The 60,975-nt window shown below is 34.4% G+C and overlaps 5 protein-coding genes and 1 non-coding gene across 15 annotated transcripts; 4 read left to right on the top strand and 2 right to left on the bottom strand.

Moving 5' to 3' along the window:
• Positions 1 to 665: 665 nt before the first annotated feature.
• LOC104883349 (CDPK-related kinase 3) lies at positions 666 to 8,503 on the bottom strand. 2 transcript variants are annotated; one of them, XM_010667858.4, is made up of 11 exons: positions 7,923 to 8,503; positions 6,751 to 6,881; positions 6,387 to 6,428; positions 6,181 to 6,289; positions 5,844 to 5,922; positions 2,957 to 3,253; positions 2,737 to 2,846; positions 1,747 to 1,851; positions 1,587 to 1,649; positions 1,188 to 1,355; positions 666 to 1,104 (listed from the first exon to the last, which is right to left on the bottom strand). In XM_010667858.4, exons 1-11 carry the CDS (start codon positions 8,415 to 8,417, stop codon positions 967 to 969), a joined length of 1,737 nt encoding a protein of 578 aa, XP_010666160.2. In that variant the 5' UTR covers positions 8,418 to 8,503; the 3' UTR covers positions 666 to 966. The 2 variants fall into 2 exon arrangements, with proteins under 2 accessions (XP_010666160.2, XP_010666161.1); XM_010667859.4 differs by having other exon boundaries at positions 7,915 to 8,056.
• A 6,296-nt stretch (positions 8,504 to 14,799) lies between these two features.
• On the top strand, positions 14,800 to 25,548 carry LOC104883348 (uncharacterized). 8 transcript variants are annotated; one of them, XM_010667854.3, is made up of 16 exons: positions 14,800 to 15,269; positions 15,412 to 15,462; positions 15,568 to 15,804; positions 15,893 to 15,991; positions 16,079 to 16,134; positions 16,403 to 16,514; positions 16,952 to 17,122; positions 17,218 to 17,460; positions 21,108 to 21,320; positions 21,394 to 21,594; positions 21,685 to 21,816; positions 23,580 to 23,885; positions 23,982 to 24,080; positions 24,162 to 24,637; positions 24,746 to 24,778; positions 25,309 to 25,548. In XM_010667854.3, coding segments are annotated over exons 1-16 (2,538 nt in total). In that variant the 5' UTR covers positions 14,800 to 15,161; the 3' UTR covers positions 25,310 to 25,548. The 8 variants fall into 8 exon arrangements, with proteins under 8 accessions (XP_010666156.2, XP_010666155.2, XP_010666154.2 ...); XM_010667853.3 differs by having other exon boundaries at positions 15,565 to 15,804; XM_010667852.3 differs by having other exon boundaries at positions 15,559 to 15,804; positions 16,406 to 16,514.
• Positions 25,549 to 27,668: 2,120 nt separating this feature from the next.
• On the top strand, positions 27,669 to 30,775 carry LOC104883346 (GRF1-interacting factor 2). 2 transcript variants are annotated; one of them, XM_048640143.1, is made up of 4 exons: positions 27,669 to 27,944; positions 28,167 to 28,243; positions 29,926 to 30,016; positions 30,107 to 30,775. In XM_048640143.1, the coding sequence occupies exons 1-4, from the start codon at positions 27,870 to 27,872 to the stop codon at positions 30,404 to 30,406; spliced, it is 543 nt and encodes a 180-aa protein (XP_048496100.1). In that variant the 5' UTR covers positions 27,669 to 27,869; the 3' UTR covers positions 30,407 to 30,775. The 2 variants fall into 2 exon arrangements, with proteins under 2 accessions (XP_048496100.1, XP_010666152.2); XM_010667850.4 differs by having other exon boundaries at positions 27,672 to 27,944; positions 30,098 to 30,775.
• A 1,633-nt stretch (positions 30,776 to 32,408) lies between these two features.
• LOC104883345 (hypothetical protein) lies at positions 32,409 to 36,576 on the top strand. The gene is made up of 2 exons (XM_010667849.4): positions 32,409 to 32,704; positions 36,247 to 36,576. Exons 1-2 carry the CDS (start codon positions 32,582 to 32,584, stop codon positions 36,340 to 36,342), a joined length of 219 nt encoding a protein of 72 aa, XP_010666151.1. The 5' UTR covers positions 32,409 to 32,581; the 3' UTR covers positions 36,343 to 36,576.
• Positions 36,577 to 39,720: 3,144 nt separating this feature from the next.
• TRNAV-AAC (transfer RNA valine (anticodon AAC)) lies at positions 39,721 to 39,794 on the bottom strand. The gene has a single exon. It is a non-coding gene; the product is annotated as a tRNA-Val (tRNA).
• A 3,357-nt stretch (positions 39,795 to 43,151) lies between these two features.
• Positions 43,152 to 44,992, top strand: LOC104883344 (protein CANDIDATE G-PROTEIN COUPLED RECEPTOR 7). Its single transcript, XM_010667848.4, has one exon. It carries the CDS (start codon positions 43,243 to 43,245, stop codon positions 44,599 to 44,601), a length of 1,359 nt encoding a protein of 452 aa, XP_010666150.2. The 5' UTR covers positions 43,152 to 43,242; the 3' UTR covers positions 44,602 to 44,992.
• The last annotated feature ends 15,983 nt before the right edge of the window (positions 44,993 to 60,975 follow it).

Here is a 60,975-nt window from a genome sequence, read left to right as displayed (position 1 = left end):
TAGCTATCTTATTATTTTAACTTCTCATAATTAAAGATATAGTCAATACAAATAATTTTTTAAGTCATAATCCCTAATATAAACCATTAATATTTTTCAAAACCAATCAACTATAACAGTGTTTCTTATATGTTCACACGAAAATAACCGAATATATAAGGGTTCAGTCCCAAAACCAATCAAGCCGACTACTTGATTCATACATTGTTGTGTTTTGGCAAGGTTGCACATTATATGGATGAGTTGCTTTCCAAAGTTTGAGGATATTGTATTATTCTTTGCATGAAATATTGTCCATACTATAAAGATTGCAATTATATGTTATGTTTGATAAAACTCCAAGTATTTGGTTGTGCAGCTTAGCTACCACACATGACATCTGGACGGTGGAGTTAGTACACTGCTAGAATTTTCTTTAAGCATGTAATAATGATTTTGTTTGGTCATCTTTGCCGTAAAGTTTGCACATATTATCTTGGAACTTGGAAGGTATTCTAGCACATACATCTCAGTAGAATTTTCTTAAAAGTTTTACTTTACACCCAAGTACATCTATGAAGTCGAGCCTGTTAGGTTGTACTGTTGTCTAAGATATGATACCTAATGTGTCGTACTCGATAACGTTTGTCTAGGCCTCTAGGGTCCCTTGCATTAAAAGTCTCAAGTTTCTCAGAAAACCTTCAAGCATCAGATTTTATGCTGCAACAACTAATTTACAGGCTGTATGAAACAGCTGAATGTTACAATCAGATTTGCCCAATCTTACTAAGTATATATGCATCCCCCCACATTGAGAATTTACAACATCAGAGGTGACAAAATTGGGGGGCGGAGGTAGGGGAAGCTCAAATGCTCCCCACCAAGGGGTTGCTTAACCCCATCACTCCGTATCATTGATAATACAGTATTAGAAATAGACGGAAGTGTGCTTTAATACCCTGCAAGTAAACTACTAGTACTCAAAAGCTATTGACGTCTTGTATTGGAGCTTCGTATTGTAACACCGTGCAAGAATTTGGTGAAACCAATAAAATTGATATGTCCATCAGAGCTTCGTATCCAATCCTTAACTAAAGCATGAGCTGTGGGACCTAAGTTCATTTCCTGTGCATGATACATGAAATTTGTCAGAAAGCGATCACTAGTGACAGAAGGAGTCGGAGAAAGTTGATAAACTAAGTGCTTACCCTGGTCAAGTCCTCGACCGAGATCCTACGATTACCTTCCTGGTCAAAATACTGAAACGCAGTGGTGGCAATTTTATCCCAATCTTCGAGAGCCTCAACCTGATATACACTGATTGCCGCAACACAGAACTCTTCAAAATCCATCTTCTTGATATAAAATGGTTCCATCTACATTCAAAAGGCTTAAATAATAAGCTTGACTTCATGACTATTTGGTTTCAATGTTATCAGTGATGAAAAATGCAACTTTGGTTTCATTAACATAACTTCCAGAACATCACATTAATAATCTATCAGCCCCTGAAAAAAGAAAACAATGTAGAATCTACAGCAGAAGCTAAATATTCATACATCAAACCTTTGTTAAATGGGTAGCTTAAATATACCAAACTGTCTTACCATAGTCAAAACTTCAACAACTCTGGCGTCTTTCATAGCATCAGTTGCATTTCTCATTAGAGCCTATAGATAATCACATGATAATAAACAAAGCTAAATTAGAATTTTGTTTATCTGAGAAGAGTAATTAGGAATTCAGGGGTGAGGATTTTCCACTTACCGACTTAAAATTCTCGAGAGAGACACAACCATCCTTTGGCTCTAGGAGCTTAAACTGCTCTTTGATGTAAAAGAGCTCGTTATCTGTCAGAGCTTTTGAAAGAGCCTGCAATTACAAGTAGAGCTTATACCAACTTTTATAGTGTCCAACAATAGACAGATGATGAGATCATATTTATCTTCAAAGAGCAATGAACAGAAGATAGGTGATTTCTAAGTCGGGTTGCATGTACTAAATCAGCTAAGGAGCCCGTAACAAGATTGGGGATCAACAGGTGACAACAATAGGCAACATCTTCGTGGTTGAGAGTCAATTTTCAGTTACAACTTGGCAATTTTCATAGCGCATTGTAGACAACTAGTAGTGCAATTACTTTTCTAGGAACTTATTATAATCCAATGAATTACTATCATGGATGCTAGGCTCTTAAATCGCTTGCCTCCTGATCTTTCCCTTTAGTTTTATCCTAAGGAAAGCAATTTATGGAGATAAATGATACATTTTATTAAGCAACAAGAATGAGTCAAGGTTTTGCTACCTCTTTTTGAGCCCTGAAGATTGTTTCATTGAATCAGCATTCTTCATCTAACTAAGATTGAGTAGGGAGTATAGCGCTCCAAACTTTTATAGTTATAATAACATTCTCACGTTGTTTTCTTTTAGAAAGCTAGTGGAAGTGACATGAATCTAAGGAGCCATGAATTTACTAATCCTCTAGATATTCTTATAATGTGGTGTTAAACTAATTTAGTACTCCCCCAGTCCCATCATAAACTTCTCATTTACTATCTCAGTCTCCAAGACACCCCTTAGGCCTTATCAATCCCACATTACTAGGTTTATTCTTATATATTGGGAAGAATTCATGGTCAAATGAGGTTTGACTCTAAAAGAAGCAAATTTGAAGTTTATATCGGATGGAAGGAGTATAAGCTTGTGACATGCCAAATCTACAAAGAGTGGGTGCGCATCATTGACTATGGTTCTCACCTTTAGTGCTGCACGTTTGAGAGGTGTAGCACGAAAATATGACTTCACCAACTTGAAGGGGAAAACATCTAAAGGAAGGCGTGTGTTTTCATCTCGTAACCATGGATGAGCTGCATACAATGTCATCAGTCATTATGTTAGAAATGTAAGTTCACATTTCATATAAGAGAAGACATCAGCTTTTTTATTAACCTAAGGCCTAAGCCATCAAAATACTCACCAAGTGCTTGCGCCGCCGTCATCCTTTTCCTATGGTCCTTGTTCAGTAGCCGTTTGACAAAATCTTTACCCTCCGGTGATATGTTGGGCCAAGGTGTATCATCAAAATTAGGTTCAGCCCTCAGCACAGAACGGAATATTCCTGATTCAGTTCGTGCCCAAAAAGGCCGGCTTCCACATAACAAGATGTATGTTATGACACCAACACTCCACATATCTGCCTCCACATTATATGCTCTATGAAGCACTTCAGGTGCAACATAGTAGGCACTACCAACTACATCATTAAGCCTATGATCTGCACAATAAAAGTATCTTAATGACCCTATACCATACATAAAAATAATCGAAGAACCACAGAGTCATAAACCCTCTGTTTCACAATATAAGGCACGTACATTATCTATATTTTACTCTGACCGGTAACAATCACTTAAAATTATTTCTAAAGATTGTATCAGATTTGTCTAAGAGATTAACTCCAAAATTTTAAGTGACTTCACTAATAGGTTTAGAGTCATTACTGGTCAAAGTTTGATAAGTAGCATCCAGAAGTGCAGAGTTTCTATTAACCACAAGCAACAGTTTAGCACAATCTCCAAAGGGCTTAGCTTCTGCTAGCGGCGGGCAGCAAGGCCACTAAGTTCAATTGGAAAACTAAGCCTACTAATCCATATGAAGTTAGATAGCTACTTGAATATTGATGTTAGGGTCAATCCAGTTGTCCACTTCAACTACTTTACTGATCCAAATACGATTCAAGTGACCTAGCCTTGTCTCCATTTAGAAGGGCCTCGGTCATCTATTTCATATTTAGAACTCCAAAAAAGAGTTTATGGGCCTAGCTCAACAAAAAGCTCTTCCAGAAGGAAAGAAAAAAGTAAAAAGGAAGAGTATCCATCTACAAACTCAACATGAGATGGAGCCTTACACCCTGACACCAGAAGGCTGAGGAAGGGTTGAATCAGGCTTTCTCAAGTTTTATCAGGTTTTCCGTCAATAAGACCACCAAAGGCCTTTGTGGCACTAGTGGTTCACGAAGTCAGGAGCCCACTGTCATTTTACTCGGGCTCATACCCTTGCCCTGCAAGTGGGTGTCTAAGAGTCAAAGTACTGGGGCTCAGGAAGATTTGACTTTGAGCAGTCTCACTACTTCTTAAGTTGCACCTCGGTTCTTTTCAAGTCTATTCTTACACTTTTTGTTATTTTTGAGCCTCTGAGGTCTTAGTCCTTCTCTCTATGTTTTTGAGAAGCTTTGTAGACTTTCAGAACAAGTATGTTTGGAGAGACGCTAAAACAGATGTTGGAACTTTGGTGCTGGAACTATTTTTTTAACAAATCAACTGTTGTCTACTTCCTTGGAACTAACTTGGAAGGGTTTTCGATGCTAAATTTAAGGACTGTCACAACTTTAAGGGGGCTTAATGTAGATGATACATGTTTTTAGCTGTCAAAGGAAGACTTCGTCACTCTATATTTATTTGTTATGAGGAGTAATAAAGAGTTCTACCAAAAAGATAACAAGGGGATATCACCCATATACAAGTATAAAAATGGAGGAATAGATATAAAAAATTTACTGCCCCCCAAGCTATTGCGAAGTAGTTTATCTACAAAGTCAATGGAAGTCAAGTGATGCACACAAGCTAGTAATTGACTTGAATTATACAAAAGCCTCAAATCGTAAATTTCATCATTCAATAGATATTATCTTTTCTTGGAAAGTGATATGATTAGAAGCTCTTTCCCTCCCCCAAACCCCTCAAGGTTACGGATCATTTTTAAAAAAAATTAAGGTACACTGCCTAGAAGGTACTGAAAGTGGAATCAAACGGTAGAAAAGAACCTAAGAAACAGCGAAACTGCAATGAGTTATCTTGGTCTTCTATGTTTGTACTAAGAGTGTTAGTGTTTAAACTTTAAAGCTAAATAGTTATCAGTTGAAGTCATGCAATAAATTTCATGAGACATTCTTTCTTTCTTTTTATGAAGAATAACTTCATTATCTGAAAGCTACACAGCATCTACAGACTACAATAGACACCAATGTCAATTCAATCCACGTAATAGATAATTAAATCCCACGTCTAAGAAAAGTATATCTTCAGTTTTCAACACTTTGACCTGCATTTTATCTTAAGTATTTATTATTCACCTAATTATCTCATTGTACTAATAATGCGTTTGCTTGATAAAGTACTTCTATTTGGTTGATAACAATAAACCATTAATTGCTTAGAAAATCTAAAGAAAGTGGCAAGATGTTGAAAGGGGGATGTTACTTATACTTTGTAATTGTAGGTTTTACAAATTACAATCCAGGTTAAATCACCCCGATTGTATATTTGGGTGGCTAGAGATGCTGGTGTATGTCTAATGCCAAATGCAGTCATTGAATAGTTGCTCAGAGGATTGAAGTGGCGAGATATTGCTGATGTATTTGAGTATTTCTAGCTTCAGCATGCAAGAATATTGGGGTTTCATGTAATTACGGTTAGTTAAAATCCTATTAGGGGAAGACCTACAATCAATTAATTTTGAATAATAGTTGTATCAATGAAGAATTGAATTAGATCGCATAATGTTATAGGTTAAGTTGAAAACTTACTCTTCAATAAGATCCCTATTCCGATTTCCCCACCCCATATTTTCACATAATAGATACTTCCACTATTTGCAAGTAGCTTTACGTGTCCCACAACGCAACAAAGTTCAGCCTCAAATAAGTGAAGGTGCCTAATATAATAAAATGCAGATGAATTGGCACAACAGCTAGGTTATCAGCACAAAAATGAAGAAGCCAAAGTATTTAGAGAGGGAGGGAGGCTAAGAATGACAATGGTTGTTTAGTAGCCAAGCTCAAATAACAAAAGAAGAAGCAACCATACCTGGCCTGACATAATCAGAAAGACCAAAATCTATAATCTTTAGGCGAGCATCCTCATCCTTCGTAGCAAAAAGAAAATTCTGCCATGAAATAAAAGATCCTCTGGTGGTTAACAAACTTCCAAGCTATCATTCCTCAAAGAAAAGCATAAAACCACTATCCCAGTGTAACATAATTCGCTTTTTCAGTTCGCGGTTCGCCCAAAATGGGCAGAAAGTAGACGAACATCGACCATAATTCGCTTTTTACGGATCATAGTTTGCACGGAGATTAGGGAATTATGTTACACTATTCCCAAGTAACTTTATGCAACCAATCAACCATTTACTATTCCATACCTCTGGCTTTAAATCACGGTGCACAACACCCTGAAGATGGCAAAATGCAACTGCAGATAGAATCTGCACAAGAATCCCCTTGGCATCTTCCTCTTCGTATTTTCCACCTCTGAATTATAAAATAAACAAACTAACGGTTCTGAGATTCAACCTACAAAATCCCCCCTTATCTAGGTCTTGAAAATGAGACTACATCAGATGTTTACCTTTGCAAAATTCTATCTAATAACTCGCCACCTTCACACAGTCTGCAAGTCAAAAAACCCATCAGAAAACTAGAATGTAATAGCACGTGTAAATTATTGTGATTCCTGTTGTAAAATTAAAGTCACTAATATGCATCCTTCCATACGTCTGAAGGTCAGAGAAAATCGTGTCATAGGTTATAATGGTTGACAAATTGACAATAATCCTATTAAAGATATATCCAAATTTTTGGTACTACTGAAATATGCTATTATTTGCAAATTCCTTCAGACCTTGTATCATGTGAACTGTGAACAGAAGCCAATTAAACTCAAAAGTTGAAACATGAATGAAGCATTATAGGATTTCAGAAGAAGCACTTACTCCATGACTAAGTAGACATTGTTAGTATCCTCAAATGCATCATAAAATTTGAGCATATGCTGGTTTCCAGACAATGCTTTCAGTATTTTCACCTCCCTACGGACATCTTCGATTGCAACTGCTGAAGTCATCTGAGGCATCAATTTCATTTACAATTCTCTTTAGTGTCTAAAAGGAACAGGATTGAAGAAGATTCTAAAACCTACTTCATAAATAATACTTATTAAACACATCAATAGAACTTCACTCAGATAGATCATCAAATAATGCTTAAAGTGAGAGCAACACGATGATAGCTGTGCTACTACGTTTACTGTGTACGCACTAGATTTGTTGTTGTTCTGGTTAATCGTTGCTGCATATACTCTACATTATAACCCAAACACTAATTCAACTACAAAAAATACAAGTGCGCGCTTGGACCCAAAGCATTTGAATCATATGTAAACAAATCTCCGCAAGAAACCAAACTTTCCACCCTCAAACTCTATATGATTTGCAGAAACTCGACAATTAGGGAATAACAAGTATGTCAATGACCAAACCACGAAACAACATACCCACAAGACACACAACCATGTCAAAATGAGAATCTAATCATCCACATTCCCAAATGTCATCAAGATGATCTTTCTTTCCGCTCTAACACAATGCCGAAACCAACATTCTATATTTCTCAATTCTAAACCTTCAGCCACATAAATCAAACCAAATGACAACATACCCACAAAACATAAAATCCCAAATCAACTCCACAACCAAACAAGTCAACTATACCAGACTTCTCAACAATGTTACATAAGCATCAAGCATAACCCATCAATATACTCCACATTTCATCATCCAAAACTCAAAAATCATACCCAAAAGTCATGTCTAAACCCCCAAAAAATAATCCAAGTCCACACAAAACAACAACCAACATCCAATATATTATCATATACACATATAGACTATAGTCCACCTTTCATCATTTAAAACTCATAATAAGTCAAACCCAAGATCTCTTCATAACAAAAAAAACTCAACACCCACATTTTTCTTAAAATAAGATCTCAACAACCAAATAAACATTTCAAAAACCCTACATTATACACTCATATATACATACATACACACACACATACATACATACATACATATGCAGTAATCAAGCTGACATACCACCGCACCTTAGCTTTAGAAATAATCTTGACAGCAACAGCAACATTCTTAACATCCCCTTTTTTACCTTTAGCCCAACAAGTATGACCAAAATGCCCTCGACCCACTTCCTTCCCTAACTCATACTTAGCCCCAAAATTCTTCAAATACCCAAAATTCTTGTCTAAACCTCTTTCTCTTTCTCTCTCTACTTCTCTCTCTCTCCTCGCAGCTGGGTCTTCCTCTATCACTCTTTCCGGCGTAGCCCCACCACTCTCTCTCCTCCGTCGCCGGAACGCCGCCATTATCGGCTTCGCCGGCGACGGTGGCGGAAATGGCCACTTCATAAGCCTTCTTCCCGGAGTTCTCGCCGGAGATGGGTTTATTCCGGCGGGATATGGGCTCTGAAACGGCGTCGTTGGAGCACTTACCTCCGCCGGAGATGGGTTTTCTCCGGCGACGGCTGTAACGGCGTCGTTTACTGCAACTGATGATGTTGTTTTCTTGCTGTAACAGTGTCCCATGATTGGACAAATTAATGGAAGATTTTTAGAGAGAGAAAGAAAGATGAAGATGAAGATGAAGATGAAGATGGAGAGTTTCAAAGTATTAGAGGGAGAAAGAAGAAGTTTTAAGTTGTTGACATTTAAAGTTTGGAGCTTTTTATTTTAAGGTGACAAGATGGTGAGTTTTGTTTGATGAATGATGAGTTTTGGACCGTTTGATGTGTTTTTGTGAAGTGGGTTGACTGAGATTTGATTGGGTCGTGATGTGGGAATGGTCAAAGGGTGTTTTTTAGATGGTCGGCTGTTTGACAATTTTTTGTGTTTTTAATTATTTTGTTACTCAATTGAATTTTATACTTAGTCTTTTCATTGAAAATTTGGTTCAAATTAGGAATGATTGGGGGAAAAATTATAGAAAAGTTGATGGGAATTTTTTTAATGATTTTATGTAGATTTTTGAAGTTATGAAGATTTTAGAATTTGAGTGGTTAAATTTACTTTATCTTTGACTTGAGTGATTTTTTTTTTTCTTGTATGAATTTATTGTTATGGTTGTTATAAGAAACTTCATCACTCTTTTTTTTCGTTTTATAATTATAGGCTTTGAAATTTCTTGGTTTATAATAAAGCAAATTGTTGAAAAGTTTAGATAGGAAAGTACCAATTAATTAGTCATCTTATAGAAATCAAATAGAGCAACACAAATTGTTAACAACTTCTATAGGGTATAGAAGTGGAATATTGTTCATTTTATTCGTTCCAAAATGAATATTATACTATAATAATCGTTTTTTTACAAATGTTGGTTTATGTGATAATGAGTTTTAGGTTAGTTAGGAAATAAATAAATAATTGAGTAAATGATCGTTAAATCAAGAGGCATAATAATCATAAGGTGCTTAAAATTTTCAATTGACATTTTTGCAATTCTATTTTATAAACTTATATTCTCAAATGATATTATTGTAGATGGGGGAATAGTAACAAAAATGCATATCGAAGGCTAATACATACTAACGAAACCTATCAATTAGATATCGTAATTGGGCATGTTTGGGAGGATTAGTGTACGTTAGTAGCGAGCCATGTAACTTTTGGTCACTTTTGTGACTCATTCGACCACTAGATAGTTGAATCATTCAGGTTATGAGAACAATGGGTCCATAATAAATCGGTTTTGAAAGATAGTAAGGTTATGGGAATAAGAAATAGTTATCGTGGATGGTATAAACACTTTGCGTTAACAACTCACAGAAATTTAAATCTGAATATTACTTAATAAAATAATTACATTTTTTGTGATGTGTGTTTCCATTTGCACAAGTTTGATAAATTTGCAACTAAAAGCTCCTATTGATAAATGATAGGTCAATTAGGCAATTTATTTATAGAAAATTTTGAGTTATTTTTTTTACAAGTTGAACAAAAGTACCCAAAATTGTCCACAAGGAAAATGACAAGCCTTGAATCTCACACATATAGCATGATCTAAGATGCATGGCCTTTACCATAACTTACACCATAGGAAACATATCACATTGAGCTTTACTTGAAACATTGTTTTGTTTTACCATATTTATGGGCACAAAAATCTATCTATACAAATATATTAAAAGGCGTGGATAAATAAGAAACTATGCCATGTGGCGCTCTCTATATGAAGTTTTAGTTCATGTAATCTATGTCGATTAAAATATTTAGAAATTGGCTAGAATAGGGTTTGATCTCGAGACCTCAAGTACATATACTAAAGTTTTCACCACTACGCTAAGTTGTATTTAGTGTTATTATCATAAAGTATTATATTAATAAATGAAATTATTTTTTTACCCGGGCATAAACCGGGACTAATAACTAGTTTAATCCCTAAAACGAGCTCACCTGATACCTTGGCCTCAAACAATCCAAAAATTTAGGCAAAAATCCCAACTAGGCTCATGAACACCTCTCTTCCAAGGGTAGTGCTCCAATATTTTCAGTTGCGAAGTATACAAGTTTCATGTAGTACGGAACTTTTCACATACATCGTCACAGACTTAGTGGAAGTAAAAGTCGTTGATTTCATTACGATACAAATGCGCCTAGATTATATGAACATGGCCACTAGTATGTTATTGCGCCAGCTAGTGGGAAATCTATATATATCTAAAACCCAAGTAAGACAAATATCATGCTGCCACATGTACTATACACTCATCCACACAATCAAATGACACATCAAACAATAGAAATGTGTGTTTTAATAGTTGAACCTCATAAGAGGTTTTTAGTGTGTCATTAAGGCACCAAAAATTGCTTTTTCAAATAATATTTACAAAACCTAACAAGCAATTACTAACAACGTAGTAAAGGCAAGTCAAGGGTTGATCTACATGGTAAAAGGGGTTAATTAAATTCTATCAAGTTTAAATTACCTAATTGAGGGGTTTTCTTTAGGGTTTTAAATGATTTGGTAACAACTACAACTAGCTACTATCGAAGGACTAGCAAATAACATGAGATGAAAATAACATTAAGGAAGACACTAGAATTAAGCTAAGGTTACTAATACGAATAAGAGTGGACAAAGATTGTTAATGCACTTGTGATCCAAAGGCGATGCTTACAAAAGGTTTAGTTTTCCTCTAAAATACTCGAGTCCTTTCTCGAATGACCCTAAAAAATAATCGCTTAATCAATCAACTACATTCTCTCTCGAATGGTCTTTATTAGTCAATTGATTAAGAAATCAAGGAATTAGAAAATCCCCTAATAAAGGATCCCCTTAATTTATTTCTACCCAATATCTTGGCCTAAAAATTAGGTTGATCAATGGGGATGATAAAAGAGTTCAAAATTTCATTAAGAACATTTGAAACCAAAATACAAAAGCATAAATGTGATCAAGATCTATCCTAAGGCTTCAAAACACCATGATCAATGCATAATCATCTTTAGATAATAATCACACTCACATTAAGAATACATTAAAACCATAATTCATACCTTCACACTAATCCTAAATATGAGACTACTCACTAATCATGGATTCTAAGCAATAAAACATGTAATTTATAACCAATCCAGGAACAAACATGATTAAGGGATAATAATTCTAATAAAAATAAGCAATTAAGAAACTACAATATATGAAACTTAATAATATGGAAGAACAAAGAATAACAATGAAAAGAGAGAATAAAAACTGAAAATTTTTAAAATTAATTTGAATGAAAGTTACCTTTAAAGAGTAGAAAATCAACAACTTTAATCCATGAATCTCAAATCTAAGGATAAACAAAGTCGTTTTCTCTCTAATAAGAACCCTAATATCCTCTTTAGTCTATAAATTAAACAAAGCCTCTTTTAAAAATAAAACATCATTACTGTTTATAATTTGGCATGAGGCTTGACAATTTTTGACGCAACATAAATGGTGCGGGAGTACCAAACACACTGATCTTGAAGTGCAACAATCTGTCGAAAGGTGTGGGCGCACCTCATTAGCTGGTGCGGGCGCACCAACTATTATGCTCTGGCCAGATATTTTAACTTAAAATGCGCACAACTCTTTCGTTTTAGATCTAATTCAATATTATGACCAGTCGTTGGAAAGTTATAGAAACAAGCTTTCACCTCCAATCGAAATTACCTTAATCCAATTTTTGGTTTTAAATCATATCCACCTGAAGTTCTGTGTACAAGATTTGATTGTGCAATGTGCTCCTTTGTGCGAGTTGGCATGAGGAATGGTGTAAGCGCAAATGGCAAAACAGGGTGAAAGCAAATGTACTAGAACTATATTTTCATTTGTTTCTTTGGTGACTCTAAAACTCGTAGCCATCTTAGGTAGTTCCACCTATATTATGAACATGACAAAACAAGGTGAAAGCAAATGTAATAGAAATTCGATAAAAAAAAGGACTGAAAATCTAGCAAAATGTCACAATGATAAAAATTGATCAGATGAATGCAATAGAACGAGAAAGGGAGAAGAAAGAGGGAATAAAAGGGAGAAAAGGGATTAAAATGAGCTAAAAGGAGCCCATAAAGAACGTTAGAGCACCCACAATGGTAAGCTACAATTACTTGTAGCTTTGTGTGCCACATCAGATTTTCAAACTACAACATTCCCAAGCTACAACCTCTCCCATTGGAAAACTACAACCACTTGTAGTCTTTATAAGTTCCACATGTCATCACCATATCAACAATTAAAGAGAAAGGTGAAAGTGAGACCCACAAAAAATTGACAAAGCAAGTAGCTTTGTGGGGCTACTTGGCTTTACAGAGCAACAAACTTGCTTTCTCTCCAACAATAAAGCTACTAGCTCTAACTTTTGGAAAATTGCAAGCTAGGACCTCAAAGCAATCGGTGAAGCTGCTCTTAGAAACACATCTATCATAACCATGACCTCTCATTTGATAAGCTAATGTATTAACCAACTACACTACAATACTCATGATGGTCTTTGTGGGAGAAAAAAAAATTAAAGACAAGATAATATTTTTATTTTTGAAGACTTCAAATGCACATCTAATAATTTGAGGCGTATGGGCGTATCGCGCGGGACAATAACTAGTTTTCTCCTATAAAGATTTCCAAATGTTTCAAAAAATGTTCAATAAATTCTTAATAAATTGTTCATTAAAAAATTCATGATAAATGTGTTTAATGTATTCCCATATCATTTTGGAAATCGCATTCGATTTACTTCTTGTTATAGTGCAATAAAGTGATTTAAGTTTTGTCCTTACTCAATAACAAAATCACAAAAGATGTTTAATCCAGCTTTAGATCCAAACATTTAGCTTAGACTAGAGCTGACATAAGGTCATGTTCGTGTTAGTGTCATATATAGATGGGTTGATAAACCCTTGACACTAACCCAACTCATTTATTAAACATGTCGTGTCGCATTAACCGTTTATTCAATCATGTAAGATATGTCAACACTAACCTACTTTTTTTCATATCCGGTCCATATCATGTTGTCGTGTTAAGATACATCAAAATCTATTCTGTATAGTAGGTTAAGTTTTTTCTAACCGATTATCATAGATTTTCGACAACCACGGAGAGTCGGAGACGCACCACATAAAAGGTAACAAATCGGGATGTCTTTTCACGCGCCACCAAAAGAAACGTGAGCTTATGGAGTAGTATACCAAAGCCAAGGACTTTTCACCCTATAAATGGCGGGAGTCTCTTCACTATCCAATTTTCTCCAAAGCGTGGATGGTGGACTAGAGACCACCTTCCTCTATGTGGTCCTGCTCTAAAACGCATTATCTTAAATATGAAACGCAATTTGAAAGAAGAGAAATAAATTAAAAAAAAGAACAGAAAAGGAAATATTTTTTTAAAAAAAACAAAATGATAAAAATTTCCCAAAAATTGCGCTAGATGGCGTGGAATTTATAGGAAAAGGAGAAAGAAAAATAAAAAAAAGAAAAAGAAAATGGTTAATTTGCACTGATAACTAACCACGCAAGATTTGTGGAATGATCCTGTAAACTTTATTTTTCTTTTAACAAAAAAAAAAACTACCATTATTTATTAGTTTTCATTTTTGCCAACATTGATATATTCTATTTTAGTTTGACTTATTATTCACACTAAATTTACGAAGTACTACTGGATTAACTCATTCTCCAAAAAAAATTTCATATAATTTAAAGAACATACTTTTTAGGTAAAAAGAACATATAATTTAGATTGAAAGAACATACTTTTTAGTTAAAAAGAACATACTATATAATTTAAATTGAAAGAACATACTTTTCAGGTAAAAAGAACATATAATTTAAATTGAAAGAACATACTTTTTAGGTAAAAAGAACATGTAATTCAAAATCAAAGAACATGTACTATCTCCAAATGTAAAAGAACATGTAATTCAAAATCAAAGAACATGTAAAAAAGAACATATGACAATGGAAATATAATATGATAGTAATTTATAAGGAACATACTAAAGTTTATATGTTTGACTTCTTGTATAATAGGATTTTATTATTTTTTAAAAAAAATCAGTTTATATTATTTGATTTATAGAGATTAATTTTTTTAATTTTTTTTTTCACAAAACATACGTTATTTTTCTTATTAAATCAGTTTCTTGTTTAAATTTTTTTTGAAAGTTAAATCATGCGAGTTTAATCAAAATAATAGAAAATAATATTTACCAAAAATAAAAACTAAAAGATAATATTGTAATATTTATTTATTTTTTAAAAAACTAATTATAGAGATAATGGTGGAGTTAGCCGCAATTTCTGCACAATTTCAATGATTTATGCCATTTTTTTTTTTTTGATAATTATTTAAAGTCAGTGCGTTTTGTTTGTTCATCCGTGCGTTTCAATCCAAGATCACAGTTCACACTGTGGTCTCGAGTGCATCAACAAATTTGCGAATTTTCTCACCCAAATTTCAGATTTCACAATTCTCTCTCTTTCTCTTCTCTTTCTCTGGTAGTAGTAGTACTTTGTCGTCAACGATCTTCCTTTAAAAGTTAAAACCCTTCAATTGCAAAAAAAAAAAAAAAAAAAACCTCACAGTTTCTTCATTTTTATCACTCTCTTTCTCTCTCCTCTTTTCTCTCTCATCTTTCTCAGTCATCGTCTCACACTCTTCTCCGATTTCTCATAACTTCTACAACCTGCATTATCGATTCTCTCTCCTCCATCGATGTCCCTGATTTCTAGGGTTTTCCGCATTATCTGAAGAAAATCCAAATTCTAGGGTTTTAAATTTTTTCTTCTTATTTTGCCCTAACAATGGAGGCTGCGGCCGCTGCTGGACGTAGCGTTTCGTTGTCTCAGTCGCCGTCTCGTAAGCAATGGCGAGCCGTTTCGGAACATTCTGTTAGAAACGCTGGAACTGAGGTATTTTACGTTGGTTTTTTCTTGTCTTTTCATGTTTGTTGCTTAATTCTTTGTATTTGTGTGAAATTAATTTGAAATTAGGGTTTTTTGATAGAAGTTAGGGTTTTTTGATTATGATCTGGCTCATTTGCTTCGTGTATAGGACTTAGAAAGGTCGAAATTAGGACAATCTGATGAAAGGACTATATATGAGGTAATTTATGTAGTTGTTGTACTGGAATTTTTGGTACTGAGTTGAGATATATAGTGAACAAGTGATTTAGTGTGGGTTCCTTTTTTCTGGTTTAAGGTACAGCAGGGACAAGAGCCAATTGATGGGGTAGACTATTGTGCGATACAAATGGATGGGATTATGAGTATGGAAGATGGGATTTTGCAGCAAAGAATTCATAGTTTGGCTGGGCAGAGAGAAGAGATGCAGCAAATGGAGGTTGAGCTTCGGGCTCAGTTAATTGCCAAGTCTGAGATTCTTGATTTGCAGAATAGCTTTGATGCACGATTCAAAGAACAAGCGAATGTTGTGGCGAGGCTTCAGGTCATAGTTTAGATATGGGCTTTTGACTGTTACTTTTGTATATTTTTTTTTGTAGTGTTATGTTACATTGGGTTTGTTTGGTCTTCAGGATCAACTTCACGAAAAGGACCAACTAATACACGAGCTTGAGAGAAAGATAGAGGAGAAAGAACGAGAGTTACATGCTGTGAGATTGGATAATGAAGCGGTTAGTTTCATTAGAAAATGAACACCTAGTGTATTGATGTTACTCATGTTGAGTAGAGTTTTTGTTATTAAATTATCTTTTTGATAGGCTTGGGCTAAGGAAGATCTTCTGCGGGAGCAAAACCAAGAATTAGCAAACTTCCGGTGAGTCTTGATGGTCTTCAACTCTGCTCACTTGTGATGTTTCTAGTGAATAGTCTTTTGTATCTCTTGCATGGTGCATTCATTATTGTCTTATCGTCTCTTCTCTCGCTTTTTAACTACTTGATGTCATTGCAAATTATTTGTTCCTCCCTCAGTGTTTGGTTTAGGTTGGTTTTCCTTGAGGGGGCTAACATAGCCTTTTCTCTATATCAGAAAATTTTCTTTTCAATTAATATTGTGAAATGGTTATATTTCCTCCTTTGTACAGAAGGGAGCGTGATAACATTGAAGCTGAGAGAGCCCATCACAGAAAACAGATTCATGAGCTTCAGGAACATATTCAAGATAAAGAGAGACAGATGCTGGAGTTGCAAGAGCAGGTCTGCTGCAATTTTCAATTGTTTGCTTTGTTATGTCTATAGATAAGTGGGTTTCTTCTTCGTCATTAATAGTGTTTGGATATGAGGAACTTGGAGGGAAGGAAGGAAAGAGATTGGGAAAGATAAGCTTTCCTTCTTTCCTTAGTAACCGAATCCTGTTGGAAAAATTTGGAAGGAAGACTGTAAGCTTACTCTTTTTTCCACCCTCCTTCCTCCACCTTCACCTCCTTGTTTTTCCCTCCATGATTGTTATCCAAACACATTAAGTGATCCCAGCAATATTGTTTCACCAATTCCTTAAGATTTTTTTTTTTTATTTATTTATCGGGAGGGAGGGGATTGGGTGGAACATGATACCCATATGTAAAAATGTCTATAATAAAGGGGGTTGTTGATGTCATGCTTCCTGCTGAGTGGTTTATATTCTACCTTGACAGCATAGAGTAGCTCAAGAGACAATTCACTACAAGGATGAACAGGTACGGGATGCACAGGCTTGGATGGCAAGAGTGCAAGAAATAGATGTTTTGCAATCAAGTACTCTGCAAGCTGAGCTACGGGAACGCACAGACCTGTATAACCAGCTCTGGTTGAGTTCTTCAAGACAGGTTGCGTACATAGACTTCTATCATGAATTTGTTTGCAATGTATTCTTCCTGTGTTTCTAAATTGTCACCTCACCTGAAAGTATTCAAACTATTAGTTCGCAGAGATGGAGAGGGTGATTCAGCAGCTTCAGCTTGAGTTGGCTAGTGTAAGAGGAAATAGTGGAACTTATAGTACCGAAACACAGAATACTTCAAGTGATAGCTCTCATATTGGTTCAAACAATGGTCATCGTGTTGAAGTGAATGAACATGGTGCAATGAATAGTTCTGGAAGTTTTGCTAATGGGAATGCAGAAAATTCTCAATCATTTGTTTCTTCAGGCAGTACATCTACACAGGTTAAGCTCTTTATCCAGTCAGCTTTAGTTCTTGATTGTAATAAAATTTGCTGAAGCGACTTATAGCTGATATTATCTACCTCCCTTCACCCTTAAAGGTAGAGTCATTTGGATTCCCTAGCATAGTTACGTGTTTGCCTTTCAATTGGTAATTGCTGTAAACAATGTGAGGCTTTAAGCTAGCCAGTAAGTCTGATGTTCCATGGTTTGGTGAATGGTGAAGATATGTTAAGTCTGAATATAAGTATCTGTACTACCTTATCGCTTATTTTACTAGTGCATTAATCAGTACATGGTGGCCCACTTCTAAGCAGTACTTTATATTGTATTCAGACTCATGAAGTTCCAAGAAAATCACCCATAAACTTAGAAAGCGGTTTGCTGTGAGCCAACTGTGATTCGAGTGAAAAGAAATCCTTACTGAACTGATGCTAGCCTGAGTTTGTTTGAGGATAATCGATTGAAGTCTCCCTCTTCCCGACACTGTAGGCACTTCATCCCTTACCCCCGCGAAGAAGATCTGGAGTAAGGCAAGCAACAATCTACCTGAAGTAGTAGTTAGTTATGTAATGGGAGGGGTAGGGTGTGCTATGGTGAGAAGCATGCAAGACAAGACAAATAAGTGTGGCAAGAAAGCATTGGGGGCTTGGGAGTTGGGACTGTCACCAACCTTTAACAACCATTCTCAATTGCTAATTGCTTCCTCCGTCCCAAATTAGTTGTAACGTCTGATTTTTTATGGTCAATATAAGTTAAGAAAATTTAATTATAGATTAGTTTCAATGTTTTTTTTTTATGATATCAATTTCTTATATTTTTACTTGTACATAATTAAAGATACTAATGGTCAAAAATCTGTCGGGGAGGCCATGAAAAAGCAAATGTTGCAACTAAATTGGTTAGACACAGTAGGTGATGTTTGTTCTTTTGAATTTTGATACTTCGGAGGTTTACTGAACTATTGAATACAGTTTCTTTCTGGTGGGAACATGAATTTTGGCTGCATGATGTGAACAATGACCTATTTTTGTCGCGAGAAGGGGTTTTGAATAAAATTTAGTTGATTCAGGGGAATGGAGTTCAGATGGCTTGAATTGTATGTATTTGTAACCATATTTTTTTTTGAGGAAATTAACCAGAATGTTAACAAACTTAATTGTGTTGTCAGTTGATCTGGTCCTGAAGTTCCCTGTGATGTCTCTTTATGATGTTACTTGTGATGAATTAAGTTCACCTCCACCTGCAATCTCAAGTAATACCCAAGTAACAAACCACAACAAGCAGATAATACCAGAGAATCAACAATGAAAAAGTAAAGCAGAGCACAGAATAGTGAGAGTAAGGTGGTATTAAGATTGATAGGAAAACGTCTACAATGGTGTGAGCTTTTCGAGAGGCCCACTCTCTCCCAATTTCCCAGACTTCACTCAATCAATAGCTGCCCAATACCCAGCCTCCACTCCCCTTTTATTCTCATCATTCTCTCTGTACACCTCAGCCAAAATAACAAACTTCTTGTCTGTAGTGACCACTCACAGCCACCTCATTTCTTTCCCCCCAGAATTACTGTTTTACCCCTTTGTTGCCACGTCTCTTATAGGTAATTAAATTTGGTTTCTTCAGCTGTTGCATCACATTACTTTAGTATGGAAATTATGTCCAGACCAAGTATGAATGTGAATCCTGAGTAAATGAATTCCTCATGTGAATGCTACTTATTGCCGCATATCTTGATCCCCCAAGAATAAAAGGAGAAAGTGCATACTGCAAAATGCCTTTGGGCGCTGAAAGCTGAAGAGTTGAATGTTCTATGCCCACTGCATGCAGTAGAAATAAATAAGCAGCAATATAACATACTCCTTTATTAATTGCAAGACTTTTGAGTTTTGTGCTATTTGCATACTTCACTTTAAAATTCACTTGTGATTAATACTTTACAAAAAGTATAGTTATGTAGGATCTTGTTAGATATATCTCGTCATATAACTTCATAAGATCCAATTTTTGTAACTTCTACTTACGGACGGGCAAGGATATCAAAGTTCAAATTTCAAAATATTTCATTGGCAAGTGTGAATTGCAACTGTAGCAATTAATGTATAATAGAGGGATTACAAGAAAAAAATGCGAATGCTATATCAATTTATCTTTTGACTTGTATTTTGAAAACATGTTCATTTAAGGTTTTGTATCTGGTGATCTGAATTATGTCATTTGAGAAGTCTGTGATTTTCACTAATGTAACATGCGGTATAAAATTTTGAAATTCTCTTCTGTGAACCAATCAGAACTGTCTCTTTGCTCCATATTCTTGAAAAGCTGGAAGTTTCTGTCTAATTGTTAGTCAGCAGAACTTGTTATCAAAGTTTGCTATTACTTATGTTAGCTAGATATTGATGCTATGACAAGTGATTACTGAATGACAAGGGATAGGTCTTTTCTGGATTTAGGTTCGAAGTCACAATATTTAATGGGGTGGTTTTAGCACAGAGAGGGTCTGCTAGGATGAGTAACAATCACTAACGAGTTTTTGAGTTAATGACACATCGTGTGTGGAAGCATAGTGTTGATGTGAATTATATTGTCAGCTAGCATGGTTTAATAAAATTTATTGTCTTGGGTACTGATTCCAAGAGGGGGGTGCGTTAAATTTTGGGGTGAAGTCTGGAGCTTTTTACGGGATTTTACTTGGATTGTGATGGTCATAAAATTATAATAACTACTCTCTCCGTCCAAAATATAGTTCCCATTTTCATTTTGGGTGTCCCAAAATATAGATCTCATTTTCATATTTAGTTCCACATTTTTCCGTAATTTGTCTAGAAAAACCGTGTCCCATCATTTATTTGCTTCTTGAATTTTGTTTTTTCCTTTGTTTATTCAACCAAAATGTTACAATTACTCTTTCACCAATTATTCTCCATTCTTTCTTCTAAAATCATCTTTTCCCATACAACATTTATTTAAATAATAAAAAAATCTTTACTATCCTTTTTAGATTCTACTTGCATAAATTATTGTGAAAAAAGGGAAATGAGAACTATATTTTGGGACGGTGGAAGTATAATGTAGTTGCTGCCAGTGATGTACAAGTGATTTTGTCTGGTTTGACTATAATGATGCTAAAGTTTGTCTCTGCAAGGATGACAGGATATAAGGAGTGGCTAAAAGGTGATAGACTAAAGATGGTACCCCTTCATCCCCTCTAATGTTGCTCCATTGGGGTAATTTTAGTTTTTCAAGTTTTGGTTGGGTAGAGGTGATGAAAGAGAAAGTTGTTGTGGTGGTCTCTCATTGTGATTTATGGGATGGGCCAAACTAAAATGGAAATTGGGGAATTTTTCGCGGGGAGGTGGGAGTACTTAATTTGTTTATTATGGAACTGTTAAGCAGTCCTGTGCTGTTCTTTACAACTGTCATATTGGCTTTGAATTGCATGGCCTTTTCATGGCGTTGCGTTTGCAAGTTCTAGGGTTCGGAATTGAAGGCGCTTCTGATATACTTGTGTTCTTGGATGACATGCATTGAATGCATTTTCTGGAAATGCTTATTTATTCATGAACAAGGATGTTAGATTTGTTTGATGAGTAATATAAGTATCATAAGTATCTTTTTTCATTAACTGCAACTTCCTGCTGTTGTTGTAGACCAACCATGCTCCTAGTCTTCCTCTCGCTTCTCCATCCATTTTGGGGATGCCCTCATATCTTCCACCTGGACAGTTGACTGCAGTGCATCCATATATCCTGCATCAACAAGGAGCTAACCACCCTGTAGCATCACAAGTTCCTCAGTCCCATGTTGGGCATTTTCAATCAGTACCGGCAATGGCTTCTCTCCAACAGTGGCAGAACCAACAGGTATATGCTTATATTGTATAGCACAATAGTGTGGTAAAATTACCATATTGCTGATCTCTATTATCCTTTCTAGGTTGTATCGGAAGACCCTTCTATGCCCTCTCAGAACCAATATTCACTGTCCCAGGCTGAAGACAAACCGTCAAGGTCAGATTCAAGTTATAGCTATGAGCACTCTGTCAATGGACGAAATCTGCATCCGGATTATCTAAATACTCAAATAAGCCAAGGAATTGATCCTAATTACCAATTATCATCTAACGAGGTGGCACAGGTATATCTTTGTGATATTTCATGAATCAAAGGAGTTAAATTACCTATTCTCTTTCTTATCACACCATTTTCATTTCTCATAACGTTGTAGAACCCTGAGTCTACAGAGAAGAGCTATTTTGTTGGTTCCGAAGCTCAGCATAGCTTACAGCAGATTTCTTTGCAGTTCCAAGAGGCATTGCGTTTGGATTTGAACCCTCTCAATCAAACTAGTGAAATGAAGGTTAATTCATGTGAAGCTTTTTACATTGTTTTAAATATATTTTATCAAGATCTTGAAATGTACTTATCCAGGGGTGCTTGGTTCACAATATCTAGAGGTATGTAAATAAAATGGAACAACCACCCTGCTATTTGTTGTTTGGTTCGTTTAGTTTTCTTTTGATTTTTACCCCCATCAGTTTAAATTCCTTCACTTTGGGTGACATACTAGTTTCGCGGTTGAGGCACCCTAGCCATAGTTTCCATCCTTAATGCCCATTGCCATTGTCATTGAACGTCAAACTCACCATGGCTTATCCGCAGGCTTAATAATACCTTTGTTTCCAGCAAATGACACAACAACTCTGGGTGGGGTGGAGCAGGATGAGGCTTAACTCCTTTCGGAATACTTTGGCTGGGTTTGCTTTGTCTGTTAGTGGGATGAGTTATTGGTCGGGAGGGGCAGCATAATCCATCTGAAAGTGGTTGAAAGGAAATTAAGTAAATACTTTATTCTAGTAATGCTAAGCCTTAAAATTGAGCTTCACTTCTTCCCTAGTTCCCTTTATCTACTTTCTTTCAGTGTGATCAGGAGTTTGAACCATACTGCCTGTAGAGTTCCGGAAAAGTTAAATTGTCTGGACTTGTGATTTAAAAAGATTTTGCAGGATAAAGTTTCGGAGCTTGTTATCATGTTATGTGTTTTACAAGAAACGCCGGTAATATTTTGAGTTTTGACCTGTTTTTTTAGTTTGTTACAGTGGAAACCTCACTTGCCAAATACTCGTGAGAGAGCCATAACATCTAACAGAAAACAACCTAGTGGAAAGCCATGAAATTACCAGTGAATTTGTTTTAATTGATGCATTCCTTTCTGACCATGTACACAGATTTAAAAATGCTTGCGGCACTTAATCTGACTCTGCTCGGAAGATAACTTGAAATCTAGAATAGAGTATGAAAAAACCAATAGCTTTGAGCTCTCATGTGTTTCTGCTCCCAAATGGTATCACCAACTGTTTTTCAGATTTTGGCTTTTGAGATCTCAAAAGTCATATGATATATGTTGTGTAATGAACTTAAAATTAGTCATATTTGTATTCTGAAACCAATAACCAAATTATAAAGACTACGGGCCTTTGTTATCCTTTTTTTTAAAAAGAAAATTCATCCAAAATTATGGCAGGCAGGAAAAGTAGTTTTCATTTTGTTGTTGCTAGTTTTGAAAGTCAATATTTCCTCTGTTTAATAAATACTTGACACACTTCTCTCGACACGCTTGCCAATGCATACTTCTAACCATTAATAATTCTAATTCCTTATAAGCAAAAATTATAAAAAGATGATATCTTGAAAATATATGTCGAGATGAGTCTAACAAGATCCTACATGCCTATATTTTTCCTTACATAGAATTCAAAAAATGCGTTCAAAGTAGTGTGTGTGAATAGTGAAAAAGTCAAACCGTGTCAAGTATTTTGAAAGGAGGAAGTATATTAGAATTAGTATGACTTTGTTTTCTTTAAATTTCATTATATAACTTAGTATCATATGATTTTTAAAACCTTAAAACCAAAAATGGGAACCGGCACTTATACGAACAGATCACTGAATTATGGCTGATCTAGCATACCTGCAAAGCAAACAAAGCACTAGTTCTTTTCTGTGCAATTAGCCAGTGAGATGAATTGTGGCACCTGACGTTATATCTTATATGTTCAATGAGAAAGACATGTAAGATGTCTGGAGTTTTTCTAAATACTTTCTTGTATAATATTTTTATAGACTAATGAGCATGATGCTGTCAACATCTCCAACAATGAGACGGAAAATCAAGATATAGTGACAGAGCATCCTAGTTCTGTGGTTGGGCCATCATCTGAATCATCGGTTCGCCCTGTGCATTTTGTTGATGTTACGGTGAATAATGCTAGTGACACAGTTTCTTCTGAAGCATATGTCTCAACTGAGCAGGCAGATGGTTTATCAGCTGGAAATATATTAGAGTCTGCTCTTCTTGATGAAAGAGCATTGTTAGCTTGCATTGTCCGAACCATTCCAGCTGGAGGAAAAATTCGTATTAGTTCAACGGTACATGTGCCAGATAGTCATTAAATTTTGCCGTCAATTTTAATTTTGATGTAGTGTGGGCCTAATGGTGGTTCATTGAATTTGTTTTCCATGCAGCTGCCAAATAGACTAGGGAAGATGCTTGCACCTCTTCACTGGCATGATTACAAAAAGAGTTATGGAAAACTTGACGACTTTGTGAGCAGTCATCCTGAAGTAAGTTTTCTTTCTAATACTTTCTTTACAATGTAATGTAAACTGGAAGATGATGGTTACACACCACATTTGTAAGTGCAGCTTTTTTCAATTGAAGGGGATTACATTCAACTTCGAGAAGGTGCACAAGGAATTATTGCTGCTACAGCAGCTGTGGCAAAAGTAGCTGCAGCAGCTGCAGCATCGTCTCCTTACTCGTCCTTTTTTCCTCCTGTGGCTGTTACACCAATGGCTCATGCTGGTAGAGTTAAGAAGTTATCGTCATTGGAACCTAAGCCAGTGAGAAATTCTGCTGACAGATCACATTCATCAGCTATGCAGAGTCACCATTCTAATGGTTCTGGCTATGTTTCTGGAGGCCTTTCCAATATAAAAATTTTGAGCAAGTCAAAAGATTCTATGGAACTCAATTCTTCTGAGATCAGATCTAGCCAGCCCCTGCTAGTACCTGCTGAAAATGGTTTGCATTCTGAAAGATCTATTCTTGGCAATCCACAACACCCAGTGCCAATTCATGCAAGGGGCAGTGCTAATTTTATTGCAAAGCAGCAGGGCAGGTAGTTATACTGAATTTCTGCTGTAAATAGTTATATACTTATATTATCATTATTAGATGTACTAGTTATTATAGTGCTAAGTCATCTTGTGGTGTTTTTCTGTCACAGGACTTCTGCTGCTGCCTTGGCTTCAAGAAGATAGTGAGTATTCTTGATGACATGTTATGCACTTAGTACTATTAGTATTATGTGGTGGTGAATTATTTGTAAGCCATTCTAGAATACTAAATCCCTCAAGGCCTCTACATAGTCCTTTACTGGGAACATGACATTAATAGCTGTAGGTTTAAATGGGTACACTGCTAGTTCATTCTCTCCCTCTAAAGAAAAAAAGTTAATCCCTTTGTTTTGCTTTGTTTGAGTGGGTCGTCTATTCGTCTAATATGGCCTACTTTCAACTTTCACCTTCCTTTTTTTTTTTTTAATAATATTTGGTGATTTTAGAGGAACTCATTTTGTTCCTCGATAAGCTTTCAGTTGCTTAAATTTTTGTACTTCAGTGAGCTGATAGATCACATACATCTTATTTCATTTCATCAAATATATGCAATTCATCTTTTCTTTTCACAGTATCAATTGTATGAATTATGATCATTTATTCATCTCTTGAATTGATCTGTAATATGTAGTGTTTCTTCACTTCTAATATGCCGTGTTTGTTTGGTTGACAGGAATTTCTTTAGAAATGTAATGAACCGATCTGCAAAACTTTGCGAAATGTGTCTGTGCAAGATGTCCGACTGTTCGGAGGAATTCCCATCACATTCAGAGTCTCAATCAATCTTCTGGTCTAACTGAATCTCTGATTGGAATGTCCATCTGTTTTATGTTTCACCCTTTGTACGGCTTGCAGAATTTATAGCAACATGTTTATTCAAGCTAAAATACTAAATTAAACTTTTTGTCTCTTTTCTCTCGATTTCGTCCCCATCCCAACTCCCCCACCCCATTTCACTCTAATTTTGCTGCTTTATATCTAGACTCTGCTTGGTTTAGTTTTTGGTAGATAATGGATGATAGTTGATATTGTTGGCAGTATCTGCAACTTTCACCTGTGATCATTTGTAAACAAAGTCCGGGGGCTCGAAAAGCAACGCAAGCCTTATGTGTTTTACCCTTCCCAGTGATAGGCGGGCTCAGTTGATTGTTCCATTATAAAGATTTCTTAGTGAAGAATCTTTGCTAATGCCTCTACCAGATGTTGAAACTTAGAGATGATCAAATATAACCTTCTGTTGGACTTGTCGTGCTTTGTGTGTCTGATAAGATGGTATGATCTAAATGGTGCGAATAGTTGCTGCCTACAGACTATTTTGTGTTTGCTTGGTGTTGAGATCTTCTAGAGTTTCAAAATAATTCTACACGGCGGAGTTCGTTAAATGTCGGTGGGTGGGTTGGTGGTGGTACACTTGCACAGTTGCACTAGATTATTAGATTGATGTGCTGTTTTCACTTATGTTTATTTGGTGAAGTCTCGTGAATAATGCCCAATATTAAGAGTTAATAACGTCTTTTTGTGACTTTAGAATTAAAATACAAAAGTAGGTTACTCAAGTGGAGCCTGCTTGACAGCTTGACTGTTTACCAAGACAAAGACAAGCAAATGATTATTATTATGATAAGCTAAAATTGGAACCATTAAGTGATAATTTAACATTATTAATGTCAATTGACCCATTTATTGACCTTTAATCTGATTTATTTATTAAATATTTTTTCGGGTTTTTTAAGTTTTACTTTTGACTTTTAACATTATTCTTATATTTTACTTTGATCATGTTGCATTATTTTTGACTCACTTCAGCGCCTTAACCTTTCATGTTGCATTATTTATACGTAAAGAAAGATATATTTATGTGAAGTTTGTTAGATTCGTCTCGATATGTAATTTTAAGTTTAGTATATTAATGCTTCAAGTTTTGCTTTGGCAAATATGCAATAATGGTAGAACTAAAAGAATGTGGAAGAAGATTACTTGCAACTAAGAAGATAAAATATATATATTCAAATCTCAAGAAGTTTTGAACCTAGAATTTTAGAAAATATATTGGGTGTAACTTTGCAAATTTTAGTTTACAACTTACAAGTACTCTCTTTGTTCTAAAACACTAATTTACTTCTGAAGTTATGTAAAAAAAGGATTTTTTTTCCATCTTTAAATTTTAAATAGTTTATTTTTTCTTATCGTCTTTATGTAAAAATAGGTTTCAATTTTTTGTAGTATTTTCAGAAGAAATATACCAAAATAATTCCACAGCGGTGATTCGTATACTTCCTCCGTTCCAAATTAGATGTTACACTTTCTATTTTAAGAAGTTTCAAATTAGATGTTACACTTTCATTTTGGGTAATAGTTTATCTCTATCTCTCGCCCATCACATGGGATCCTTTTGTTTTCTTTCTCTATCTCTCTCCTCTCCAAAATTGTCTAGGAGTCTGTGATTTTAAAAGTTAACATTTAAAAAGAAACAGAGGAAGTATATTATTATATAATCAAAAATCAAAGTTGACCTAGTTGGTTGTAGGCTCCCCTTCTACCCTTGTGACTTGTAACAAGGGTTCGATTCTCCCTTTCAATGTAAGATCTCAAATTTTTCTCCCACTTGTGCAAAGATTATTCATCTTACCTTAAAAAAAATATTGCATCATTAGATTTAAGTTTTTAAGTTTTAAAATAACTCATAATATTTCATCATTGTTTTACTGTCAACATTAATCATTTTTTGAAGTTGTATATACTCACAATATTGTCAATTTGGACAATATAGTTGCTCGCTATCTATTAGCGTATGAGGTTCTTTTTTTATACATTTTTACCTCTATCTAATTCTTAATTCTTGTATTTACATCTGATAATATAAAAAAAATATTAAAAAAGTGAAAGAATATGATTAAACTTTTTGTGGGCTAACCCCCAAATTAAAAATTTACAACTTATAAGAAATGAACTAGATCAATAAATATGTTTCAAAAATAAAATCTAATGCATTAATTAAAAATAAATTTCTAATAAACATTTATTAAAAAGAGAAGAAAAAAGAGGAGAGGATGATGCAAACTTCAATTTGGTCTCGTTTGCCACTGCCGCCTCTGCCAACCCCTTTCTCTCTCTAGTCTCTTACTGAACAACCCGACATTTTCTCTGCTAAAACCCTGTAATTTCTGCGCTCTTTTTTTAGGTCTTCATTGGTTCTTTAATCCTGTCACTAAAAAACTGCCAAATTTGAGAAAGATGCAGCAACAATCACCTCAAATGTTCAACCACCCACCTTCACAACCCACAATTACTACAGAACAAATTCAAAAGGTATCATTTTTCCACTTTAATTTTTCTGGGTTTTAGAAATCTGATTCTGGGTACTCGAGTTTTTTTTTTTACTTTAAATCTCTTTAAACAATGTTTTGCTTTGATGGGTCAATTGGGTATTGTGTGTTCTTCATTTTTATTATTATTCCTTCATCATTTTTGTTTACAGTTTACTTTTGCAGTTAATTACTACATTTTATGCTTCTTATGACCATGATTCAGTATCTGGATGAGAACAAGCAGTTGATTTTGGCAATTATGGAAAGTCAAAACTCTGGAAAAATGAATGAATGTGCCCAGTAAGTTGTTTATGTGCCTAATTTTGTGTTGGGTTTTTTGGTGTTTTCCAATTTGTGCTGTGTGATTTTGAGTGCAAATCTGTTTTTTTGCTGGTTTATTCACATATATGGTGTTGGTGGATTGATGATCATGGAATGAGAATTACAAGTTACAACTAGAAAATAGGTACCATGGATTTTTGTTCCTGTGATATTCTGAAACTCTGATATTTGGCTACCACTTTTTGTTGTTGTTTAGTGTTTGGACCACATAAACTGAGTAGAAGGAAGGTGTTCTTTGGCATTTATTTTATTGCTGAGAGTATTTAGAAAGGTGTTGTAGCATTAAAGAACTGAGTTTAGATTTGCAAACCTAGGTGGTTGTTTGGTTTATATGGGAAGTCAACATTCCCATGAAATTGCAATTCGTAGGAAATAAATTATTTAATCAAATTCATGGGAAATTGGTTAAATTGTTTGGTTGACAATGAGGGAATTAAACGGGAATTTAATTCTACTTAGCTAGAGGAACCTAGGTAAGTAACTTCCTCCAGTTTGTGGGAACTCCAAATTCCTAGGAATTTCTGATTCCTTCATTTTCTATTTTGTTGTGAACCAAACAACCATTGATACTAGGAACGTTACGTGGCCACGTTCCACGTTCCAGGGATGCGTCCCGGAACATAGTACGTGGTACGTGGTACGTGGTTTAGGAGAGGCTGCGTATGGCGTTCCCGTTTCCGTACCACCTTCCGGAACGTTCTGTGTTCCATGTAACCATGCAAACAACTCACCAAAATTTGAATTTCTAAGAATTTCTATTTCCCAGTTTTCTCATATCAACAAACAACCACTAGGTAAATTCTTTCATCTGCTGTTTTTTTCTTTATTATCAAGTAGGAAGAGTCAATCTAACTTTCTTTCTTATGTGTTTTTGTCTTTAGCTTATGCCAACATAAATTTTCTACAAGAAGGTTAATGTTGCCGAATTAGGATTTCTCACTGAATGGTGAACCATGACTTTGGTTAGATATTGTAGGAGTAGATGTTTCAAGAACAGGATGTTCACCTTGGTTGAACACACGTTAATAATTGATTAATAATCAATTCTAACATTTTGCTATCCACTGCGAGAAAAACTAGCTATCTCTATTCACTGCATTATTAAGTTCCATAAGTATGAAATGTAGAAGGTGAAACAAGAATAAAGATTGCTCTCAAACTGTTTATAGGCATAGATGTCTTGCATGTACTTTATGATTTTATTGCACCAATAGTGCTAAGTTACTTGAACTCTTTGAGACTGTGCAGCAAAAAACGCTTGATCTTTTTCTCTTTCCCCATCTTCCACCCCCTTGTATAGTTATTGGTCCGAGTTACTAATGAACACTCCTTGGTGCAGTCTCCCAAAGCATCACTTCCCTTAGGCCTGTATATACTGCACAATTATTAGTGCTCACCCAGCAAAGATATCTCTTTCACTGGTGTACGCTTTAAATTTTAAACCCATGACCTCTAATGCATGAGTTGCAGTTCTATTCTCAAAAGGACCTTCAAGGTTAATGACTGATTGATCATCTCTCTTTCTGGCTTTATTTCAAGTTATGGTGATTCTTCTTTATCCTTAATTAAGGGTCTTATCTCTACTTCCCATTCGGGCCAAATGAATCTTATGGCACCTGTTTTATCATTTGAATATTTAGGTATCAAGCTCAGCTGCAGAAAAACTTGATGTACTTGGCTGCAATTGCTGATGCTCAGCCACCAGCACCTACAGGACCCTCTCAGCCGCAGGTATCCTAGCCGACTTTCTTCTTATATTATACTCCTTATATCTTAATCTTCCACACTTACATCTTCTTCATTATTATATAGAATTCTCAGATGCCTATGCAATCGACCATTCCACAAGGCCCTTTTATGCCGCCTCCTAAACCTGCAAACACCCCACAGCAAACAGGTCCCAGATTGCCCTTTGCTCTACAGTCGTTTGATCAGCAGTCACCCCATATGCAAATGCAATACCAACAGTCCATGGCAGGCTCCATGGGTATGAGAATGGGTGGGAATAATGTTTTACGCCCTTCCATCCAGACCGGATATGGAGCTCCAACACATTTTATGGATGCACGGAACAGACAAGATGGTTCTGAAGCAAGTCTCGGTGATGATCATGGAAAGTAACCTAGCTAGGTGGTTGCTAAGAGAATCAAGGATCTGCATGGGTGCTTTTGGTGAAACTTTTGCTACCCAAAGATAAGAAACACTTGTTAGTTTCCTTACCTAGCAGATTCCATTGGTTTCAAGTAGGAGAATTTGGTATACTTTGCCAAGTTCAATAGTTTTGCATAGAAGAGTCTAAATTGCCTTTTACATCAGTCAATTTGTAGGCAGCTAAGCTTGCATTTAGAGAGATGAGATACATGGCAATTTACGGCAGTGCTTAAACTAATAGAAATATCTAAAGAATTAAAGATGTTTTGTGGTTGGCCTTTTTGTAAGTTACAGCCAGAACTAATATTTCATCTATGATAATATGCGTAATGATGTTAACTGCTTCTACCTGTTGCTAATTAGTAATTTGTAATGGGTTGTCTGGGTTTTGGTGAAAAATCGAGAGCATTCTTTAGGAGTTAATCTCATGTTAGTTAGCTGATAAGTACTGCTTATTGTAGTTAAACTTGAGAATTGCTGGAAATCACAGAAGTGAAGGTTTTGTGCTTCGTGTCGAGAATTGCTAGTACCCATGGTTTCTCTCAAGTTGTTTTTGAATCAGGACTGCTTAACCTTAATCTCTCGTCTTGCAAAAGGTGATATCTACTTGACCAATCTTGACTCCATTTTAGAAGACTCCATTGTCCATAGCGAATAATTTGATTCTGTTGAATGGTGTGTCATGTGCGTAGGGATGGTAACTCTGTTGCCCGTTTCTCGTTAGATTAGTGTCATTTGGTATTAAGCAACGTTGAAAAGGTCATTTGTTCACCGGAGGTCTGTCATGTCTCTCTGTATGTTGTTACTCCTTTAACTGACTCTTTATCTCCAAGGTCTTAGTTAATGTTCATTAATGGTTTGAATTCAAAAAAAAAGGTTAAATTTGAAGACAAAAAGGATGCCCAAAGACATTCAACTTAGAGCCGATCAAATCGATGAAGAGCTACATTCGTTTGCTACATTAGTACTATCAAAGGGGCGGGTAAACCAAAAAACTTGTTATCGTTTTTGTAAAAGTGTGGTAACGATTTACCACTTTTACAATTTACATTTCAATTTATTGCGAGTTTAACTTGATTCTCACTTTAGACTTTACATTTCAATTTAGAACGAGTTCAATTTGATTCTCATTAAAGAAAAAAATGCTTAACGTCATCTCTAAGGGCTTTGAATTAGAAATAGGTCATAAATTGTTAAGATATTGAGATTTTTATGAACTAAATTGATGCTTGATTTTATAGTGAATTCTTATCCAATACTCCATGTGTATTTTTTATTTATCTTACCCACTTTAATAATATGCGTTTACTGATGCATTTCTATGAAGTTATATATTTTCATTACATATTAGTAGATTTTATAACTATTGGATATTAATAAATTAATATGAATATATTTTATTTTTTATATTTTTCCAAGGTAAGGAGAATTTCCTTGTATGAAAGGGGGAAAATAGAGGATCCTTCTTGTAAGGAGTGAGAATCGAACTCTTGTCACAACTCACAGGGATGCAAGAAGGACCTTACAACCATTAGGCCAACCTTGATCCTCTTATTTTATACCAGTATAAATTACACAGACTACTATGTTAAAAATAGACATTCATCAATTGCCCTAGTAGGTGGTAATATATGAAACTATGGTAGTAATAGTAGTGAACTTGCATAAGTTTCGAAGAAAAAGTCCCATACAAAAGCATATCGTAAATCAATTTCATTGCCAAGTATTTTCTAAGTATGTGTGTATCTTTTTTGTTAAGGGGATTCTAGAAGTTTTAACGGAGAACAATTTTGATAACTTACAAGCCTAAATAAGATTCGATCCTAAAACAAAATACAATAAATAGTTTAACTCCCCAAGCTTAATAATATTTACCCTCACATGTGAGTTGTTCATGGATCTCAACAATTATTCATAAATTTCAAAGATAAAACCCAAAGGGAGAAAAAATCCCAATAACAAAACAAAATAAAACTAAAATAAAGAGAAACGACGTCGTTGAATACGTCTCTAATAAGGGGAATAGGCGAAATCGAACAATGGCGGAACTCAAAAGCAAAGAAAAAACATTTCATTAGGGTCAAATTTCTCAGAGGAAGAAAAACCAACAAAATACAGAAAAGGAGGAGAGAGAAAGATAAAGTAATGGGTTATGTTCTAAGGGTAAGATTGGCATCATTTTTTGCAGGTGCAGCTATGGCTTCAACTGCTGGTCTTTACATCCTTTACAAAGATTACAAATTTGCCCATCATTCCATCTCTGACCAGGTTTTTCTCTCTCATCATCTTAATGAATTGAAATTTGGGTAATTTTTACATGAATTTTACTGTTTTGATTGTGGGTTTTGATTGTGTTTGTAAGATGCAAAATTTGATGTTTAATCTAGGAAGTTATTGTTTGTAATTGGGAAATGGGAATTGCCCAGTTCTGAATTTGAAGTTCAATTTTAAGTTTGAGACTCATAATCTGTTTATTAGGGTGAATTTGTTTTGATGGACTTTTTTTTTTTAATCAATTGGGTATTGTTATATGAGCATTTGATGGGTGTATCTCATTTTTATCTGTGTATTTTATTGAATGGAGAACTTTTTATTAAGTTTACTTGGTTGCAAACTTGCAATGCTGATTAGTTATTTTGGCTGAAGTTTATATGTTGAAGGATTTTGTTTTAGCAATTTCGTCGTTAGTAGTCTTGATTGGTTAGATTAAGGCAGCACCACTTGAGGCTACAAAATGCGAACACGGGCCGTTGTTGGATGGGTTGATGTTATATCAGTTAGGAATTTAAGTGCAAATTGATGTGAGGTTGTAGATTTCTTGGTTTGGTTTTTTTAGGACTATTACTAGGTTCATAGGAAATGGGAGCTAGGTGACTCTAATTGAGTGATTGAGGGTCTGGTTTTTCGACCTCATGGTTTTGGTCGTTGATTTCATATCTATTTGCAGTAACTGCGACCCCAATGTTAAGAAGAAAAAGGGAAGCTTTTTGTCGGTTTTGATCATTTACCTAGGGTTGTTTAGGCAGCAATTGGAGTAGGATAACAAGCAATGTGATGCCTTTTTTACACTATAATATATGCACCAATAGCTTGTAAAAAAGTCACCTAGCTAGATTTAAGCTTTCAAGAAAATGCTGATGGTGCAGAGATCCTATCCAAGTCCATTTTATGAGTTCAGTAACGAGCTATTTGAGCTAATTCTAAGCCAAAATGTACTCTAGTATATCATCGTGGGTCAAAGTGGACAAGCGAACTTCTGTACCATCTGCCATTGGCAATATTTGAAGTTGTCACAGCCTTTTTCTCTTTTTCCTTGCTTCACATTTTTTTATCCGTAGTTTGAATTGAGCAAGTGATATTTATACCTGTCAAGGCTGTCAAATACGACCAAGCACAAATCTTCTAATGCCCAGTCCTATATAAATGATATATCATGCTAGATCTCTTTTGAATTCAACATGGCTTAGAACAAATAATTTTATCTCTCTCTATGCATATACCATTGGCGAAATTTGAAGTTGCTGTGTTCTTTCTTCACCTTAATAACTTTTGTTAACTAGGGTCTTCTTACCTAATGTGTCACTAGAAGGACACTAGATATTGAAGTTTCTATGATTGTTTGGCTTCTTATCAAACGATCTCTTCATAATGCTTATAGAACGATGTATAATAAAGTATCTAAGTACTAGAGAGTAAAAGTAGTGTGTGCCATAATGCATGGCGTTCTGGAATTAATGTTTTCTTCTTATAATATGTGTGTGGTATTGTTGCTGTAAGTTTGTTACTTTGTTATTTTTGGCACTTGCTGTTAGAAGATTGTTCTGGTTTTTTATTTGCATTTGATTGTTGAGTATAGTTCCCTTTTTTTTTCCTTTGTTTGTCAAACTTTTAGCTTGTTACTTGTTTTTTTTTTGTTGGATCCATATGAGCCACGAATGAACAACAAAGAAGTGGAGGGGGGATTCGAACATGTAACCTCACAAAACCTCAATCTTAACCACCAGGCTAAGACATCCTTGGTTAGCTTGTTACTTGTTGACAGCCTTCTTTTTCCTGGCTTTGTGGGTTTTGGGCATGGGCGGATCTAGAGGGGGTACAAGGGGTACAGCTGTACCCCCATTATTTATGAAAAATAATGAAAACAAATCAATAAGTTGAGGTTTGTCTTGTTGGTAGCAAAAGGGAAAAGAAAGATCCATGAATTTATGAGGAGGTCTCGAGTTCGAAACCCCACAAAGTTCTTTTTATGCTTTTAATTACTTACCCTTTGACTCATGTTTAATTTATCTTCAACACTTTTACTATATATTACTCTCTATGGGCCTATGGCTATTAGTGTGAAACTAAAAATTTATAAGTAAGCTTACTCTGCAACTACAAATTCATAAGCCCACAAAAATAAAAGCTCCAAAATAATAATTTTGTCTCTATTCTTTTTCCTTCAAAATTTCCTCATTTATATACTTAAACTACTGTTTTTAAATTGAAAAACTTATTTAAAGATCTGGTTATTTAAATTGGAACATTGAACACTTAAATAGTTAGCAATTATATCTAAGTTCTTACTTAAACTTAAGGAGAAATTTTTTTTCTCATTTATATACTTAAACAACTGTTTTCAAATTGAACAACTTATTTCTAAAAATCTGGTTTTTTAAATTGAAACATTATTGAACACTTAAATAGTTAGCAATTATATCTAAGTTCTTACTTAAACTTAGGGAGAAAAAAATGTTAATAAAGCTTTATTTTGAAAAAAAATAAAATAACGAGTCTAACTACTTACGTATTCGTACCCCCATGAGTAAATTCCTAGATACGCCACTGGTTTTGGGTAGTCAATTGCTGTTGTACTAAGTTTGGTTTATGATTTCTTATTTCTTGAATGCTTTGTCTTTTGAGTGATATATACTTGCTTGCTTGTTTTTTCATGTGTTTTTCCCTTCTCGTGCTGGTGCATTTAAGCTGGTTAATGTAGGTGCCTTAAAAAATTCTGCTGCCAGTGATTAAAATTCCGAGTTGCTTAACTTGCTTATATGCTACGTGGATAAATACCTGTGTCTTAAAACTTGTAGCCGAGACTAATAGCTACTGACTGTGTGATGGATATAATTGCGCTTGCTAATGGAACAACAATTGAAAGACGATATGGGGATCTTACTATCTGTTATCTCTACTTAACAACCCTACCCCCATATCAGAGGGGGGAAAAAAAGAACAAAGGTCTTCTCTTCACATTCTTTTGTAATGGTTGGTTTTATTTGTTACCTAGCATCCTATTTGAGAAACATATTGAATCTAGAAGAGGAATTATGCATTTGACTTGACCTGCTGAACTTTGAACTACGATGAGCTGATGGAGAATGCTTGGTCATAACAACAATATTGGTGGTTTTTGCAAACTCTACTATAAATCTACTTTGTCAGTAGTTACCTAGAGCTTTTTTTATATGTAAATCACGGCTTATTGTGTGACCTCTATGAAAGTATTATCATTTATATAACATCAAAATTCACGTTCGTTTAATACATTTTCCTGAGATAGTATTAATTGCAGAATATATGATATAACCATGCATCAACTGGGGTTATTAATGTTTATATTTCTAGCTTCTTCGACTCAGCGATTTGGGCTATGTATAGCAATTATCCAATTTATTCTATTGTCATGTAGATTAGTTACCGCTAATTCTGCTTTAACTATGCGCTTGTGGAAAATCTACTACGTTAGTTTTGATGAACTAGTTGCTAGTTTGTGTACGTTATATGCTCGCCTCTTACACTCAGAATTTTTTGTTTTACTTCTGTAGATGAAACTTCTGCACGATTCTCTGGATAAACGTGTCTCTTCTTTGGAGAAGTTAAAAGAAACCGAAGCTCCTGAACATGTGGAAGCAACAGAATAGACCTCTCTTATTGGGTTTTTTGAGTGATTCTGATGTTGTACACTCTCAGATGTTAAGGAGAGGTTCATAGAAGGATTGTTTTTCCCCCTGAAGTATAAATAATGTTCATGAGGTACTCAATCTATTTTATGTTAATCAGGCAATTGTGTTTTGTTGCTCCTTTAGTTACGTTTTAAATTTACACTTGTGAAACGATGATTGAAGGCTTTCTTGGACAGTTATTCTTTCAAAATATTTTGCATTTTGTCCAATTCCTTTTAGCCTGTTTTTACTCAGTCTGGTGTTAGTGTTCAACCAACGAGCTAAAACATCTCCTGGTTGGGTCTCAACCATTAATAAAGCGTCATATTTCCTTCACCTAAACGAGAACTTGATTTAGGGGTCTCTTTTTAACAGTCGTGAATGCAAATAAAAAACATCTCCTAGATAAGCTTTACGTCCCGGTTGTCTTCGTAATAGAAGAGACGTTTGTTGATAAGCTTGTGCTTGTTTGGAAAGATCATCATATATGATTAAAGTGTGTCGTTCACGGTATATAAAATATTCGGCTAGCACCGCTCCGGTATAAGGGGTGAGATACTATTGGTTATCGGTGTCTTTACATATCATTTTTTTTTTGTTTCGGATGTTAGAGAGAGACTAAGCGCATTGATGAAAACGAGATTCAATTCCAAATTTTAGGTATTAGTCTTACAAGACTTTACTAACTAAAGTCGCTGATACCCCCATTCACATATCAATTATAGGTCTCATTAAAAGTCAAAACCATGTATGATATGATGTAAATGAGCATACATAAATACAAAGTCTTTGTACCTTTTTTTCTGAAGTAAACTTTTTATACCTATTTACAAGAGTGAGGAATTGAGGATATAGGTATAAATTGGCACTCCTACAGACATATACTTGTATGCTTCTTTTCAACAAAATTAGCTTTTGGTATAGCTAGCTAGTTGTTTATTGTCACCCATTACTTATTAAGCCATTATTATGATAAGAGACTATGATTCAATCACTCGATACGACGACCTTTTAGATCCTGTTCTTAGACATCACAATGCACCCACATCACATCTCAACCGGACATGTATATTTTTAGGGTCTATAATAAGTTTATAATCATCAAATATTAGTTGTCAAAGTATAGGTGCTCTTTAATATATATATATTAAATTAGTAAAAAGACAAAAAAAAAAAGTACAGATATACTGAATTATTTAGTTAGAAAACTAATTACAATTATTTTGATTTATAAAAAACGATAGTTAAGTTCAATATCTATTTTACAAAAAGTGAAATGAATTACTTCATATATGAAGTATCCAATGTTAGAGCCTTAGAGGTGTAAGTATTTAATTATACATTGCTACCCTTTTTAAAAATAATCAAATTAAAGTATGTTTTAAATGTTCACATGTTTGATTCATTATGATGGTTATATCCAAAAAGTTAAAAGAAGGAATCCATTGCTATGCAAAATATATCAAGCATCGACATTTTATTCAGGAGTTACGTCCATCAACTTGCATTGGTACTATTTAAACACGAAATTACAACAACAATAAGCCTTATTCATGCAACCACCGTTTTTATATTTACCAGTCGAAGCAATACAAGCCTCTCTACACGTCTCATCACTGCAATTTTGCAAAGGAATTGGATAATCAGAACATGGTCCTCGATCATGTGCTAAGACGCTATCTGGTAATGTTGTCCGAACCATGCACAAAAAAAAAAGGATTAAGGATTACTAATCAGGGACGGGGCAAATATGAGAAAAAATAATTGGAATCCGTACAATTTCTTTAATTGGGCTCTTCATTTGTAGTTCAAAAAAGATATAAGTATAAGATTCGTACTTACAGTTGGCTAATGGCGACTATCTTCAAAAGTTTAAACAATAAAATTTTGATGAATTTCATGTTCTATTTATTCCTTTCCTTACACTTTTACTACTGATCCAAATGTTTTCTTTTGTCTAATCTTAAAACAATCAAAAATAAATATATTTTGAGATCATTATATTTTTGAGGCCCTATTATGTTGTCCTGATTGTATGAGCCTAAGAATCACCTTTGTTAGTAATAACTAATGACATGCTTATTTTTCAAAGTAACAAAGAATATGAGGTCCTAAAGGGAACTTTAGTAGAGTACATATTACTAGTATTTCATATAATGATTACATAGAATTATTAATAATCATGTAATTTAGCTAGCTTGTAGGATATAAATATAATTACCGTTTGGAAGCAAAACGAGTGACAGTATGAGGAACAAAGCAAAAATGCTCTTCGCCATGGATAATCTTGATGATAAGAATTTCAGGTGCATATAAGATTAGTAATTATTCTAGTTTATATAGCTAGGCAAACATACAAATCCAACTTAGAAAAATAATACCTAATATATGCTGCATTAATTGCTAGCAATCTCATTTGATTCTCTAACTTTTTTGTATGATTCTCTTCCTAATTTAGCAATTTACTAATTAATATGACCCGTGAATGCCCATTGCCGTATTTATATTAATTGTGTAAGTATTGTGAGAAAAGATGGTACAAAATTCAAGATATTCCATCAATATCATTACACATAGTCGCTCTCTAATACCAAAAATAATTGATTGATATAACCCCTTACCTCCACGATATTTTTCTTTTTTTTTTTTTTTTGGTTAGCACATGATATGTTTTCCCCATTGAATAAATGTAGTTGGAAGTTAATCATAGTATTATATGGTTTCGTTTGTTTTTTTAATTGTCATCACATGCTTTTCTTTGTATGTTTCAATATTAAGAAGGCAAACCCTTTTGCGTGTTTCAATGTTAAGGTGTTCCCTAACTCGCTAACTCTTAATTAATATTGAAAAAATTGACCTCAACCTAATTTATGGACACTCACCGCTCAACAAAAAAGACAAGTGGTATACATAAATGATAAACATCTTTTAATAAGATAATGAAAGATTATAAAATATAGATGAATAGAGTACTAATCAATGAGATGACATACATAAGAGTTAACATGTATGGTTGTTCAAACAAAAAAAAGAAACATGTATGATTTTTCACCCAAAAAAGAACATGTATGATTGTTCACCTAAAAAACATCAAAAATATGTATGATTGACTGTTAACAACTCCCTCCGTTTTTATTCATTCTTCTATTTGTTTTTTCACATTTGTCACAATACATATTATATCAAGTACAAACATAATAGGTCATTAACCATGAATTTTCTGACTTTCAGCAAAGCTACAGATGGATTTCAGTCTTCTTAATATTAGAGGCCAAACAAAAAAATTCAAGTAATTCAAATGAGTTTTTATTTTTATATTTGCTTCATAGAAAGAGTTTCCAAAAAATGAAGAAAATCTGGCGTCGCCCGGACTCGAACCGGAGACCTTCAGTGTGTTAGACTGACGTGATAACCAACTACACCACGACACCACGGCTGAGTAGATAGTGTTATTATATTTTGCATTTAAACAACAACACTTTCTAATGGAGACAAGTAGACAGGTAGTCCAAGTTATCAACATTTCTTTTCAGGATTGTAGAAAGAAGGAAAATGAAAAGGGTTTTGATTTTTGTCATAATCTAGATATATAATAATAATATGAGTGAAGATAAGTTAAAAGGAAAAATCAACTAGTAGAATAGTTAGTAAAAGTATCTTACTTTAAAAAATCCTTCCGGTTCTTTCTCTAGTTTTCTAGAGAGAGTTTGTTCCCTTTAGGTTTTTCCTTGGGAGGGTTTCTTCCTAGCCTCCGCGGTTAGGGTTTTCACTTTTTTAAAGCTTTTTCCTTCCTTCTTTCTTCCTCTTCTTCTTCCTTCTTCCTTTTCTTAGGGGCTACCACTGGTGTTTTAACCAGTGATAAGCCCCGAAAAATCCTATTTATTTGCTTTCAATAAAAGTTCCCATCTTTTATATGGTGATTTTTTCTAGTATGTTGATTGTGTTGGTTTTTGAAGAATTAGGATTTCACAACTTCTGTAAAATTATGGAAGACTATTGGAGTACGTTCATCCCAAAATTTTCGCATGTGCAGATCGTATGACGAACCAGAGCGAACTCACAGATTGCATTGCTTCAGATGAAGATTTTTATTAAGGCAAAATTAAGTCAAATCTGCGATGTTTACATTTCTAGGGTGATATGTATTTCTATTAGAATTTTATGTTTTTCAGAAATGGCTTGTAAGTGTCGTTTGGCGAAATATTAATGAAATCCCTTTTCTTTCCGTCAAAAAAAAAACAATAATAGTGTGCTAACTTACATTATAGTACATTAGAACATAAACATTTAGGGTCTGTTCTGTTCAACTTATTTTGTCTTACCTTATCTTATAAGATCTTAGACGATCTTATCTTCTCATATTTTTTTCTGGAAATGAGTGAAGATAAGTTAACTAGGGGTGTAAGCGGATTACGAAAAGTCCCGAGTCCAATCCAGTCCAGTCCAAACTTGTCGGACTGGACTGGACTGAAAATTTTTCGGACTGGACTCGGACTCAAATTTTCGAGTCCAAATATTTTTGGACTGGATTTGGACTCATCCCTTTGGAGTCCAGTCCAGTCCAAAAATATTTGTATATATATTATATATTTAATACATATATAATGTATATATTTAAAAAAATTGATACTACTTTTAAAATTTTGGAGTTTTCAACCTTCCCTCTCTAAATATTTCAACTGGCGCCAGACTATTGCACTTAGCTCCATTTGTTAAATAAGTAAATTATACTAGCAGTATTGCAGTAGTAGGCTAGTAGCCAACTAATTCTATCTCACTTCACTCCTCAGTCCTTACTACTCACTTCCTCTTACTCTTCATTTTCTTTCTACCTCGCTGTCTCGACTCTCGCATTCTCTATTTCTCTCTCAGATTAATTCTCAGTCTCTCTACTTCCTCTCAACTTAGATCAAGGCAAGCATCTAATTCAACTTTTTATTCATAGTATTTTACTTTAATTTAAGCTTTCAATCTAATTTGTGGATATTGATAATTGAATCAGATGTCAAATGCTCAAGCATCTCAAAAAACGTTGTAAATCACTGAATCTAAATCGGAAAAAAAAATCGGACTGAACTGGACTGGATTCGGACTCAAGAAAAAATTATCGGACTGGATTGGACTGGACTCAAAAATTATTTGGATCGGACTTGGACTCAATTTCCCGAGTCCAAAAAACTTTGGACTGGATTTGGATTTGGCAAAATCCAATCCAGTCCAATCCACTTACACCCCTAAAGTTAACAGAACATCTTAACTTATATTATTTTATTTTATCTTATCTTATATGATCTTATAAGATCTTAAATGAGTTAAAATAAGCTGAACAGAACAGACCCTTAGACACAAGCAGACACAAGCAAACTTTTTTTCAAGTTTCATGTAGGCTAATGGGGGTAACATACAAGGGGAGTTGGGTTCGGGTCGGGGTCGGATCGGGTCGGGTTCATGACACTTTGGGGTCACATGGGTTGATTTCGTGTTATCTTCGCGTTGAGATGGCCAGCAGTGCGGGCCATCCAGCCCAACCCACCTCGTTGGTCGGACCTGCGAAAAGTCTGAGCAGCTTGGCTTGAACCGTAAAATTGGTGGATGAGCCGGATTTTTTGAGCTAGCCCCCGAAAGCCACTACTAAAACTGCCTAACTCAGTCCATGACCCGAAAAAGACCAGCCTAGTAATTATCCAACCAAATTGTGTGTATTTTAATCAAATTGTATATATTTTGAATCTAATTGCATATATTATAATTTAATCAAATTCAAAATAATAAAATTATTCATTAATATTAATAATTGTATATATTTCAATTCATTTCAAAGATTTTATGTAATAATAAAAAATCATTCCTATTATTACATATTCTTTTTTAAAAAATCTCATGTTAGGCCCACAAACTGTCATAACAGGATCCAAACCGTGAAACACACCGTCATGGGTAAAGTTTTTTCAGCCTGCCAACCAGTCCTTCCAACCGGTAAAATTTAAGCTCCGATCTTGGACCGTGAATTATAAACATAGCCCGCCCAACCCCCACTAGTGGCCATCACTATCTTCACGTTTGTCAGGTCTGGCTGGGACTGTGTCAGGTTATTTCGAGTTTTCGATGGTTATTTCGAGTGAAAAAATAGTTTCATTATTTAGGTAGTGTAAACATATACTGCATCCGTTTCTTTTTAATTGTTACACTTTGACATTTTACGCTATTCACAAAGTTCACTTTGACCATCATTTGTAATTTATACGTGAATAAAAATATAATTATGTGAGATCTTGTTGGATTCGTTTTAACATGTATTTTATTAATATGTACTTTTTATAATTTTTACAAATCTAAAACTAAAGATATATGTTCCCAAAGTTATGCATTGGCATTCGTAAAAAGTACAAGTGTATTAGTGTAACAATTAAAAAAAATCAGAGAGAGTACGAATTTGTTTTACCAACTTTGCTTATTTCCGAACGGGGATAGTATTAGGAAAAATGTAGTCGCTCCGTTTCATTTTAATCTACACACTTACACTTTTCACGCATGCCAATGCAAAACTTTGAGGACATATATCTTTAGTTTTGTATTTGTAAAAATTATAAAAAGTACAAATCAATAAAATACATGTTATGATGAATTTAACAAGATCCCACCTATTTTCATCCGCGTATAAATCACAAATGTCAAAATGAAATTTGTGAATAGTATAAAATATCAAAGTGTAACAATTAAAATGAAACGGAGGGAATATGTAGTATTAAGATACGCAAGAAAGTCAAAGAAAGGAATAAATGACGATTGACCACTACCACATTTCCTAGGAACAAAAACAACAGAAAAAATATCTGTCTTCACCAAATCTTACAGTCAAAGCTTCATCCCCTCACAACAATGGCGATCTTCTCACCTCCAACTTACACCCCTCTTTCTTTTCTCGCATTATTCCTCTTTCTAACCCTAACCCTAACTTTCGCTGAAATTCGATTCTCCGAAATCCGATCCGACTCACGATCCATCATCCCTTTTGACGAATTCGGGTTCACTCACTCTGGAATTCTCGACCTTAATGTCACCATTCTCTCTCTCCGCCTTCAAAATGACCAAATTACCCCTGCTACAAACCCTAACGACCTCTCTCTTGTCGGCTTCTTCCTCTGTACTCGCGATTCCTGGTATCATGTTCTCGAACAACTCAGTCAAAACGACATCGTTTGTGCCCTTCAATCTGACCTAATTAAACCCGTTTTTTCCTTCGATCGTCTCAACAATGGCGGACTAACTCACTTTAATCTCTCTCTTCAAATTTCCGACCCTAATTTGTATACCCTTGTTTTCGCTAATTGCATCCCTAATCTTCATATTTCTATGGATTTGATTTCTTCTATGTATAATTTAGAGGGTCGATCGTCTATAATTCGTGATTATCTTTCTGCTGGTAAGTCTAATTTACCCTCAATTTACTTCCATTTTGCCCTAATTTATTTTACCCTAATTTTGATTTGGTTGTATGTTCTTTATTCTAGAAGAACAGTGATTTATCGAATTCATTTCTTTATGCTTGCTGTTCTTATGTTGAAAGCATTGAATTTATTGTGTGAAGCTGAGGATAAATCTTATATTAAAAGAACTGGGAGTGCTCATGGTTGGGATGTTTTGTTCTACATTTTTAGCTTTTTAAAGGGTATTACTTTGTTTACTTTGATTGTGTTGATTGGAACTGGGTGGTCGTTTTTGAAACCCTATTTGCAAGATAAAGAGAAACAAGTGTTAATGATTGTGATCCCGCTTCAAGTCGTTTCGAATATAGCTCAGGTTGTGATTGATGAAACTGGTCCTTATGGGGATGCATATGCTTGGAAGCAATTGTTCTTGCTTGTTGATGTTGTTTGTTGTTGTGCCGTGTTGTTCCCCATTGTTTGGTCGATTAAGAATCTTAGGGAGGCTGCTAGGACCGATGGGAAGGCCGCCGTTAACTTGATGAAGTTGACATTGTTTAGGCATTACTATGTTGTGGTGATTTGTTATATCTATTTTACGAGGGTGGTGGTTTACGGGTTGGAGACCATCACGAATTACCGGTATCAGTGGACTAGTGTGGTCGCAGGGGAATGTGGTACCCTTGCGTTTTATGTCTTCACCGGGTTTAATTTTAGACCAAAGTCGTGCAATCCCTACTTTGCAATTGATGATGAGGAAGAGGAAGCTGCTTCCGAAATGTTGAAGATGGAAGAAGATGAGTTTGAGTTGTGAAAAGAGGAATTCTTTTTGTCACCCTCCTTTCAGATCGCGGTGGCGATTTTTTGTGTTGTCACGAAGTTTTAAGGCGTGGTTGCATCTTTGAATCTGGATGCTCAATTTTGTGCAAAGTTCTTGCCCCCGACTGACCAACTACTATGTTGGCACTGTATCTGTGTTCACTTACTGTATTTGCCACAAATATCTGTTTGTTTTGTAAACTAGGTAGTTTATGTTATTGTCACACTATGATATTATACAGCAATGAGAGTCTTGAGTACAAAATTAGTTCGATTATATCTCCTTGCATTCTATAGTTCCGCGTTTTTTTGGCTGTGTAACATCTTACTATTGTGGAGATTAGAATGTCTTACAGATATTGACTCATTGTTTAGGTTCTATTGTACTCTTGGTTTTGCTTGTCAAACTTTAGTGTTTGAGGAATTATTTTTGGCATATGTTGCAATTTAGATCGTTTCACAGGATGGAACTTTGATATCAAGCAGCAGCAGCATTACATCAAGATAAACTTTCTTCCCCTTGAAACTTTATGTTTCATCGAGTTTACGTAGTTTTTGGTTGCAGCTTTTATTTCCTAGAGGCTAAACATGTCAATACAACCGAACACACCCATGCACCCACAATTACAGGGCCGTGCCTCTTGCTCCCTGTCCCAAGGGTTCTGATATTGCAGGGCTCAGGCTCGTAGAAGTACACAGCTAGGCAAAGCACCAAATTAGGAGATCATTCTTTGAGGAATTATCTCTAACCTGTGGGATTCATTGGCCCCTCTAAAAATGGCAAAGCTGCTGAACACAAATGATCATATGCAGGGTGCATTTTCTTCACACTAATCTTATACTTCCTTCGGTTTATAATTCTTGCAATGTTTCATTTTATGAAGTTTTCTGTTACTTGCAACATTGACATGTTTGGTAATATATTCTCTCTTTCTTTCTCCTAACACATAAGGGTTTTTTTTATCTCTTTCGATTTCTCTCCTCTCCTTGATCCTTGTATGCATTTTATAGTTACGAGTATGAAATTGGAGGACGTGTTACTCAACTTCTATGAACTTCTTGCAGTTTAAATTGAATTTAAGAGCCGTTGCTTTTTTTAAAAGCCATTATCAACCTTGAAATAAATTTACCTAAACTTATTGGTCATAAACTAAACTTATGTAAACTTATTTTCCTGAAATAAGTGAATAAGTTAAGAAAAAATAAAACCTAAATTTTGACAAGTAGCTTAATTTTGCAAGAGCGTGCGAATTAATGTTAATGAAAACGGTCACCACCTTCAACTGGAGCTCGTTGCTGTCAGAAATGGTAATGAAGTGCCTAAATGAAAGTAAAATGTGTTACTGTTTGTTGCAGACAAAGTTCACATTGGTAGAATTGGCAAAGGTAGAATTGGTTGTATGTTCATCGAACTGGCTTTTTCAAGGTAGTGGTGTTTACAGGATTTGAGGTTGAGAAATGTCCAAATTGTGTAATAATGACTCATGTAGTCATGTTTCATATTTCTGCTGCTTTCCGCTATTTGTTCTTGTGTTTTTCAGACTGGGCTAGCCCAAAAGTTGGGGACCTGAGGCTTCTGACTATCATTCAATAGAACTGTTTCTGGTCATCTTGTTCTGCACACACAACCCAACCAGGGAAATGGATATCAAAAGTTACCCACCCAACAAGCTAACAACTAGGAACAATCAACTACTATTGTTTTGACTTAGGACAAAGGACTGCAAAGAATATCAAGCAGTCAGGCAGTTCCAACTTCTAAGGGTTCGCGGTCGGCTCGAGGTGGCGCAGGTATTATGTGGAGAGTGCAGAGAATATATACATGCACTGATGTGCAAAGTCTGTAACAGTGTAACTCAGGTTATGGTGTCTGCAAGACTGCAATGATGAAAATCCAACTTGGATCAGTGTATAGAGCACCCTATTGGATCAGTGTATAGAGCACCCATAGGCCATAGGCCATAACATACTCCAAATAACGACCAACTACTTTATGTTCAATTGAGGTCCCTCAAGTTATGGGCATGGAGTCCGTTAAGGTCATGCACGCATTTTAGGTACCTCCAAATCCAAATTTACGCTAAAACTACCCATATTTGTAATCTTCGAGCCCAAAAGTAGAGCACGATTTCAAATATTAATCCCTACATTTCTCTCTAATCTACATACTTCAACCCTCATTTGTAATTTATGCGTAAAGAAAAAACATAGTCAAACACAATATCTAACATACTCATTTTAATATATATTTTCAAAACTTGTTTACTTGTTATAGTTTCAGCTTATTGTTAAAATACTAAGGATATTAGTGGTTGAGTTTTTTGCGTTAACAAATATAAAATCAAATGGCATAGATTTAAAAGAAAGAAAAGTAGTATTATTATGTTTTTCAAAAGTATGATTATACTATTAGGGAGCTATTTTCATGATAAGTTATTTAAGTTCAATTAGAAACGACAACAAACCAGCATCTCAAGGTATATTATATCCATAACTTAGGTCAAGCTTAATGCCAAAGAGCTAAAATCAATAGACATTTAGGCTCATAAGTTCCAATCCTATACACTCATGTCCGTACTAATGTACTTGTTTTTCTTTCTTATAACTGTACCTTAGTGAAGTAAAAAAGAGAGACAATGAATCAAGAAACGAAGCATATCTTAAGTTTTGGAGCACATTGGCTCCCATTGAGGCAAATCATACTCAAAAAAATTGAGCATCTAGTTGTTGTTTATACCAATTGACTTGGGATTCCTAGTGGTTGAAGCCATACATGATTCATCTTTGTGGGACTCTTATGTAATGAAGCATATAGGGCCACAAATCACAAGAAAATGGCCATTGTTTTCTCCTCCCTGGGATCATGGAAGAGAATTATATCTACTATATAGAAGTATGCATTAAAACTTTCGTTTTCAAAATTTCTTCACCAAAAGAAAGTTGTTTCCTTCATGGGTAACACATTGATATATTAATTTCTGATTTTAAGGAGGGAGGGTCCATGGTTCACAGGCTACTGCAAGTATCCTAGACCCAAAGGGAAGGCTCTTTGTGGGGCTGGAGAACGAGACCCAACAATGGGATTTGATTATTTGAACCTAATCTTAAATAGAGAATTAGGGTTGTGATTTCTAACCTATATAAGTAAGTGGATCGATCTAATTAAACCCATGCTAATTTTATTATAACGGTTTTAGCTAGGGTTTGTAGCTTCAACTAGATAAGAATCGAGTTGATTCCGTTAATTCTTTAAGTACCTATATAGAGATATGACAAAAATCAAACTATTATATTGATTAATGTTGTAATTGGTCTAGAAAATAAAAAAATGACTTATTATTGGTTAGATAATCATGTTAATAAACTTCAAAATGCAAAAAAAAAAATAAATCAATAAGTTTGCTTATATAGTGTTCTAAGATAACAAATCTAATTTAAATAATAATAATGGTTAAATAGATTAAATGCATAACACGCGTTCAAAATAATGTGCTCCAAGATTAATTTTTCAAACTTTTTGATTATACGGATTAGATTTGAGCCGAGAATCTTTACTACTTTTGGCCTGCAAGCAGAAGCTTATGCCCTGCTCGAGTGTGCACAAGATGCTTATCAAATCTCCAGTCATGTTTATTTAAAAACAGATTCCTTAAATTTAGTTCTTTTTCTCATTTTTTTTTTTTTTGATTTGGTAATTTATTGGCTTAAGCAGGCTTAGCAGTCAGCCCTTATGAGTTAGGGGGTAAAAAGGGGATCCCAACCCATAAGAAAACTTCCAGAGACTGAAAACTGGAGATTTACACAGAAGCATTAATCCACCCAAACACCCCAAATATGGGGTTGATGAGAATCAAACTCTCGACCATGAGGTTGGAAGGTGGGTGTTCCAATCATCGGGCTTCCACATGATTCTCGTTCTTTTTCTCATTAATATAAAGTCCTGTGAGTCTAGCATTAAAAGTATTTTAGTTGAGTTTCTAAAATTAACTAATAGTTTTAGTTCAATTTCTGTTATTAAAAATGCAGGAACGTGGTTGATGAAACCCGATCATTTAACTAGCCCTAGACTTTTGTCATTATATTTTGTCCTTCCTCCCTAGGAGGCCAGGGAATGCCAGGGCATTTGGTAAAAGGAAAATACCCTTTCCCTTGTAAGACCTTAGCTTGAAATGGTGAAATCTACTTTACACGGAAGGGTTGTGTTAAATCTCTCGTTTATTATGCATACGTGAGTTGTCCTGTATTAGAGAAAGAGGAGAGAATTTACCATATTATAAGTTAAAGAAGATATTTTTATTATTGTCAATTGTTTTTAGTATGGAACATTCTTAGAAATTGTAGTGGACCGAACTTTTCTCCTTCTTATTGGATTGTCCAGACCCATTTTCAATTCTAACAAATTTATCAAGTTGATTACTAAAAAAAATGAAAAATAAAAAATAAAATTAATGGCATCATACTTCATCTACTAGCCTCATTTATTAATTTAGTTGGTTGTATGTCACTAATCATTATTATTGAATTTTTTTGGTTTCCCTTTTTTGCTTCGACTTGTCACTATCATCAAGGAAGGTGGACCTAATTCTTGACTCTTACTTAATTATGTTAAAGTGAAAACAAAAACTTCACTCTTCACCATTATATTGTTAGCAAATCACCTATTACAGTACATCTTAAGGTGGGCTATAGCGACCCTTTGGATGGCTTTATCTTCCCACTTGCACAGTTGCATAGTTGCATTGCATGTAACTTTGTAAGTCACTCTCTATGTTTTATCTTTTGGCATGGGTTACGATTGAGAATTCGCAAAACTAACACCACCTAAATTTTTAATTGACATTTGATGTTTGAACATGTTGGAATTTGGAAACTGAATTTGCCTACATTTAAATAAGATAAGATCAATCCTTTCACGTTTAAGAAAACTTGAATGAATGCCATGGAGCCGGTATGTAATAATTCACCGTACATCAGGTATCGGATGATATAGTAAGTCTTTATTTGATTGATACTTCTTCCGTTCTGTTTTAAATGAAATATTGGGTGAAATGACGTTATTCATTGATCAATTTTGATTCCAATTTATCGCGCCATTATATAAAGAAAAACATAGACAAATGGGATCTTGTTAGATTCGTCTCAATGCATACTATCAAACTATACCTTTTTATTATTATTTTCTACGTGTGCATAACTAAAGATATTAATGGATAAAAAAGTTCATTGAGTTGCGTGAAAAAACAAACGTGTCATTTAAAACAGAACGGAGGAAGTATAATAATTAGTTTTCTAAATGATATAATCATTTTTGTGTATTCAGTTTTCTTTCTTATAGTCAGTTTTTGTGTGATATTCGATTTGGATTTATAATAAAATATTACGAATCTTATCCGCCTAAGACTTACTGAGTTGTTGTTCATGAGAACCTTCGTCGAAATACATTACGGCCTTGTTTGATTGTATATAGGAAGTCATACTTCCTAGGAAGTTATTTTTCCATGTATTTGAACTTCCTAGGAAGTGTAAAATTGTGTTTGGTTGATAATAGGAAGTAGAACTTCCTATGGGAAGCTCTACTTACCTAGGGAGACCTAGCTAAGTAACTTCCTCCATTTTGGAGGAAGTAGAACTTCTTAGGAAGTGCAAATTCCTATGGTTTTGCCAATCAAACAACTTCATATACTTCTACTTAGGAATTCACACTTTTCATGATTTGTTTTGTCAACCAAACAAGACCTACGTTTGTCGACCAATTAAACACGATGAGACTTTTTAAGGATGTGTAGAACAAATGACCAAAATATAAACTTTGATTTTATTTTATTTTTCAAAAAAAAGAAAATTACTCCAAGTAGTGGACTAGTAGTTGGGATATTTGGTCCTTCTTGCATGTAATAATAGTAGCATAATGAATGAAAACTTAGGAGTTAGGACCAAAAATATTATAATGCTTGGAAAAGAATGGTTTCATAACTTGAAATTTACTCTTAGAAAGCTAATAAGGGAAAAAGAGGACTAAAAAAAGAAAAGGAAGAATAAGAACGAACACACAATCATGTCCTTACTATGAAGTGTTTTTTCTCTCTTCAATTATATCAAAGGCAGTACAGAATCACATGCTTGTGGTCCTGTAAATCTTTGAGATCAAGACATAAGCAATAAGGGAGAGAGAGAAAATTGAATCTGTTCCTTTGTCAAAATACATCTAACCCACCTACTAAATACCAAATACTCCTTCAAAGAGTATATAACCAAAAGAAGCCGTCAAAGGCATGGGACCAATGTGGTCCTTCTTTTCAATTTTGTTACAATGGCATGGCATCATCCCTCACTCTATCAAATACTATGGGGCATGGGCATACACATATACCTCAAAAGATTGGTATATGAACTACTCTCTTCGCTTTTTTTATTTGCTATTATATTGTTGCTTTGGGAATGAAATCATTAATTCTGATCGATTATTTTGATTATTTTATAAGTGAAAATATTTTTTTTGAAGGAAAAATTTCATTAATTGAAGGTCAAACGGCATCTACAATAGATATTAAAGATAAACAAGATACAATCAAACAAGGGTAAATCAAATTCGTCTTCGAAAAAACTACAATGAACCAGATCGAGCAATACAGCGCAACCCCCTTGTATTTGCCGAATCAAACAACTATTGATGAGGAAGTCTATCATTCTGACATAGTTTGGAAAGAACATTCTCAATCGAGCCATTATACCGCTTTCGAGATTTAAATACCTCTATGTCGAGTCTCGAATTTCAACCAATGAGAACAATTTCTAAGTGATGAAGAAGAGGTATAAGAGACTGGTGTTTAGAAAGAAAAAGAGGGGGGGAATAAATTCCTTATAAGTGAAAATATAGTCATGCATGGTGTTGCTAGATTTGTCTAGACATGTATATTCATAATATCAAATTTTTACTTAAACGAAATAAGAGATATCTATACAAATATATTAAAAGGCGTGCGGAAACAAGAAACTGTGCCACGTGGCGCTCTCCCTAAGGAGTTTTAGTTCATGTAATCCATGTACAATAAAAAAAATTAAGAAATTGCATAGTATAGGGTTTGATCCCAAAACCTCAAGTATATATAATACTAAAGTCTTAACCACTAGGCTAAGTTGTATTTAGTGTTATTATTATAAAGTATTATATTAATAAATGAATTTTTTTCTTACCCGGGGCATAGCCCGGACCTAATAACTAGTTAAGAGTTAAAAAAATGTCTTAAAAATCATGCACAATAATGTAGCAAATAAAAAAACAGAAATAGTACATACTTTTGGATTCTCCTCATATGACCTATTTAATTCATTACTTGGTTTTGCTAATACACTATAAAACTACATGATCTATTAAAATAAGCTCTTACAAAATTTGAAATAATATTTTTGAATAGTGTTGTTTCCTAAACTAATTTTACTTACATTTTTATACTTTTTTTTTCTTCTAAAAGATCATAACCTATTTAATTATTTAAAGGTAATATAAAATAATTAAAATCTTAAAACACACATATATATATACTTCCTCCGTTTCTTTTTACTCGCTACAATTCTCATTTCACGGACTTCTAGGCAATTTTTGGAGAAGAGAAAGGTAGAGAGTAAAAAGAAAAGGGACCCATGTGGGAGGAGAGAGATAAAGAGAGTTTATTGCCCAAAAAAGAAGTGTAGCAAGTAATGTGAAACTTCCCATAATGAAATGTGTAGCAAGTAAAAAGAAACGGACGAAGTATATGTAGAACACTACAAATAATCTCACAAAAAACAATACGCTTAATTAACATTATAGATAAGACATTAATTTTATATAAAGAAAATTGTATATGTAGACTTGTGAACGTAGCATTGCTTTTTATCACTAGAAAATAATTTCCTTCAAGTAATCATCTTGGAATTTTATTCTATTCCCAATAAAATTATGTGGGTGTGGAGGGGTTGTTGGATAGAAGTGTTGGAGATAGGGGAGAATAATGACAATTCTTTGAATCTAGTTTCATAATTCTTTCAATTCAATCTTTTGGCTTGATGATAAGAATAAAAATTATAAAATTTTCAACAATAAATAAAATTGAAAAAAATAAATATTGGTATAAAAATTTGTAATTAATTTGAAAAAAAATGATGAAGAAGATTGTTTCCTTGGCGGTGGTAGCTTGGGAATTACAGAACATTTGGATCCACTGACCCAAATGCCCATAACCCCTTCTTTATTCCTTTGCTGCTACCTTGGAGACATCTCACTTGTGTTTTTTTTTTTATTTTTATTTTTATCCAATCTCTTGTATTTCACTTATCATCATCTTCTAAAGTCTAAATTCATGCATTATTATGTAACACAACTACTATTGCAGTAACATGTCATGTCAATTTTGGTTGGCCCATATTCATCATAAGTTTCTTTCTTTTTTCTTTCCTTTCTTTTCATTTATATGAAGTCTTGTCAAATTGATCATGTAGAAGTATATGCTAGTTATATACTTATATGAAATATATCGATGTAAATTATCATCTGTTTAACGTCTCTTTTTCCGTCCCTTCAATTATTTCTGACCTAGCTCACCTATTTTAGATATTTTCACTCAATAGTTCAGATTATAGATGTACATATAATTATGTAATCCTTCTGTTTTTTTAGTTCACTCGTTTTGACTTTTGACACTGTTTACATACATGATTTTGACTATCTCTTGTAATTTATTTAAGAAAAAATATAGTCATGTGAAATCTTGTTGGATTCGTCTCAATGTGTATTATCCAAATATCAGCTTTTTGTAATTTTGATTATCGAAAATTAGAGAAATTAAGGTTTAAATTAGTGTCTTAGCAAATGGGTCTCAAATAAATGGGTAAACTAATAAAATTTAGAGGGAGTATTTAAGAGGAAGAGGTGGTAACTCAGTGTAGTATCATCTCGAATTGTAGTGCATTGTCCAAGATTTAAGTCCTTATCCCAACAATATGTTGAGTCATTTACTTCTGTACTGTTTAGCCTTGTATGGTTGTACGCAACTTATGAGATGGTGTGTCCTGCATGTTAGTAACCTAGTAAGGGATGGTCTTCAAACCAATTATTTTTCCTAATTAAAAAAATACAATTATGTATCTAATGATGGATAATTATTATTATTACAGATTTTCACAATTTTAGGAGTGAGAATAGTTTATGTTGTACTTCCACCGTCTTAGAATTATCTTATTAGACTTGTTTCAATATACTCTCTTTGTCGCCAAATAGATTTCACATTTGCAAATGCACGTTTTGTATCATTAATATTTTTATTGCATATCAAGTAAATATTATATAAGTTGGATTTTCGTGATGTATGTACTCAATGAGACGAATCAAATAACTCTGCATGACTATATTTATTCTCATATATTGGACAAAAGTTAGAAGATTTTATTTACTCATAAATAGTGTCAAAATAAAAAATGGAAAATATATTGTGGGTCGGAAGAAGTATGATTATAAGTCAACAACTTTTATACGGTAACAAGATCATTTTTAGAAATTATATAAAGGAAGGGGGAGATATGGTGTCCCCCAATAAATTTACTTAATAACCCTTTAGTAAATCAACTGCTCTACCAAAAAAAAAAAGACAAAAGAAAATCAAACTCAACTATCGCATAAAAAAATCAACAAAGAAAATTATATCAATCAAATATTTGATCAATCAATACACAAACAAGTAGTAAATCAAAAAGGAAAATACAATCAATTAAGAAAGTGAAATGATTTAATAAAAACAAAATACTTTGTTGATAAAAATATAAGAAATACTTAATAAATCTGTGTAACATTCTTTTATCGCTCATCGGTTTTAATTTTAAAAATCTTAAAGAAAGTATAGATAAAATAAATAATTAAAAGACGAGTTTGGGTAAGTGACATAGGCTTAATCAACAAAATTAGCTAGTTCAAAAAACATGTCTAATGTTGAACTTTGACCTTTGATTATGCCCAAAAAAGTTATAAATTATTTTTAAAAAGGTGAGGCACGCATCGTGTGCAGTAATTGAATAACAAATGAAGTATGTGTGATAAGCTAGTAGATCTATACTCCCTTTGTTTTTTTTTTCATCATTCTCACTTTTTTGTGCGCGTATTCCAATGCATCTCTTTGACTTTAAATATCTTTTATTATTTATTAGTAAAAATTATAAGGGTTGAATATTAATAATGTACTAATTAAGACGAATCACACAAGACCCCACATGACTATTTTTTCTTATAAATAAAAAAATTAAAAAGATTCTCTCTAAGTATGAATAGCGCCAAAATTTCAATTGAGAAAGATAAACAAAAATCAGAAAGAGTACTTGTTTAAAACAATTGAATCTTAGCTAGTTTGGTCAAGACCTAGCTTGAATTAGGCTTGGGACTAGTTAAAATTCAGGGTCTTGAATAAGAAAATTTCTCATTATAAGCTTTTTAGTTTGTGTACTTCGTTAAATGTTTAGATACTAAAATAGATAAAACTAAGGTATTAAAATGTGAAATAGCATAGTGGTACCTCACTCTAAGTGAATTTACAAAATCGGCCTCCACGGTCTCATGTTTCTCACAATTATATTTTTTTTAGTTTTAACTAATTACACGATGGTCCTGTTTGGCGAATAAAGTTTAGAGTTTAGCTGTTAAAGTTTTGAGTTTGTTGTTAGAGTTTTAACTTTTTGTTCAGCAGATTTGATTGTTGATTTGACAACTTTTTTATAAATGTGTTTGTTAAAAATTAACTGATTACTAAAAGCTTATTGTCAGTTGTTTGTGTAAAATGACATTTATAGACATTTTAATACATATGTGTAGTATTATTATTAGGAGTAAAAAGGTCATTAAACATATTTCTACCTAATCCTCTAAAGAAAAAGCTCCTAATAGGAGCTTTTCCATTTTGAGAGTTTTCATTCCAAAACTCTCTCAAAAACTTTCTTTTACCAAACACCCCTTTTAGAGTTTTTTGACTAGTCAGAATTCTAAAAGTGCTCCAAACCTCTCTTTTTGCTCCAAAACTCTAATTGTCAAACATCCCCAATCTTTTCGTTAAACAAGAGGTTGATAGTTTTCATAAAGTGTTGATGCACAATGTATCTTAGATATATTTTTCGTTGTATTTTACTTCCTTTTTTTTTCAAAGTAGTTTCAATCAAACTTTTCAACATATAGTTCACGAGAGCTTGAAACACACATTTTAAGAATTGGGGTTGGTTCAAGCGGTGAACTTTTCCATCTTCCCTAGCAAGATCTAGGGTTTAATTTCTACCCTCAAGCATTTGCTCGGCTTGGGATTTAAAGGGGAAAGGGGGTTGGGGGTGTCTGGCTTATGATGAGCCTTTGAGTGGGGGTCCTGTGCGAGGGCAGTCTAGAAAAATTCTTCTTTTTATTTTTTTTTTACAAAAATAATATATATAGCTCATGAGTCATGACAGCTAGCTATAGACAAGGTAAATGAAAAAAAAAATCGCAAAAAAATCAATAACCACTAATTCAGATAATCTTCTTAGTCATGCAAGTTAGAATTATTTTAATTAATTTTCAACTTACCTTGTTTTTCATCCTTGTGAAGGAGTGGGTTGCAATTCTATTGAAGCAAATGATATATTTGTCGACGTAAGTGTTTTTAATTAGTTACATAGACAACTAATTTTACGCCTATTAGATATCGTTACTTAGATAATATATCTCAACATGTTAATCAGTTGAATAGAATACAATCTCAAAGTTTGCAACCGTATCTTCAAAGTGGCTCCTCCAATCATGAGTATTTAAGTATCAATAATATAATTGTGTCAACATACTATGCATTTAAAATGGGAAATTCGGGTTCTAGTAGCATGCACTTTGAGGACTTTCATTAAGAATAACTTTGCTATTGAAATTTTTGCTAGCTAAATACTACTATGAGATATGAAAAGAGTAAGTCGTTATAAAGTAGTATATATTACCAAAATGTTTCTATCGAACTTTGGGTCTGTTCTCTCAACTTTATTTTCAGTTCAATTCAATTCAATTCAGCTTTGGACAATACTTTTACTCTGAATACTCTCACATATTACTATTCAGTTCAGTTCAATTATTTTATGTCGAAGACAACAAGTCCTATAAGATGAAATTGATTTACCTAAAAATTTGGCAAACAACCTCATTCTACCATTCTACTAGCAATAGGCAATAATAAGGAAATAATGGGAGGTTAAAATTACGTAGTACTAGAAGTGTATAAAGGAAGAGGGTAAATAGAATATGAGAAGAAAGTTTGATGCAAGTTTGAGGTTGAGTGCATGGTTGATGGTGACAACCCGTTTCCCTCAGGCCTCATTACAGTTGTCTCTCCTGTACCCTTTTTTTGGTCTATACAATCAATGTCTCCTTTTCCCGCTGCCAATCCAAGGCCCCAAAAACACCCCATCCGACCGCTATAAGTAATGTATCCATCACACGGTGTTAAAACTCTGTTAAGACTGTAAAATTCTACTATAATGCAGTTCTTTTGGACCGTATTGGATCGAATAAACACTATCAGAGTAAACTAACTAAATTGAAATGAAATTAACTGAATTGAATTGAATAAATCCAAAAGAACATGGTCTAATCTTCATCAACTTATTACCCCAATATTTTCAATCAAAATAAAACTTTTTACCCCAAAATACCACATCCGATTGCTATTAGAGGTGGGCATGGGCGTGCTCGCCTGTTGTCCGCTACGTGGATTGTGGGCCACTCACAGTCAGGCATTTTTTTAGGCCCGCACCGGTACGAGCCCGCTTGGATGGCCCACGGGCCGAACGCCCCTTTCATTTGTTTTTTAGCTTAAAACAGTTTAAAAAAACAACATAAAACACGGGTCAGGCCCGCAAGTGGCACAAGCCCGGTCTGTGGGCTCATGGGCCTGGGTCGGGTAGTGACAAGATCTGGAAATTTCACGCCCGACCCGTCATTTCCCCAAACCTGCGGGCCGAGCACGTGAACAAGCCCGGTCCGGCACATGTGCAGGTCTAATTGCTATTGTATGTGTAAGATCTTGTTAGATGTTTTTCTAAAGGTATATGCAACCCATAACTGTCCATTGGGCTACTTTGAAAAGCATAAGTGGATGAGATTTACACTCGTAACTTTCTTATCACATTGATTTCAATACTATTTCAGTTGTCCAACTTAACTAAAAAGTAAAGCTGATAGTTGAAGTCTCAAGATTGATTATATTTTATTATCCTCTAAAGGGGTATTATTAAGCTACTCTAATTATTAGCTACATTTCATTTTGCAGATTTTTCAACATAATTTTTGATCTTCAATATCTCTTATTTTATTGAAGTAAAAAATTAAAAATTGATATTATAAATGTGCATATCAATACGAATCTAAATAGGTCGCAAATGATTATATTTTTTTTTTGGCAATTCAAAGTTATTATTGATAACCAAAAAAAATAAGTTGAAGCCAAATAAGCTTCTTACAACCTAGTACCCCATCACATCTCAACCTGCCACCCCATATAAGGTTACAGACTAATTAACCAGCATATTTCTTTCATTCTCAGGACAATTACAAACAGTCCTAAACACAATTTCCTTGACTAATTCATTGGCAGGAACTACAGCATCAGTAAACACCTTGTTGTTCCTTTGAAGCCATATCGCATAGACAGTCTATGTGAATAGCCTAACATACAGTCTAGCTTGACAGCTTTGCCCACGAGCTTTGATCCTGGCCTTCCTAACCTCTTCACTGAAAGATCGAGCCTGGTAATCCCATTGCATCTTGTTATGAATAGCCTTCCAGATTGTTGTAGCATAATCACAAGTGCTGAACAAGTGCAAATGATTATATTTTTACATATAAAAATAAATAGTAACCAAGCTAAGCTTAGCCTAGCGGTAGTCACTAGGGGAACTTTGGGATAGGGGTTTCCCTTATTACCATCCTCCCACTCTCAAAGTATTTGCTCGCAAACCCATACCGAGTTAACATTGCGAGAGATTTCGGCCTAATATGACCCTTCATATTACCATGGGCCATGAGGTTAGCCTAGTTTTGGGGTCGGGTTTTGTAAGATCGATGTTGTTCACCTATGAACTCCACCAAATGATATTTTAGTTATTGTAGTAAGGTCATTATCCACGCCAAAGGAGAGCTTGTCTAAATAATCCCTCCGTTTTTATTTTACTGCTACAATAATGTATAACAATTTAGACAATGTCACTTTCAAACTTTTGAAAGGGTACTTTTTGACCCATTTAATATAAAATAATGAGAAAAGTGAAAAAAGTAATACTTTTAGGTGAGAAAAGAGAAGAAAAATATAATAATAATATACTTTATGGTTGGACAAGTACTTCATTAAGGAAAGGTTATAACAATCAAAAGAAACACCCATATATGAAAAATATAGCAATTAAATAAAAACGGAGGGAATACAAAGTTGGTAAGGTTCTATCCTAAAACCATTAGTGATAGGTGATCTATATGTTAGCTATTCATTCTCTAATTTTTTAATTTGGGTCGTGAAATAACACTATTAATTAGCTCACATGTGAGTTATATCTTTAATTTTTTTACTATAATTTTAGTTTAATTACTTTACTCTTATAATTTTACTTCATTTTATTCTGTCCCAAAATAATAGGCCATAAAACAGTTTTGAATTTCCTTATCTATGGATATTGGATAGAGATTTGACTCTTTGGCAGCTGAATATAAATGTGATACAATACAACTAGGAATTCTGTTAAAACAAACTTGTTTCTGTTAAAAATGTTGCTCCAATTTTAACCCTTTCTGATTTATGAACAGCAAAAAGTAAACAACAAAAAAGTTGAGAAAGTTTTGGTGTAATCTCAATCGATGAACAGTAATTTAAAACGTGTAGTCACATCGACCAGTCTGGTAATCGCGCAAGCATTCCACTCGCTATCACTTGGTGTTAGAAAAAGGGTGCACTGACCCCTCCAAATTCTTCATCAAATCAAATCAAATCAAACTGCTGCGTAATTGAGTTTGAGTTTTAACAGGGACCAGAGTAAAACAATGCAAAAACAATCAACTAGTACTACTACTCCCTAGCTATGATAAAACCATCACATTTTAAATAGGAGTAAATAAACCAACAAATTGTACAGTAAATAAATTTTGTTATTGGTGCGTTGTCCTTACATATACTACCCACCTCCGGTAGTAATTTGGGATAGTAACTGGACGGGTCCGGATCGAGTCCACCTGAATTCATACCCGTTTATTTTCACAGACCCAGATTTGTTGGATTTAGATTTTTCAGAACCAGATCTGCTGGATCTAGTGGGTCCACGGGTCCTAACAGTGTCCTAAATAAATCTTACTTAGTTTTAAGTTTTTCATCACATTTTTGAATATATGTAATTATAAATTTTCGCCCTAATATATATAAGTTCATGTATCCATGGTTAAAGCATTCTCTTAACAAATTTTTATGAATTAACTCATAAAATATTAAAATGTTACAACTTACAAAGTTACAACACTAACATATTCACAAAATTACAACTCATAAAACCTTAGAGTTTAGGCAAAAAAAATAAAAATCTAATATGTAAATGGCTCAGCGGGGGGGCCTGGGTCTAGCATATTGGACTCGGATCCAGGCCCGACCAACGCTCTTCGGGACCAGAACCCGACTCGGACCCATTGGATCTAAAGCTTCTGGACCCATACCGTTATAACTTGGTCTGGTCCTAGCGGGTCTACGTCGGGTCCATGACCCATTGCCATCTCTAGTAGTGATGGGCTTTTCTTCTGGTGACAAAATAGCATTTCACTTTTTAACATTCACAAGTCCATTACTATGTTATTGTAAAAATTGATGTAATTGCATATAGACATTATTGTGTTCAACTTTTTTCAATCATTATGGGAGAGAATTAGTTTACATAAGTTACATTCATATAAGGTTTAATAAGGACTATAAAATTAGTAAGTTCGTATTAGTTTAGTTTAGCAAAATAAACGGTTTTTTCCCATATGCTCTTCACAATTTATTTTTGCAGCATATAACTTTGCAAGTTTCAAAATTCACATTTATCCTCTACTTTTCAAAAAATCCACAACATGTCCTCAATTACTAATAAAAGATAACTCCGTTAGTCATACATTAACCCCTAATTAAACCCTCTAACTCTAATTAACTCATCTAAACCTAAACTTCTCTAACCTCAACACTAGCCCTAATGTAATACTCTAACCCCAATCACCCCACCGCTCTAGCCCAACCCCTTCCCCCACCCCCATACCCCCCAACCTCATCATCCCCCAAATTTGCAGCTCCTGGAGAGAGAAGAAAAGATAGTCCAACGGAGCTCACACCCCCGA

This window comes from Beta vulgaris, chromosome 3, assembly GCF_026745355.1.
Source record: "Beta vulgaris subsp. vulgaris cultivar EL10 chromosome 3, EL10.2, whole genome shotgun sequence".
NCBI lineage: Eukaryota > Viridiplantae > Streptophyta > Magnoliopsida > Caryophyllales > Amaranthaceae > Beta > Beta vulgaris.
Note: the sequence above shows the minus strand (reverse complement) of the source record. Positions and strands in the feature narration are given on the sequence as shown.

Bases quoted from the DNA above. Each gene is read 5' to 3' on its own strand.
- LOC104883345 (XM_010667849.4), top strand. From the start codon at position 32,582: ATGGGTTATGTTCTAAGGGTAAGATTGGCATCATTTTTTGCAGGTGCA. The intron at 32,705-36,246 runs GTTTTTCTCTCT...TTACTTCTGTAG, and splicing joins ATCATTCCATCTCTGACCAG to ATGAAACTTCTGCACGATTC.
- LOC104883349 (XM_010667858.4), bottom strand. From the start codon at position 8,417: ATGGGACACTGTTACAGCAAGAAAACAACATCATCAGTTGCAGTAAAC. The intron at 6,882-7,922 runs GTGCGGTGGTAT...TTGATGCCTCAG, and splicing joins AGATTATTTCTAAAGCTAAG to ATGACTTCAGCAGTTGCAAT. The intron at 2,847-2,956 runs GTGAGTATTTTG...CATTGTATGCAG, and splicing joins GACGGCGGCGCAAGCACTTG to CTCATCCATGGTTACGAGAT.
- LOC104883348 (XM_010667851.3), top strand. From the start codon at position 15,162: ATGGAGGCTGCGGCCGCTGCTGGACGTAGCGTTTCGTTGTCTCAGTCG. The intron at 16,135-16,402 runs GTGAGTCTTGAT...TCCTTTGTACAG, and splicing joins CAAGAATTAGCAAACTTCCG to AAGGGAGCGTGATAACATTG. The intron at 21,817-23,579 runs GTTAATTCATGT...ATATTTTTATAG, and splicing joins ATCAAACTAGTGAAATGAAG to ACTAATGAGCATGATGCTGT.
- LOC104883346 (XM_010667850.4), top strand. From the start codon at position 27,870: ATGCAGCAACAATCACCTCAAATGTTCAACCACCCACCTTCACAACCC. The intron at 28,244-29,925 runs GTAAGTTGTTTA...TTGAATATTTAG, and splicing joins AAAATGAATGAATGTGCCCA to GTATCAAGCTCAGCTGCAGA. The intron at 30,017-30,097 runs GTATCCTAGCCG...ATTATTATATAG, and splicing joins CAGGACCCTCTCAGCCGCAG to AATTCTCAGATGCCTATGCA.
- LOC104883344 (XM_010667848.4), top strand. From the start codon at position 43,243: ATGGCGATCTTCTCACCTCCAACTTACACCCCTCTTTCTTTTCTCGCA.